The 72089-nt window shown below is 38.9% G+C and overlaps 1 protein-coding gene and 1 pseudogene across 1 annotated transcript; one reads left to right on the plus strand and one right to left on the minus strand.

Moving 5' to 3' along the window:
- Nucleotides 1-6638: 6638 nt before the first annotated feature.
- Nucleotides 6639-48789, minus strand: SLC25A36 (solute carrier family 25 member 36). Its single transcript, XM_059920214.1, has 7 exons — nucleotides 48522-48789; nucleotides 31071-31235; nucleotides 26689-26766; nucleotides 24492-24592; nucleotides 16381-16447; nucleotides 12573-12862; nucleotides 6639-10549 (listed from the first exon to the last, which is right to left on the minus strand). The coding sequence occupies exons 1-7, from the start codon at nucleotides 48560-48562 to the stop codon at nucleotides 10356-10358; spliced, it is 936 nt and encodes a 311-aa protein (XP_059776197.1). The 5' UTR covers nucleotides 48563-48789; the 3' UTR covers nucleotides 6639-10355.
- Nucleotides 48790-50889: 2100 nt separating this feature from the next.
- LOC132365121 (SIN3-HDAC complex-associated factor-like) lies at nucleotides 50890-52621 on the plus strand (annotated as a pseudogene).
- Nucleotides 52622-72089: the final 19468 nt, after the last annotated feature.

A 72089-nucleotide genomic window follows, 5' to 3' on the forward strand; every position in this document is an offset into this window, starting at 1 on the left:
GTCCTTTTCCACTTAATGTAACTACTGATATATTTGGATTTAAAACTATATTATTTCATGCTTTTTGTCTCTCCTTTCTGGCCTTCTTTTTAACTGAATTTCATGTTTTCCCCTTCTACTAGTATGAGGAAGAGGCCTTTCATTGGTTATCCTATGTCTTACAATGTATATTTAAAATTTTAAATGAATCAAAATCTTTGTCTTCCTTCTGGTTAATACAAGGTTCATAGAATGTTCAAACTCCCACTTACCTCCTTCCTCACTTTCATAAAATTGTAATGTGCTCGGGGCTTTCCTGGTGGCGCAGTGGTTAAAAATCAGCCTGCCAGTGCAGGGGACACGGGTTCGAGCCCTGGTCTGGGAAGATCCCACATGCTGTGAAGCTACTAAGCCCGTGCGCCACAACTACTGAGTTCGCATGCCACAACTACTGAAGCACGCAAGCCTAGAGCCTGTGCTCCGCAACAAGGGATGCCACCACAATGAGAAGCCCGCGCACCGCAACGAAAGAGTAGCCCCCGCTCGCCGCAACTAGAGAAAGCCTGCGCACAGCGATGAAGATCCAACGCAGCCAAAAATTAAAACATTAAAAAAAAATTGTAATGTGCTGTATTTTTCTGTTATTTAAAAAAATGCCACTTCCCTGGTGGCGCAGTGGTTGAGAGTCCGCCTGCCAATGCAGGGGACACGGGTTCGGGCCCTGGTCTGGGAAGATCCCACATGCCGCGGAGCGTGAGCCACAATTGCTGAGCCTGCGCGTCTGGAGCCTGTGCTCCGCAACAAGAGAGGCCGCGATGGTGAGAGGCCTGCGCGCCGCGATGAGGAGTGGCCCCCGCTCGCCGCAGCTGGGGAAGGCCCTCGCGCGGAGGCGGGGACCCAACACAGCCATAAATAAATAAATACATTTATAAAAAAAAAGAAAAAAATGCCACAATTATCTCTTTTATATGGTTAAACACCTTTTGCATTTGCCTGCCTAACTTACTGCTTTTTTGTTTACCATTTTATCTTGCATTTTAGGCCTTCCATTTGGTCTCAGATTCCTTCTGCCTAAATCTTTTAGGATTTCCTTTGGTGAGCTTCTGTTGATAGCAAACTCCCAGTTTTAATTTTTCTGAAATTTCTTTATTCTATCCTCATTTCTGAAAGATTTTTACTGGGTATAAAATCCTAGTTTGGCAGTACCCTGAAAGGAATTGTTCCATTGTCTTCTGTTATTAATGTGGAGTTAGTTGTCAGCCTAGCTGTCATTGCTTTGAAGGTTCTGTCAAAGGAAAAATTCTGGATGCTTTTGTCTCAAATTTTTCTCTTTGCCTTTGGTTATCTAATTTCACGACTTTGTGCCTAGATATGGGCCCATTTTTATCTATTCTCTTTGGGATTACCTGGGATTTTGAATCTGTGGAGTACTGTTCTTCATCAGTTTGAGAAAATTCTCAGCCTTTGTAGCTTCAGATGATCTCTATGATCCATTTTCTCTCTGCTTCTCTGGGACACCAATCAAACACCTATTGGACTTGGTGTGTATCCTGCCTGCATCTTACTCTCTCCTCTGTAATTTCTTCCTCTTTGCTGCATTCTGCATTTCTTCTGCTCCATCTTTCAGTTAAACAATTCTCCTTCAACATTGTCCAACTGTGCTTTAAATTTTATTTTTCATTTCTAGAAGTTATATTTGGTTTTCAAATCTGTTCTACCATTTTTAAGTGGCCCATTCTGTTTTCAAGTAGGCCTTATATTTTTAAAAATGTACTAATTTGCATTTTACAATCTTTATTTGATAACTCCAGAATCTGGGTTTTTTTTTTTTTTTGGTGGGGGGAGGATAGTCTGGTTTTGCTTCTATTTTGAGGGTTCTCACCATGGGTGCGGTCTCCTTCCTTGCTTATTATTCACTGTGTGCGGCTCATAGTCCTTGAAAAACTATCGATGTGGTTTTACCACAACCTGGGATGAGGGATGAGGATTGCTTTTTCCTGAAATGAATGGGATTTGCTTCTGTTGTGCACTTGAGATTTATATTTCTGGAACCACTTTAATTCAGGACCCGAGGGTCCCCCTCCCCACTCTAATAATGCAGATTTGGGCTTTAATTCTGCTCAAGGGTCAGTACTTGATCTACAGTCTCAGGGATAGGCTCTTTTCCTCTTTCAATTTTTCTTCTCAGTTCTGCTCAGCACCAAGGAAACTTTGTCTAGTCTCAAGGGGGCAGAAGAAAGAATCCAAATGTACTTCTGGGGTCCCAACTTAACGGGAAGGGTCTACTAGGCTCCCCAACTTAGGGGAGGCTTGCTTGGTCATCTGCTTCTGTCTCCCTTGTTCTGAAAGGCTATCAAGATTATAGTTAGATCAGCAAACACGTCTAAGTGCCTATTAACTCTATAGGTTCTTGCTGTATCTTGGATTTTGGCCTGCTTGTTCCTCATTATTATATTAACTCTAGGATGATAAGATTTTTGAAGTATTTTATCTAGTATTTTAATCACACTCATTAGAAACTTTGGCCCTTAAACGTAGCCCATTATGCAGGTAGCAGAAATCAAGATCTTCACCTTGCTTTGATGTTCTTCAGTTTCGCTATGTGTATAGGCATGATTTAATCCTACTTAGGATACACTGTGATTCATGGAGCTATGGATTCATGTTTATCAACTTTGGGAATTTTACCTTTTAAAATATTACCACTTCTCTATTCTCTTCATTACTTTAATATAATGTAGTATTAGACATTCTCATTCCATCCTCCATGTCTCCTAACTTCTCATACAGCCCTTTTCTCTCTCTTTGCTGTCTTCTAGGTCAATTATTTAGATAGATCTTACAGTTTAAATCACTTCACTTATGTCTAGTCCATTTTTGACTTATCTATTGAGTTGATGTCAGTTCCTATATTTTAACTTTTGGTCTGTTTATCCCTTATGTTTCTTATTGTATGCTCATCTTAGTAATTACAGCTACTCTGCATTTTCTCTCTTGACAGTTGGAACCTATTAAGTGTTTGATAGTGTTAAATGTGTTGTTTCCGTGTTTCTGTAACCACTCATAGAGGCTGGTCTTACGTGTTTGGTGATCATCAAGTAATGCTGTGAGAATTCTGTAGGCCTAACTTGGAAAGTTTTTCTGTAACAATTTGATTCTACTTCTACTGGTATCCCCATCCTGGAAGCACCTCAGCCCACTCTGACTCCCCTACTCTTCAGCCCCAGACCCCAAATATAACTAACTAACTGCTCCTGGTCATCTAAGCTGCAGCACCAGTCCCTACCCTGATTAATCCCGATTTACTCTAATTGTTTAGCTTTGGGCTTGGGGTAGAGGAGTAGAGAGGAAAAAGTCCTTGGGGAACCCTTCTGAATTTGTGCCAGCAATGCCTTAAGAAGCATGTTCTAAGATTAGCTGTCACGGAAGAGGTGAGCTGCTCAGAGGTCCGGCTTACTCATGATACCAAAATCAGATATTCACCTGTAAAACCTCCATTTTATATATTTCCTGAAACATATTAAGCATGACTACTTTATGAACTGTACTTTGATACTTCCAGTATCTCAAGTCTTCATGGGTTTCATTCCGTAGCTTTCACTCAAAATTTACTCTTTTCCTTAAGTATCTTTATTTCACTTTATTACTTTTAAAATACATAAAGTGAACAAATATTAAATGTACAGTTAATGATTTTCATATTGTGTACACACCTATTTAATCACTACCCAAATCAACATGTGAGAGATTGCCATTACTCCAGAGAGTTCCACTAGGCCCCCTTGTCAGCTCCTCCTCCACACCTTCCAGTAAACATTAACTTGGCTTCTATCATGTTGACTAGTTTTCCCTGTTCTTGACCCTCACATAAATGGAATAGAGCATATACTATTGTGCCAGGCTTCTTGCATCTAACATGTTTTTGATACTCATCCATGCTATGGCATGTATCAGTAATTCACATCTTGCTTTTTGTTTTGCTATGCAGTATTCCACTGTATGAACATAAAGTGACCTTCTCTTGATGACCACCTTTAGTAATAAAACTGCTATGAACATTTGAGGACAACTTTTCATTTCTCTTGGGAAACTTTTCCTCCCCACCTGGTAATAATTCTGGGTGATAGAGTGGATATAGTTTTAAATTTTCCTAGAAATGGCATCTTTCCAAAGTAGCTGTACCATTTTACACTCTAAACAACAATGTATGAGTCTCAGTTGTTTGAACATCCTAGGTATGATGCCTACTTGTCATTGTACAGGGTGCACTGTAGTGTTTCCTTGGTTCTAATTCATTAATCATGTTATCTTTTCATATGCCTACTTTTTTGTAAAGTGGCTGTTCAGGTCTTTACCTTAAAAATTTTCCTTATTAAATGTCCTGTCAGACATACTGTGAATATTTTGTCTGTGGCTGCATTTTTACTTTTAATGCTGTCTTTTTAATTTTGATGTTTCTTCTTTTTAATGGTTAGTGCCATTTTTTGGTAAATTTCAATCCTTGCCTACTCCAAGGTTGCAAAGATATTTTCTTCTAGGTTTACAATTTTAATTTTTACCTTTAGACCTATCATCCATCTTTTGTGTATGATGAAGTAATTGTTCATTTTTATTCATATTATTGTCTAGTTGCCCTAGCATACTTGTCAGGGGTGTGGAGACAAAAAGCAAAACAAAAAATCAGTATATAGTTTAGGAAGATATAGATCAAATAACCTGGGCCACTAAAACTCATAGTTCATAGAACTTTCGTCAATCTTATTGGATAATCTTGAAAGCTAAGGTTCAGAAGTAGCAGTTGAAAATGGGCTATTTGTTCTTGACAATGAGACTCAAGGAGGAATTATGAGGTGCTTTTAAGAGTAGGGAACTGGATAACAGAAAACGAGGGTCTAGCACTAAATTTTGTTGGGCTAGATGTAATGAGCTCCTTTGAATTTGACTAGGTTTAGAATCCTGGATCTACCACTAGTTTCAAAATGTCAAGACAGTTACTTTTGAATCAATTTCCAGGAAAGAATAAAAGAAAATGGGTTATTTTTCCTAATGGGCTATTAGAAAACTTTGATCTTTACTTCAAGGAACACCCCTCCCTGTATCAGCCCATATTTCCATCCCTGTTTCAAAGTCTCGGTAAAAATACTATGTTTTTCCAGGCAGCCTTTCCAGATTTTTCTAACAGAATTAATCACCATGACACTTCAGAGAAAATACGACATCCCTGAGGTTCACAGGTAGTATAACTGAGGGCTGCCCATCTAAGACAAACTGAACCTATTTGTTAAGTCTGATTTTCTATGATGCTTTGGGGAAAAAAAAAAAATCCACTGCTGTTCCAGTAGCCTCAGGAGGTAATCTAAGCTCTATATAGATCAGTTTCAAAGACAGACAGGCCATGTTGTTCCAGTTTACTTACTGAGCTCCATTTCTCATCACTCCCCAATGTTTCATTCTAAGCCAATCCCCATCTATCTTTTAGTTTTTTTTTTTTTTAAATCATCTCAGTGTCATCTCAAGTGCTGATGAATAACCTAGTGTAGTGAGTAAACATGAACACCCAAATTGAAAAAGACCAGCTGTAACTAACAACCCTTTAAATATCATGGGTCTATTCACCCAATATATAGGCTGTTGGGAAATCACATGAAATCACTGTATAAACATAGCACTCTACAAATTTACTGAGTTGCCTCCATATATAAAGGTAGTCAGTCAGCTGGTCTGTGCAATGCAAAAAATTAACAAAGGAAATCATTTAACTACACTTTGCTTGCTTGCCTGAGTATCAGTTGTACAGATGTCACACTTGAACCTTAAGAAATCATTAACTCACAGATTCCTTCTTCTATCACAGCTCCCGATATTTGGTAATGAACACACATCCACACAATTTAAACCTGGGACACTTGAGCTAAGTCATACCATTATTTTGCCAATATCTTCACTCTACCCACCATTTCAGTCTTCAGTGGAGAGAGTACTGTCAGGAGGCCAAACAATTTCAGCTTTACGTCGAGAAATGCAACATGACAAATTTGTCCTGGTTTCCTTACTAACAAAACTAGGTGATGTCTGACGGTTGCTACAATTTGGGAAAACCTAAAAAAACAAAACAGACAAAATATAAAGTGGGTAGGCACTACATAACACTTATATCTGTGTCACTTGTATTTCAGTCTATCATATGTGGGTTCATTTGGTTATTATAACAAGTTTCCAGCTCTTTACCTTTAATATTCTTAGCTTTCCTAAAGGCTGAAATTAAAACAAACAAAAGCTCCTACTGTTAAAAAAAAAAAATTTACAAGCTAGGGAGGAATCAATCAAATAACCTAATCAGGCTTCAATTTCTCAAATATTCTTTGCAAATTAGATATTTTGATACATGAAAAGTACTGGACTTTACAGATCAACAAACCTGTGGAAAATATGCAAGAACAGAAATTTCTTCCTGAACTATGAGGGAGTGGGATTATTCGACCTTTCAACCCCTAGAGGCATCTATCACTAGGTCTAGCAGGTAGGACCCTAACACTTAACTTGAAAAAAATGGCTATGCACTTTTGTTCTACACATTAATCCTAAGAAAGTATGATTACATTCTCACCATACCAGAGTATTAGGACACATTATAGAAAAACTGAAAAACAAACATCAGATTTTCATACGCATATTTTAATTTTTGGAATTTTAACAATTCAAATAAAATTCAGCTAGTTAACATAAATACAGAGTAAATGCACATAATTTACAGCCACATACAGGAATTCAATAGCAAACCTCACATAAATGGTCAAAGGATATCAACTCTTTGAAGTTGATTATTTAGCTACGACTGACAGGTCATAATTTAATGGTTCACATATGCAGGGGTACACATTCAAAATGTTTATTAACACAAAAACTGAGGAAAACTATAGAATCTTCAGTTTCTACAAGGAGTAGCATAAAAAGCAGGGTGTAGATGGAGAAATGTAAGGGCACAATGGAGATTTGTGTGGGCCGAAAGTTAGTACATTAAATACTTTTATATAGTTAAAATCCCCTTCCAATTTAAGTCATTTAGGAACACCTATATTCTTAGGAATGTTAAGTCATGATCAATACCAGAGGAGAAAAAGGCTGAAATATTATCTACCAGCCCCAGAGGGGCCCCTATAGCGCTATAACAGTCCAGGCAGAAGGGCATGTAAACAACCAAAGACAGCACGGACAACGCTGGAAGCGTAAAGGACAAATGGATTCCTAGCACTTCAGTCCTTCAAGATCAAATCAGTATTTTTAGTGATCGAAAACAAAATCTAAAAATGCTGACATATTTATACTCCAGTAAAAGGGTAAACACTCATTATTCTTAACAACCCAAACTCAGCTGGTCCTAACAGAATAATGCTATTCCACAATGGGCATTTGGTTTTAGGAGACAAAAGGCTGGATTAAATAATGTAATGATATTCTCTCTTGGTGTCAGAGTTAAAAAAATCAATTGCTTGCGGGTCCCATCTAGTAAGATTGGTTCCACGAAATTACATACATAAGGAAAACCAAGACAAAAGCTTTGGTGATACAGTTTTTTCCCTGGATTTAAAAAGCACTGTGTGGTACCCCACAATCACAGGTTGGTCATTCTCAGATTTTTGACTTTGAAATCTAGTAAACTGTTTCTGTGAGCCACAAGTACCAGAGTTCTGATCTGCTGCTCTATGAGTATGTTCTTTCAGTATGTACCGCTTTAACCTGAAAAGTTCAATTTTCTGAGATGATTCTCCAATAAAAGTACATACCAGTTTGAAGAGTGCCGACTACCTCTACACTAGAAATAAAAAGCTATCTGAGAGAAAACGGATGAAAATAAAACACAGTTTAAAAAAAAAGTCCAATGCTTTTTAAGTTTTTTTTTTTTAAACATTTGCATCAATTAAACAAAAAAATCTCCAAAGAAATGTTTCAAAGACAAACTTTATGTACAATTTTTATATAAAGTTTTCTTTTTAAATTATCTTTGTCATACATAAACTACGGCAGAGTGTACTTTGGGGGGAAGAAACAAAATAAACTTCATTGCTCCTTTCCAGCTGTCGCACAAAGAAACAAAGTCTGAGACTCTAAGATCTTTTCCTTCCAGCACATAAATATACTCACTTTTAAAAGCTGAAAAAAATGCACTAAAGGGTCAATACAAATACAAACAGGAATAGAATACGAGTTCATCCTTGAAGGACACTTGTTATGAATTTGCTACAACTAAATAAGATGTTCCTTAGCTGCTGGTTTTTATATCATTCTTAATCATTTGTGGGGTATTCAGATCACTAAGATTAGAGTCTCTGTCTGACATTCAATACAACTAATGTTTACAGATCTTCACAAGGCAAATGGCACTGTATTAGGCAGTATAAGTGGCACATGAAAATGAACACACTATATATTGACACTTTTACAGATTTAAGTTCGAAACCCCATTACTGTTTTTTTTGGGGGGGTGGGGGGCATGTTCCTCACAATAAATGTCAAAGCTGAAATTCACCATAAAAGGTAAGAATAATCCCAAAGGTAATGAAACTGAATTTGCCTTTGGTCTCCAAATAGATTGGAATACTTTAAATTCCAATCGAAGCACCTCAAAAACATCCAGTTACTGTTGATTACGAGGAAGTTAAGGTGTAGGAATTTAAGAGGGCACTGTGTCTCACTGTTGACAGTGGAGAAAGCTTGCAATGACATGCTATGATTTTTTATATGTTAGGGGCACTACAGTGTACATAAGAATACTTAAAACATTTATAGTAAAGATCTCCAAAATATACCTACATCCCAGAAAAATGTTATGAACACTGTTTCTGCCTAATACATAACCAATACTTAAAAAAAGTAATCTTAACATGGGAATTCTCTCCTACTCTCACCCTCCCCCCGAGAAGGCCACAAAGTGCATTCACAAAAAGTCATTCTTAAGATAAAGCCATTGCACAAAATGTACAGTTCATGTATACTGAAATGACTACCACACTGGAGTTTAATTGTATAAATTTCATACACCAGTATAGCAACATCCATAAGCGAAAGTCTTTTAATAGAATTACAGCAAATATCTTCATAAGGGCCATACATATAATACATTTAAAGTATTAAAAGGTGCAGTTGAACTCAACAGCAAAATGTAAAAGCTATATCCTGTTAACACGCTTAATCTGAATTAACTTGAATCTTTCTATGATTTACCATTCAAGAAATTAGGATGGAATAAATTCCTTGTCCAAAGCAGTTTGTTCATTTATAAAACTGTAAGTTAATTAGGATAACTACCTGCCCAATCAGATTGCAGAGGGCCCTTCTTCTATAATGTTTATGCTGCCCCAGGTATTTATAACGTCACCTTAAAAAAAGAAAACACCTTGTAAGGGCAAAGCTGAAAATTACCATTTTCTCTACTAAATAAATGCAATGTATGCAGAGCTTCTGGAATTAATTCAAAGGTTCAAATTCTTAATGTGAAACCAAATTGAGAAAGATTCAGAAGCAGTAAATGTTTTCCACTTTAAGAAAATGATACCTAGGTATGACAGGGGATAATTCAAGTTCATAATTATTAAGTCACTGCAAAGACATTGCATTCATTCATGTATCATTAGGTTAGAAAAGATAAGAGGACATGCTCAAGTCACTGAAATGGCCAAGAATCAACATTTTACTGGTTTATTGTGTCCCAAACTATTACCATTTAAGTTGATACATTAACAATTTAAGTGTTCACATTATGCTAAACATAAAGCACCTGTGAGCAGTGGAAACCAAAACATTTTAAAGCTAAAAATAAACACATGTTTAGACACTACTTCATTTGTCATCAAAAACAGTGACTACTAATGCCAAATGATTAACTTTAAAATATAGTGCCAGCTCCTCTCAAGGAAATGTGAAAATACTACTATCATTGTTATTTTTCAATTTTATAGGAATTATACAGAAGTTAGAAATTTATGACTGTCAATACTATCTTTGGATAGTTATACAGTTACAGATGGCTTTGTCTAGAAGACTGGAAAAGTGCTCATGGAATAAACACTATACTCTGATTGCCATAAATCAACAAAATGCCAGCTGTGTCCTGTGGACATGGTAGAGAAAATGGCAATTTTGAAGAAGGAGCGCTTCTAAAGGCTTTTTCTTGGAGGCAGCCAAGGTTTTTTTTCACATTACTAAAAAGACTAAGTAATGTGGTTATGATTACTTTAATTCCTACAACCAAACTTCCACTTAGGTATAGTTCCATGTTCCCACACTATTTTCCTTCTCTCCACCAAGCTGGCTTCGGTACTCCATGGTCCACTGTATCTTTTGGTCTTCCCTCTTTATAGTACAGCAGCCTGGTGGTGCTATCCGTTGAGCAGGTAGACCACTAATTCATAGGTGGCCATCATAATGGCTGTGTTTGGAATCTGTCTCACCAGATGAGTTGTCAGACCACGGTAAAGAGACCCATAGCCTTCTTCTTGAACAAGCAAAGATAGTGTCTGAAAAAAGGATCTATATTTTGTTCCCTCCTCACGCAGTCTTGTTCTTACAACTTCTGTATGGGAAAAAAATAGTCATTTTATTTAAACACCAGTGTGATATCTTTATACCCTCCTAATACTGGACACACCCCATTTATCAGACTGTAAGTGTAAGTTCAGGATAAATGAGGAGTAATTTATAATGTGCAACTTATTGAAACTAGTTACCATAGCCATGTCTTTCACCAAACTCCTAAGCTAGCTGGCTAAAATCACATAGACTAATTATAAAATTTCATAGGTTCCTGAATGGTAAAAGACAGAATAAACAGAAGTATCAGTTGTATACTGGATATAGATAAAAGGGAGAATAGATGTGATAAATAAAGGTAAAGCTGGAAAGAGAATAGAGATGGTATCAAAGATGAATACAGAAAGATACAGTGAGAAACAAACAGGGAAGATTTTTAAGAAGTGGACATAACAATGAAAAAATAGAATTATTAATTTATTCACAATGGTCCACATACACCAACATGAAATTTTATGTGGATAAGGCTGAAAATGTTTAAAATACTAGTGTCAGCTAAAAGGCCGCATCTGGGAAGCAACGAGGCAAAAATCATAAACCTTTAGATCTGAAAAGGATCTTAAAGGTTAGTCTAATTTTTCTTCATTTTAAAAGGTAAAGAAAGAAATGGGGACTACTAAGAAGTTTTAGTCAGCTGAAGGCAGAGGCTGGGACAAGAATTAAGAGTTTCAACTGAAGAATCTGTTCTTTCCACCCCATTATTTTTCAAACTTTTTCAACACAATGCTCCTGATGGGCCTGAGGGAAATGGCCGAAAGTAACTTTCACTGCAAATGTTAACATTTGAAATCTCCTATGTCCTGTCTTAAATACCCATGTCATTTATATATTTCAATCCAAAATACTGTTTATAAACTGTACCTCTTCTTATAATGACATCATCTCACTTGAAGAGACAGGGTGCTTGCAACTCCAAAACCCTCTCTCTCTCTCACCTGAGCAGGTCACCATCTTAGACCTCCCATAGAAGGCCAGAACCTACCCAATGCTGCTGGTACTGTCCTCTTTTGATTTCTCTTAAAGAAGCTAGGAATGGCCCTCAGGGAACTGGAGGTAAGCTGACAGTCCAATTTTGTTAAAGAGTTGGTTTTATTCATAAATTACGTTTTAGAGCAAATACTCATTTTCTAGCTGTATTTCATTTTTCCTGACAGAGCTTTAATCACATAGCCTTAGCTTTACAAAGGTGACTGTAAACATTAATCAGCATAACAAAAGGGAAGCACTTAGATGAAAAACCCTAACCAAACTAAACCTCAAACGTACCAAAATCAAAGTTTACACTTTAACAAAACAACAAAAACGTTACAAAAAAACCCTCAGCGTGTTACAGAGAAATTCTTAAGTGGTTTTCTTAGTTATTAATGAAAAAGGCTAATATTTTAAAACTTAAAAAACAGAAGTTTTAAAAATCATTAATATATACTTATTTGCCAACATGAAACAATGTAAAATAACTTGGTCTTTGGGATTATAGACTTCAATTCAAATTTGAGCTCCACCACTGAGTAAGCTATGTGACCTTGAGCAAGTTACTTAATCTTAACATTTCTGGTTTCCCATCTGAAAATGAAGACAATTCTGGTTATGTTCTGGTATACCTCTAGACTTATAAGTACTTTGCACGATTTTTGTGCGGATTAGCAATAATGTATACTGTATATATGTATGTAATAATAAAGTATCTAGTATGGCACCTACATCCATACTTTTTTAAAAAACAGAAACTTGCCCAAGTCACCTGGCTGGAATCTGACTCTGGGCTGAAATCTGACTGTCCAGAGCCCATGCTAAATCACCACCATGCTACTATAGCATACCTATACTGACCTATTAAAACAGCCTTATGTTACTCATACAGATTTAATCCCATTACGATGAACTGTATTTAGTTATACTGTAATTCAGTAAAATTATAAATACTCTAATAAGGTGGCCATTGGCTGGGGTGGGAAAATATTTCTGATTTAACAGAAGATTACTCACACACATTCAAGTCCTCTTACCATGTGGATATGCTATAGTTGTGGCACACGTTTTTGAGGTGGCAGCAGCTAGCATCATTCCCACAAAATCTGATGCTTCTTTTACAGACTCTTCTTCATTTTCCATCGTAGAAGCAATCTTATATTCCAGTAGTTTTTGCTTAATACTTTCATAAATAACAAAATGGATAACAGTCTCTGATATGCCAGCATATGAAGCAGACATGCCCCTATAAAATCCTCTAAGTCCATCTGTCTGATACACTTTACGGACACACTCAAAAGCACCCATTCGCTTTTCCCCACGGTTCCTGAAAAGCAAAAGGGAAAAACCTTATTAACAAAAATAAAGTAGTATAGGTTTTTAAATAAAGTAAATAAAATATATAGAAATATGCCACTCTACTAAAGAATAACCCTCTTTAATTCATGAGGAAGTAAAATCAGAATTTTAAAACATTCATTTTAGATTTCCTATTCTTCTGTCCCAAATTTGTCATATTAGATAGGTAACATATAAGTAGTTTTACTGAATGCAAAATAACTACTTTGAATCTTCAGTTTCATTGAAGTCTGACTGTATGAATAAGCAACAAAATCCACTGTGACTGTGTTCAAACACACTGTGACTGCAGCTCAAGATAAAAACAGAATAAACAAAAACCCCTCACATTATATTAAAAGTAATTCTAAGTAAGCTGAGTCTTTCGCATTTAATAATATATAAAAAGAATGACTGGGACTTCCCTGGTGGCACAGTGGTTAAGAATCCACCTGCCAATGCAGGGCACACGGGTTTGATCCCTGGTCCGGGAAGATCCCACATGCCGAGGAGCAACTAAGCCCGTGCACCACAACTACTGAGCCTGTGCTCTAGAGCCCGCGAGCCACAACTACTGAGCCCGTGTGCCGCAACCACTGAAGCCCTCGCGCCTAGAGCCCGTGCTCCACAACAAGAGAAGCCACCGCAATGAGAAGCCCGCATACCACAACAAAGAGTAGCCCCTGCTCACCGCAACTAGAGAAAGCCCGCACACTGCAACAAAGACCCAATACAGGCAAAAAAAAAAATATATATATATATATATATTATAAATATATATATATGACTGAAACACCAATGATAATAGAATATCACAAAGCAAGGAGTATAATTAAGCTAATTTCTGTGTACCTGGGGGATTCTTCCAAGCCCACCCAGTTCTTCCCCAAAAGTGACTGGGTGACTTTAAATCAAATTTCCTATGATCCTTTGAAGGTAATGGCCATATCTTTCACCTCAGTAAATAGTGAGGACTTCTACAGTTATCAAGTATTTATGAAGCATTGTGCCCAAGAAAACTTTCTTAGTGCTACTTAAGGGTGCAGCATCTACTCTTTTACAAGTCTATAATTTTGAGTTTGTAAAAATATTTATTACCTTCATTATGATTCCCCCAATAGAACTTTATCTGTAAGAAATGGGTTTAAATGCCACCCACGGGAAAAGAAATAGAAAACTTAACTATTTATAAATTATATACAACTGGATAACATAACAAAATAAAACCACAACTAAGACACCTACCTGATAACCTATAGATTCTTCCAATCTTATAAACTAATTGTCTTGAATCAATGACTATCCTCAACTAATGGTACTGAATAAATATTTCTTAGTTGAATGATCCATGCAACCAACTGTAATTAGTTTCTGCTATAAATCCTTTCTTACAAGGGAGTCAAGGGCTGTGAGTCCTCAAGGTTAATATGCAAACACATCAGCCCTGTTCTTTTTTTTTTTTTTTTTTTAATTTTATTTATTTATTTATTTATTTGTTTATTTATGGCTGTGTTTGGTCTTCGTTTCTGTGCGAGGGCTTTCTCTAGTTGTGGCAAGCGGGGGCCACTCTTCATCGCGGTGCGCGGGCCTCTCACTATCGCGGCCTCTCTTGCTGCGGGGCACAGGCTCCAGACGCGCAGGCTCAGTAGCTGTGGCTCACGGGCTTAGTTGCTCCGCGGCATGTGGGATCTTCCCAGACCAGGGCTCGAACCCGTGTCCCCTGCATTAGCAGGCAGATTCTCAACCCCTGCGCCACCAGGGAAGCCAGCCCTGTTCTTGATCTGTGCTGTAAGGGAGCGTCCTCAAATCAACCTTTCACTACTACCCCAGCCCCATCCCATTTCCCCACCCCTAAGCCTAGGAAATTGTGCTGGCTTGATTATTACTTTTTTCACTTACAACATTAAAGAGTTTTTTTTTTTTAATTAATTAATTAATTAATTTATGGCTGTGTTGGGTCTTCGTTTCTGTGCGAGGGCTTTCTCCTAGTTGTGGCAAGCGGGGGCCACTCTTCATCGCGGTGCGCGGGCCTCTCACTATCGCGGCCTCTCTTGTTGCGGAGCACAGGCTGCAGACGCGCAGGCTCAGTAGTTGTGGCTCACGGGCCTAGTTGCTCCGCGGCATGTGGGATCTTCCCAGACCAGGGCTCGAACCCGTGTCCCCTGCATTGGCAGGCAGATTCTCAACCACTGCACCACCAGGGAAGCCCCATTAAAGAGTTTTAATCCATGCTTTTCCGGGATCCCCTACAATCCACCCTATAGCATACTGAAGCATGCCCCTGGTAGCTTTATCACAGTACAGTAGGGACTGGCATCTCACACTTTTTAACCTCTGGGTTGGCTTACCTACCATTACCTTTCAGATCTCTGACTTCAGGAGATACACTCTGAGTCTTGCTGCAACACTCAATTTAAGATTTCATTAAAAATTATTCTAGATGAAACAAGAATTAGACATTGCTTTTCAAGTCTCCAAATAGCATACAATTCTACATGACAGGATGTAGAAAACAGAGCTTTAAGCAGGCATAGTTGTTAATGATTTCTTAGGTCAGTTTTATTTATAATCTATGATATCTACACTAGACTTCCCAAACCCTAAAACATAAAAAACAGTGAAAATTGTTATACAGAGTCTACTCCAGACTGAAAGGCTAAACAGTTTCAAAACTATCAACGTGATTATTATTATTATAATACATCAGATAAGGTCATCTCTCTACTTCAAAGTGTTACTTTTTCCCTGTCCTCCATTCTGAAGGCCAACAGGAGTTGAGATGGCAGGACTCTAAGCCACACTGCTTCTAGCCTTCTCTCAGCTCCCAGAACACGTCAAAGGCCCTAAACTTAGGATATGTGAGATTTGCACTATTGCCTCTGGTTAAAAATGGGCTCAAAAAACCATCCCTTGACTATTCCATTTAAAGTTGGTCCCAACTGTTTCCTGGGATATCTCTAGAACCTACCAGTACCTGCTCATTATAGATGTATTGAATGATCTTGCTGCTATAAAGTGGCTGGCAGTAACAGATGAAGTCCATGAATACACGAGAGCTAAATTCCACGCCAGAACGCTCTGGGTACAAGGTTCATGAGTTTGAGCAATGATCCTTAAAGACTCAGTCTAGACTCATTGATCATGTTGTTTATTTAGGTGTTAGGAGACCGATTATAATCACACATGGAGTGAATGAAAGTATCACAGCTCGGGCTAGATTAATATGTCCTTTTCCTTTCTTCTTCCTTTACTGAAAAACACAATGCATAGTATACTTTCTTTCCTAGAAACTGTCATACTGTCAACTATTACTGTCACTTTTGCCTCTGATGGTACATCCAAGTTTCAAAACCAAACAAAAAAAACCAACCAAACAAACAAAATCAGCAGCAAATGAGGGGAAAAAATGTTTAGATACCTGGCACTGAGATCTCACTGATACAAATTTATAGAAGAAATTTAGTTGAAGCCAACTTTAACAAATTTTGTTTTAATGAATTAACATACCTTGCATCAAGCTGTAACCGAGTCTTTATAAGCCAAATGGGGTTGGTCGCTGTGATTGCGGTAAAACCTAAACAAACATGTTTAAAATGAACTCTGGTAAAAATGAAGAACACACTATTAACTTCAAGATTTTTAAAACTATATAAATCTATATTAAAGAAAATATATAAATATTTAAACTATCAACTGATGTATGCTTTACACTTTTATTTTACAAATCCATTCAACCATGAACATCTGTACTTTTTACTTCCAAATCAGTCTCAAATTCTGACCATAACTAAAAGATTCTTTTAAGAGCAAAATCTGATTATATATAAACTTCTCTTCCAACATATTCAGAATATGCTATGGGTGGCACTCTCTACTCTCTACGCTAAATTCAGAAACCCATTTCTACAAAGAAACATAGAAATTTTGTGTATTCTAGGGCTTTTTAGCATGCAAACTCTACAATAGCTACTTGGGGTCCAACTAAATCACAAATCACTATGTTCAAAATGGAGTCTACATAAACGTCAGCATTTACCAATATCTGATCTTAAGTTGACTGTACAACAGAAAGAATTGTTGTTTGGCCTTGTGAATACTTTTTATAAGCACACAATTACTAATACTGTTAAAATAATGGTATCACAGAGATAAGGTTTCTGTTAGGGTTAATAGGACAGATCTATCTTTCATCCACTTAAAAACATACAAAAACTTAAAAGTTCAAAAAGTTACAAATCAGAACTTCCCTCTTACTTTTATAGACACTGAAGAGAGAAACTTAAGGTAGAAGGTAGTTCTATTTTACTTTAAAACTAAAGTACTATGTATTAACTATCAATGCAGAAGGGTGGTCCCCTAAGATGGCCCATTCCAGGTAGTAAAGTAAGATCTCTGGAACAGTATGTTTCTAGGCTAGTGCATATCTTTTACTTGCTATCTTCCTAGTGTTATGGGAAAATAGCAGCACATGAAATGCAATCTTGATGATGGAAATTTATGAAGATTGCTTCATCTATACAAAACAGGATTTTCATATAATACTTGTGAACACTTAAGATCACTACACAAACTTGATAGAACTTACATCAACCTACATTTATTCATTTGGCCTTTAAATTCAGTGAAAACTTACATGCAGAAATGTCTAAGGATCTTAATTTTTAATACTTGCTATCAAATACTAGCGGGTCAAGCACATTATTTTTAGAAAGGTTTTGAAATATAACCAGCACATTTAATATTATAAAGTACTTTCAGGAACAAAAATGCTGTGGTACACTTAGGAGTAATTTGTCTTTTTAGTTAACATATAGTGGAGAACTAATCATAAACCTTTTTTCGCTTTCAGAGTTAGTATGGGTATATCTACAAAGGCAAAATAATTTTACTAAATTGTTTACAAAGTAGAATTTAGTCTCACAGGTTCTTTTCCCTTCTATAATGTCAGATAATTAGCTAACTCAAATTTTACTCCCTTAATCCACTATATTAATACTGTGGAAACAGCCAGATGTTTCACAAAGAGATGCTCAAACTGACTCTATTATCAAGCAAAATAACTGAAATAAGTTTGATTTAATAACTCCTTCAATAATTTTGTAATGATTATATAGTCTCCATTTCTCAAGTGCTTTTAATACTACATACATACATAATATAAAACTAGAAAGGGACCGACAATTTTGTAAGCATCAGCCAGTACTAAAATAATAAAAATTTAATGTGTTGGACAGGGTGTCAGGAAGATGTTTCAAATAAAAAGTTCTTTTCATGCATATATTCTTGATAAAAGGAAAGAGAAGAAAAATATGAAACCAGATCAGTTTAAATATTTTGTTTGGAAAAGATTTTTCTTGCATGTTGGCTTAACTGAGAATAAAGTTATGGAGTTCAATTTTTTTTTCTCTTGAACCCCATTCTTCTCAGTGAAAATGTCAAACTAAAGATATTCAAATTATATTCTAAAGCAAATGTGCACCTGACATCAGAATTCTGGTCATAAGCCTAATTTGATGATTCTTTATTTTAAACTTAAATATGTGTATTAGCTAAATGTCTATACAGTAATATTAGGAGTTTATTAGTAAAAAGCTGCTTAGCAGCACAAACCAACAAAACACTGCATTAGTCACAATGGTTTTTATTAATTATTATGTGGAAATTTTAGGAAAAAAACATTTGCTTTTTATTAAATTTTGAAAGCATAAAACTGGGAATGCTTATATCCAACTTTTAAAAAAGCAGTCTGTCTAGGTAAAAATCTCATTCAATTTATTATACTTTACTTGAAAAGAAGATGAGCATCAAAGCTTTTTTTTTAAAAAAAATAAAAGTTCTATGTCTAAAAATATAAGCTTAGGACCCAAGCTTATTAACACTCTTCCAAGTCTCAAATTCCTCAATTAGAGGCTGAAAAAAACCCCATATGTGTAAACTTTAAAATATTATAATACATATTTATAAATATTACTAGGAATAAAATTTTAAATACCCATAATGCTCTGTACATGTTAATAAACTAAACAGGAAGCAAACAACAGGTATTTCTCACTTAACTAAAATTCATTTTCAGACACAGATTGACCTATGGAACATGACACATTAAAATTTAGGTAAGTGAGACAATGTCATCATCTTATATCTATACAGCTTGTGCTTACTACAGTTGGGGCTCAACTCTTCCAGTAACAAGCTAGTTAATAAAGACACTAGCCTAACTGCTAGCAAACCATTAAGTTAGACAAAAGAATCAAGGCATAATCCACAGGTTTTTAGCTATTGGTCATTTACCAGTTCTGGTCCTTGGGTTTTATGCTATTACATCCTCTTAACCAAAGACACTCTAATTATAAACTTATGGAGACAGTATTAGGCTAATTAAATCTACAAAAATATAACCTATTAATTCAAAACATGAAACAAGCAGGAAGAAATAAAAATTTATTACTAGCTTAGAATTATATATGGTAAGGCAGTTTGAAGTTGACAAACAGTCAAAGTTAAACATATCTTCCTACTCCTTTTAAGACAAAGATACTGGGGATGGTGCCCCTGAAATTTAGAAGTTTCCTATTACTTTTTATTTTGACATTTAAATTTTGTGACATTTTGATAATATGCTATTTCATATTAACATTCTGAGCACCCCATTAAACATTAAAACTGATTTAGAAGTATATGAAGAATCTATTTGTAGGTTAAGAAGAATTAATGGTGCTGCTCCACAGTCAGTTAAAGCAAAATGGCAGTATACTGGCCATACTATTAGTAGTATAGTTAATAGTTTATTAGGAAGTTTAAAAAAAACTTTTAAAATGCAATTTTTAGAGTTTTGTTTCATCTAATATTCCATTTGATAATGTAAACCAATTAAAAACCAGATTAACAGAAATCCTGGTTGTAGTAAACTTGCTGAAAATGTCTATTTCATTAAGTGAGTGATACCTGTAGTATTGCATTTTCAGTACTTTTTATTTCAATTAACTTCTGTAAGAACAAAGCTCACCTAACCTTCTAAGAAAAATATATTAAAACTACTAAAAAAATCCCAAAAAACCTAATTAAAACTAAAACAAACAAGATCCCATATATTCTTGTCCCATATTTGGAAAGTAATGGTAGGTATTAAGATCAATGTTTTTGCAAGAAGGTAGAAAGCCAAGTATCAACAGATAAGAGAATAGAAAGCACTGTATTAGACTTTTAAAATACGTTATGCTAAGCGAAGAGAACTACTGTTTTTTTCTAAAAGCTGTCGGACGGCATGATACCATTTATAGCTATGTAAATCTTAAATACTGTTAAGGAATTCTTTGGAGGTCAAGGCTACTATGGCCAAGCTAACGACCCCAAGCTTTTAGTACACGATGACTGAAAAGTTACCCAATTCTTCCTTCTAGAAGGAATATTATAAAGGAATCAGAATTAAAGTTTTATAAAATACTCAGATAATGCACACACAAATTCAGGAAATAAAAATTCATTTCCCGCCTTCTATTAATTCCACAGCTATTATAAATTCCCAGGGTGTGTTTCTTATAACTAGAGGCTGCAAGAGATGCTCAGATCAGTACTCACGAGGTTTAAGTTAGTCCATATTTCTACAGGAAGTGACCTGCGGATGGGGAGCATGAGATGACACGATCTCACTCTTTTCTCGGGAGAAATGTACAGTAAATGCCTAAAATAGACACAGGCTTTTCTGTATCATAACAACAAGCAGTGACCTCATCAGAAACATGTGTACAAAATGAATCCCATTGGAAGGATTTGAGAAATATTTACTGTGAGATCTAACTTTTTGAAAATTTTAAGTTAAAAAAGAAAAAGAAAGGAATATAAGAATGGGCCATAATTTTTTTTAAAAAGTACCGAGTACTGAAAATTCTGCCATCTGTAGCAGTTTCAGAGTCCAAATACTTACCTAAAAGAAGATCAATTTTGCCTTAAAGAAAAAATGCTAACCTTGTCAAAGGGGAATCTAAGAAAATATTTAGAGGGGATTATCATATCCCATTTTCCTACCATTATCTACCATGCTCAGAGCTGAAATCACAATTTTCTATTCCTTAACAATCAGCCTACTTAGTAAATCTAAAAAAACAAAAACAGGGGAGTTCCCTGGTGGTCCAGTGGTTAGGACTCGACATATTCACTGCTGTGGGCCCGGGTTAAATCCTTGGTGGGGGAACTAAGATCCTGCAAGCTGCGCAGCACGGCCAAAAGAATTAGAATTTAAATAAATAAATAAACAAATAAATAAATAAATAAAACAAAAATAGAAAATTCAAGTAACTTCATTTTGTAACTATAATTTTTAAAAAAAAATAAAGTATAGGTGGCTACAATAGTACCTTTCACCTTTTGCACTATGATCAGTAATATTGCACATCCATTTTTATGAAATATTTTGGATTATTTTGTATTCAGTTTCTTGTGCTCTACAAAATAAAAAACAGGAAGAATGTTTACATACAAACACACAAAATGTCTAGCCATCCATTTGGCTAAATAAACTGCCATGGACAAATTATTTAAAAGAATATTTTATAATGCAAGACAAAATTTCTACTTAATGAGTAAAAATTTAACCTTTAATAAGTCAAATAGAAAATGTATCCTGAAAAATAACAGTGAATGCTATAAGCAAATAAAACCCACTAGGTATGTAGTAAATGTTAAACAATTACATTGTTGGTATTGAAAAAATTAAGCAATCACTGTGTGAATATATAATCCAATAAAAATCAGAATTCATTTCTTTTAAATCTGTACTGTTGTATAGAAAAGTATATACAACCCAGATAAAAACTTTTGAAAATTGGGAGTTACTATAAAGAAGAAATGTAATACTATTTTTTTTTTTGTATACACGCCTGTGTCCAGGTGTATACAGAGGGATATGCAAATTCATTTTAACAAAAACACACAGAAACTCTCAAGAAAATAAATACCCTCAATAGCTAAGATACATTTAGTCTGGCAAAGGTCATATGGGGAGGGGGTGGGGGGAAGGCAGGTAAAACAGAGTCACCATTACTTAATTTGATTAAATAGCCTCACAGCTGGAAAAAAATTTTTCAATGTATGAAAATTCATAGCTCAAATTGAGAGGTTTACAAATTCTTATACTATTCCCTTGAAATACTAAAACAAAAGAAAATAAGATGGCCTTTAAACAAACTGTCCTTTTAATTAAAAAGGTTTAGTATATAAAACACTCAAGTTCATATTAATAAAATACAAAATGTAACTGAATTGAGAGGTTACTTGGAATAAAAACTATATACAAGGTATGTTACTGAAGCTTAATGCATGTGCTATTTGATGTAGCAAAATCTTGCAGACACTATCATTAATGGTGTATTTTAGTGCATTTTTGATATTAAAGTGACAAGGTTAGCATTTTTTTTTTGAATAGCCAGTTAAAAAACAAGTTTTCACATGACTGCCTCTAAGCACTTTGCACCCCCAATTCATATTTTGAAGACCTCTACAAATTATCCTGAAGAAAAACCAATGCAGTCTGGTCTAGATTTTTACAAGAATGAAGGGAGCAAAAGGCTACCGTAACAAGTCTGCATGGGACCATTCAGTTTCACCAACCATGTAGCTATGTATAAAAACTGCAAAGCTAAATGTTATTGCTCATGAATAGTGCAAGGAAGCTCTGAAGGCATAGTTCTCAGAAAAATCTAACTGCAAACAAATGGAAGAAGTATTTTCAAATTACACAATAAGTGAATAGTGCAAGACTCTCTGAACAAGTATAAGACTATCAATGTACCAAAATTCAAGAAATTCAAGTTGGGAAATAGTATCAATGTATAAATAAAAACTGAAAACTATGAGTTAACATTTGTACACATTTGAGAAAAAAAAGTACAAAATGACAATTCCACTGAAATTCTCTGCAATGTGGTACAAATATAGTAATAAATTCTGATTAGATATTCCAATGAAAAAAGATGTTCCAGTGGGAATTAAGATATACTGAAACTCTAAATTTGTAATACTGAATATATAACTATCCTCAACTTAAAATAATTGCTTACCTACTTTCTTGGCATCAATTCTTTTAAAAAAGAAAGATTAACATTTCTTTACAATTTTCTGGGGTTAAGAAACAAAAACATGAACACTGGTAATCCAGAAATATATTCTTAAAAACCCTAATACAGTTGTTATGTAGTTTGAAATTAGCCACTAACTTTACACTCAAATTTGTAGAAGGAAAAATCATATCTAGTTGTATTCAACATCTGTAAAAGTATATTAAAAAAATTCTAGTTGTAACTAGATGATCTCTGTGTTATTAAAGAACTAATTCTCAAAACATAAACCTATGTAGAGCAACCCACTCATTACAAGAATAAGGTAATGGAGATTCACATAAATTACCTAACTTGCCCAAGATCTCTCTTCATTGGTAAAGAGTATTTCACCACCTTGATCTTTAAAGCTTTACCTTCCAGCTTTAAAACTTCAATGAGTCAGTCAACAATTACTAAATATAAAAAGCCATGAAAATAATTTCTAAGGTACATGCTAGATTTATTATATGGCTATTGACCTTTCAGAAATTAGTATTTCAAACTTACTCTTAGTTCATTAAATATGTGGTTGAAATTGATCCAATTTATCTCTAAACAGAAAATGGTTAACAGTTTAAGGCACTCATTATTAAGCATCTAATTGAAACTCAATATACTGATCAACAGTTGACAAAAGTAGTTATAATTTGATTTATAAAGTCACAGCATATTTTGGAAATGTGAGACATGGTTAAATATACAACAAATCTCAGAAAACTATAGAGAATTTTTCTAATGAGAACCAAAGGTCATGGCTTTGTCTAACATGCAGGGCAGCAAATGATTCCAGAACCACACTAGTCAAACCAATCTCCCAGTTTATCTTTAAGGCAGTGCAGAGGCCCAGGACTAGTTGTTTTAATTCAGAATCATATAGTCTCATCAATGATGATAGAAGAGTTCCTGGAAACATTTCTAGAGCAAGCATGTACACATATCTGGTACCTACATTTTGAGTGTTATCTTAGTGCGATTTATGTGGAATGATAAACATATTTTTCAATACATACGTTACAAAAACTCTGAATTATCAATAATGTATCACTCACAAAAATTTCAGCATTTGAGCACAGGACAAAATGAATACTTTACCAAGAACTGCCGGCACATTTCAGACAGAAGCCAAAACATGCAGCAAAAAGGGAAAAGGCACTAACAGAAATTGAGGAGAAAAGAGTAAATTACAGCTCTGTAATTTGTAAGTGTAATTATGGTTGGATTGTTAAAACTGTTAAAAGTGATCACTAAATATTCAGTGGACTACACAAGACAATGTAAATATTATATTACCTGCATGCTATCACAAACTCCTAAATACAAAAATGCCAATTGACAATAGATTTTACATATACCACCTAATCAAATTTATTGTATACTAATAAATGTAAAAATCATGTTTACAGATGCTAATCAATGAAAAGCACATTAACTACCTTAACTTTACAAGGTTAAATTCATCAAAATTCAATATTAAGTCTCTAGGTGTCAGAAAATTTTTTGCTTTTTAATATCATATATTCATACCTGCCATTGCAGCTGAAATCATGTGTACCTGGGTAGAATCAGGATCAAATAAACCATTCAACTTTTCCTTGCAGTTTGAATAAGCAGCAAAGTATATTGCTCTAAAATAAAGATTTAAATTTTGTCAATAAGCATGTTGCTTAATTCGTAAGATTTAAAAGACACATAAATTGATCTTTATTATTCCAGAGTCCAGAAATCTAAAAACATAATGTCTTAGTTTTTATTTACATTCTCATGTAACATCACATACATTATCTTTTCATGAAGACCATGAAGTACTTTTTGTATCAACTCATTAAAGATAAAGTATCCTCAGATAGTCCTACCCCAATAATTTGACAGCAACTAACTGAAAAAGTATAAGACTTTGGCAGGCCTATATAATGCTAATAAGGCTAAGTTAAATACACTTAAGTAAACGTGATATGAGTACTTTATGTTTTTTTGAAGAGAGGAAGGTAGAACTGACTCAAGTGATCAAAGTATATGTTAAACAATTTTGAGATACTGTGCTATATACCAATCTATACTACACAAAGAGTAGTTCACAGCACCCTTTAAAAGAACAATTGCAAAAGAAATCAGTCCCATCAGGTCAGATCTTGTTTTCTAACATTTGTAAACATTGCATTAAATTTGTAAATATTTTCCCTGTTAACTTATTGACTGTGACTTCATGCATCTCAACTACCTCCTCACTGTTTAGCTTTCCAGGCATTGAGTTACTTGCTTGCTGTATCAAATATCCTACTATTGCCCAACAATCCTGATTATCTGTCCAATAAGGGAAAGAGTAAACAAGTAAAAATGTGGAGAGTATCACTGCTGTGCTTTTTTAATGTGCTTAAGAAAAAAAGGAAGCTAATATGACTGAAAATGAAACATTCTACTTCATGAAAAAGAAAAAAAAAGGATACATTGAATGATACCAAATTAGCAAGGGGAATAAATAATGCATTACTAGAAATGAATAAGAAAAAAAAGCATCCTAATGAGAAAATGGGCAAGGAATATACATAGGTAATTCACAGAAGAGAGATACAAATGACAAATAATTACAAGAAGGAGGACATGAAAGCACCAAAATAAAACAAATGTATATTTAAAAGCAAAAAAACAGCGAAAAATCATGGTTAGTCTATTTGGCAAGTATTAAAAGACATGGATAGTAGCCAACATTGGTAATATGTGGATAAAGAGCAATTAATTCACTATCTGAGAATAAAAAGATGGCATGCCTTTTCAGAAGGCAATTGAGCAATGTTCACTAAGTTTAAATGTTCATACATCCTTTTATCCAGAAATTCTACTTTTCGCTAACTATCCTAAAGAAAAATATTTGCTTAAATACTCAAGAATAAAGGTACAGCTATGTTCACAAAACCATTGTTTTTAACAGCAAAAATCTGGAAATAAATCTAAAGGTTTATCAATAAGGGATCAGTCATACTATACAATTTTTAAAAGCTTCACTTATTTTCATGGAAAAAGCTTCAAAACAAATTTGGTGAAATATTTTTAATATGATTCAATTTATGTAAATAATAATAAGTCTACACATTATGCTTTTTATGTACATAAGCCAGAAAAATTAATGGAAGACTATAAACCAACTGCTTATCAATGGTGGTTATGTATGGGGAGGGAAGAGGAGTAACTGTGTGGAAAGGTGCACACGGTGAGAGGTGATGGGTTTAAGGTAATATGTCAAGCTTTACACTACACTTTTTTTAGTCTTTACAATAAGAATGAAATTTTGGATCATTTTAAAAAAAGAAAGAGCCCATAAAAAGTTGAAACCCAATAAATAAGATATGGATCTACTATCTACTACACTGTTTGAATACAGAGAGCTGGGTACACATTTTCACTCTGAATGTGAACTCTGCAGTGTTCTATCATGGAAGAAGTCAATCTAAGATAAAAAGAAATCATAAAAAAATGACAAAATTGATGTCTTAAGGCCTTCTTGGTTTCTTGAACTTGGTGCAAAAACTGCTTCACAGTGATCTCACTACGAGGTCCTCTGCACCTGCACACGGTGAAATCTGCCTATCCTTTTAGATGGCTACTGATACCCATTTGTTACACCACAGTGCTTTATCTTGATTTCTCTTCAGGATCCCCCCTCATGAAGCTTGAAACAAGAAAGACTGCCACAATTTGATTAACTTAAATGTATTTTTTTTTTTACCTGGAAGGGGCCACCCCCACTAAATTGGGGCCTAATCCTCTAAACAGGGAACGAGGCCCTTCTTTTTCCAAGATCACCCTGAAAGAGAAAAATATTATTTAGAAAGAAATGTCCTTCAAAGTGTGGTACTTTATGCAGCAAATGTAGAGTCTAAATTCCCCATGTTTGCACTATAATATGTTATAAATACTCTTTTGTCAGTGTTGCTCACTTATGAAAATCTGTTTTTCTTGACAAAGTATAAATTAATAAAGATTGATAACAGATTTAGCAGCAATAATAAAAAGCACTCCTTTCAGATTCTTTCCTGAAAGTTTTCAAGACATAATTATCAATATAGATTTCTACATTTATTTTCATATGATCATGCTACTCTTATCTTCAATCTCCTCTATTTTACTACCTTTACCAGCAAATTCAATTCCCAATTAGAAATGTAGTTCCCTCCTAGTATTTGAGGTCCCTTCCTTGATATTGGACAACTCCCTCATACTGCAGCATTATCTTATCCAACCATTCCAGGGAAATGCCATGGCAAAATGTATCACCCTAACATCCTTTAGGGTACTAAAATGATTAGTCTGCTACTATTTCTTCCTCTACTTAGTTAACATTTACTATATTGAATAGGTACTACATAAAGACTAAGCAGAATAAGGAAAGAGAAAAGAGGGTAAGGCCCCTGCCACTGAGAAGTTTGCTATCCAGTCGTGGAAAAAAGAATTATATTGAAATAAATAATTTAACAGACCATATCAATAAGCAAATACTATACAAGCTAGATATATATGCCCAGTAGGAAAAGGAACAGAGACATGTCCAAGTCATGGAAGGCTTTCTGAAGGTGAGTTATTAAATGAAGTTTTGGAGTAAGAAACAAAGATTGAGGAAGAGTAGGTATTTTAATTCAGACTTAACAGACTGGGCCAGTGGTTCTGAAGCACCTATATACTTAAGAATGATCTCTTGAAAGGCAGCTGAGCAGGATGGTTAATTAAGGGCCTGAACTGTGGGGCCTGACTTCCCAATATAAAGAGCTCAATTTTGGTAAGTAATGACTTTTCTCTTATCCTTATTTTCATCAGCAGTAAATAGAGAAAAACAGTACTTTTGGGGGAAGGGGGCAGGTAGGGTGGTGCTTACTATAAGGAATAAATAAGTTAATTTAAAAAAACAGCTTAAGACTTCCCTGGTGGCGCAGTGGTTAAGACTGCCTGCCAATGCAGGCGACGTGGGTTTGAGCCCTGGTCTGGGAAGATCCCACATGCTGCGGAGCAACTAAGCCTGTGGGCCACAACTACTGAGCCTGCGCTCTAGAGCCCACAAGCCACAACTACTGAGCCCAAGTGCTGCAACTACTGAAGCCCATGTGCCTAGAGCCCATGCTCCGCAACAAGCCATCGCAATGAGAAGCCTGCACACCGCAACGAAGAGTAGCCCCCGCTCGTCCCAACTAGAGAAAGCCCACGCGCAGCAACGAAGACCCAACGCAGCCAAAAATAAATAAATTAAAAAAAAAAAAAAGAGCTTAGAAGAGTACCTGGCTCACAGTAAGCACTTGGTAACTCTTATCATTATTACTGGAGCATTTGTTCAAAATGCAAATTTCTTAGATCCCACCCTCAAAGTATTCTTGATTCAATAGGTACAGGACAGTGCCCAGCAATCTACATTTTTACCACGCCACCAGATGACTCACACAGGTGATACAGAAGCACTTAAAAAAAAAAAAAGAAATTTTATTTATTTATTTGGCTGTGCCAGGTGTTAGTTGTGGCACACAGGATCTTCACTGTGGCATGCATGTGGGATCTAGTTCCCTGACCAGGGATCGAACCCAGGCCCCCTGCATTGGGAGCGCAGAGGACCACCAGGGAAGTCCCCAGAAGCACTTTTGATAAAACTAGATTAGACAGAAGCAGAATTAAGAATGACAAATTGTAGAGCACAGTTTGAAAATTTCCGTGTTTGCTAGCCCTTTCTGTTAATAATCCCTTTGAGAAGTAAAGGAAGGTAAGTGTCCTTTAAAAAAAACACACACATTTGCAAACACTCACAATTTTGCATACAATTTCACCTAATTTACAGACCTCTTGAAGCTCATCCAAGAGCCCCTAAGAAATTGACAGAGCCTGGGGGGAATTCCCAAAGTTCCTGGTTAAGAAGCCATGAAACACTTCATAGCCACTAGGATGGCTATAATCAGAAAGAAAGATGGAGTAAAACAAAGGTTGGTGAGGAATTTTATTTTATACTTTATTTTTTGGCAAGGAACTGGAAATCTCATTCATTGGTGGTGGGAATGTAAAATGATGTATCCGCTTTGGAAAACAGTTTGGCAGTTCCCTAAGTGTTAAATATAAAGTTACCATACAACCCAGCAATTCCACTCCTAGTATATCCCCCAGAAAAATAAAACATGTGTTCCTATAACGGCATTACTCATAACACCCCAAAAGGGGAGACAATGCAAATGTTCATCAACCAATGGGTGGATAAATGAAATGTGGTATGCACCTATACAATGGAATATTTGGCAATAAAAAGATATTTGTTACAACATAGATGAACCTTGAAAACATACTAAATTGAAAGAAACCAGTAAAAGACCACATACTATATAATTTCATTTATGTAAAATGTCCTGAATATGCAAATCTATAATGAAAGAAAATAGATTAGTAGTTGTTGCCTAGGGCTAGGGGGAGAGGAAGAGGAGAAAACAGGAGTGACTGCTAACAGGAAAGGGCTTCTTTTTGTGGTGGTGATGAATAGGTTCTAAATTTAGAGTGTGGCGATGGTTTGAACAACTCTGTGAATATACTAAAAACAACTGAATTGTACACTTTAAATGGGTGAATTTTATGGTATGTAAATTATCTCTCAATAGAGATGTTGGGAAATTAAAAACCAAAGGAAGAAACCATGAAACAGACTGATTAGGACAGAGCCCCCGAGTAGGGAAAAAATGGGAATAAGAGTCAAGAGACTGGGCTTCCCTGGTGGTGCAGTGGTTGAGAATCTGCCTGCCAATGCAGGGGACACAGGTTCGAACCCTGGTCTGGGAAGATCCCACATGCCTCGGAGCAACTAGGCCCGTGAGCCACAACTACTGAGCCTGCGCGTCTGGAGCCTGTGCTCCGCAACAAGAGAGGTCGCGATAGTGAGAGGCCCGCGCACCGCGATGAAGAGAGGCCCCCGCTTGCCACAACTAGAGAAAGCCCTCGCACAGAAACGAAGACCTGACACAGCAAAAAAAAAAAAAAAAAAAAAAAAAATAGTCAAGAGACTTTAAGGCAAGAGAATGCAGAGTCGGAAGCCATCTGGATACCGATGACAGGTGAAACATTAAACTGACTCTTAAATGAGAAATCAAAACAGAGCCCAGAGGGATTCCTACAGCTCCTCTGAGGAAAGTCAGAGAAGGCAAAACCACTGAAAAATAGAATAAAAAAATATAGTATTGTCACAAAGGTCAAAGGAAGAATTTTAAGAAGAGAAGCGTTACATTCGGTAATAACTGTCAAAATCATGATATTAAAATACTCTATTATTAAGCAGATAGAAGTATATATCTACAACAATGGCATTTTAACCCCAAATTGTTAACAATTTTATTCTACCTACTCATGTACTTAAGTAAATTTGAAAAAAGAGTGATGAAATCTTTTGGTAGTGAAAAACACACAGTATGAGTTTACTTGCTACTACAAAATAAACACTGCTGAACTAAGCTCAAATAGATTATGTCCCAACTGAGCTGATAAGACAGACACACACGGCATTCAGTTACATATCTAAGTTTAAACATATAAAACTCAATTTCAATAGTTTTGAAATTTCAAATCTAATTTGTAACATAATGAAGTATGGTAAAATGTAAAAACACATCTTTTTCAAACCATTAAGAAATGCCGAACACTGAAGTACATTTTAAAATCAGTAGAACTCTGCTTTAAATCTTAGTTATATTTAGGTTATATAAAAATCAGACTGACATTAATTGGATGTACTTACTTGTGTGAGCACTTGGAAAATTAAAAATACACATAAAGAGTTAGCATTTAACATGATCACATTTCAAAAATAAATGAATTTATTTAAACAAAACAAAATACCTATAATGTCTTGAGAAAATAAATCCACTGGATAAATGTAGAAAAATACTCCAAATACACATGATTTGGAAATAAGATTACATTTTATATTATCCAACTTACTGTTCCTCTCCATTAGGGATTATTGTTTCTACTGAATTTATGGGAGTAATTCTGTCATTAAGTTTGTAAAAACCTTTTTAAATATGGCAGAATATAAATAAACAAACATGGGCATCATTAAGGTAAAGCCGACCAAAAAATTCATGAATACTGTGCTCTCACTTTAGACAATGGAGAGGTCCAGGAGACACTACTCGATTGACACTGGCTCCAGCCATGGTGTTCAGCTGAACTTCAGAGATATAAAGTGTCACAGAAGATGACTGCAGCCGTGTTTTTACAACTTCCAGTGGACATGTCAGAATAGCTCCCACCGTACCACCACATCTACAAAAAAATGCAAAGAACAAAACTTATCTACTTAATTCACAAATTAGTACACATGCGCAGAGCTGTGAAACAAATGAACAACTGGGGCTTTGTGAAGGTACTAAAATTTACGATTTTTGGTTTTAGAAGACTAAATAATTTTTTAAATGTTTCACTTATTTGACTGTATACAAACACCTTTAGTAGTTAAAAGTAACTGAGCTTAGGGCTTCCCTGGTGGCGCAGTGGTTGATAGTCTGCCTGCTAATGCAGGGGACACGGGTTCGAGCCCTGGTCTGGGAAGATCCCACATGCCGCGGAGCAACTGGGCCTGTGAGCCACAATTACTGAGCCTGCGCGTCTGGAGCCTGTGCTCCGCAACAAGAGAGGCCGCGATAGTGAGAGGCCGGCGCACCGCGATGAAGAGTGGCCCCCGCTTGCCGCAACTAGAGAAAGCCCTAGCACAGAAACAAAGACCCAACATAGCAATCAATCAATCAATCAATCAATAAATCTTTAAAAAAAAAAAAAAAGTAACTGAGCTTAATATATACCTAGCAAGAATAATTAGCTGAAGATTCCAAACAGTGGGTGTTACTACTGAAATTTACTGTTACATCACATCATAGCTTTAAACACTGTTCTAGGGTTTTATCTGGTACTCCTTGCCCAGATATTACTTGTGTTGAAACCTAGACCATTATTTGAATTATATCCTATTTCTCAAACTCCTATCTTATCTTTCAAAATTCAAGAAATGGTCTTGAGAGCAATATGAAATAAACCACTGATGGATAATCATACATGTCCCCTTATTTTAAATATCCAAATACTCAGAGACATTTCACCTACAAATAAATACGGAATTTGAGTCTCAAAATCTGTATGTTAGGCCCACCATGTGGGAATCTGTGCAAAGTAGGTAGGCTTAGCTAGAAGAATCCAATTTAAATATAAGGACTGATCACCAAAACAACAACAAAATAAAAGCTCTTAAATGATATTATTTAAACTTTTTAAAGGTATATAAGAGACAGGCTGAGTAATTATTCTTTTTAAATGCAAGACTGGAAAATAATTTTCTCTTAAAGCATTAATAGCTACTCAATGGAGCTCTGAGAACTGTTTTCTAACCAGAGGAAAATCACTCAAGAGACCTCTTACTGCATTGAAAGAGAAAAGCAGACTGAGTCAGAAGTAACCTGGACCTCCAAAACAGGCATTACAGCAAGAAGAAAAACAGCCCACCACAGAAAGATACTAAACAATTCTACGTCTAGAATTTTAAAAATGTGTATATACAAAAGATATAATAAAAGGAAAGCAGGCATGAAAACAGTACCATTCCAAAAAAAGTTAAGACAAGAAATCATTAACAAGAGTATTTCATATTAATTTAACAGTACATGCCATCAAGAAAATAAAATTGAAACAAACTTTATGCAATAAAAGTGAAAAATTAACACAACAAATGAAAAACAGAGAACATCCACATGTAAAATAAAACTTGATTCTTACCTCATATCATATTTTAAAAAGTAACTCAAAATGGACTATACAAAACTTCTAGAAGGAAACATTTGGAGAAAAATCTTTTTGACTTTGGGTTAGGCACACATTTCTTAGATTGAACAACAAGAAGCAAACGCATGAATCATAAAAGAAAAAAACTGATAAACTGGACTTCACCAAAGTTTAAAAATTCCACACTCTGGAAGAAACTGTTAAGAAAATGAAAAAACAAACCACAGCCTGAGAGAACTATTTGCAAAACACTTATCTTGTAAATGCTTATATTCAGAAACAAAACTCAAAAATAAAAAGAACTAAAAAAAGATGAACAGATACTTCACCAAAGATATATGGATACAAATAAACACAGAAAGATTTTTCAAAATCATTTTTCATCAGGAAAATGCAAATTAAAACCTCAATGAGGTACACTGCACATTTACTAATGGATAAAATTAAAAGGATTGACAATAAGAAGTGTTGATACAGAGCAACTAGAAACCTCAAACACTGCTGGTGGGAATGCAAAATGGTAGATTTTTTTTTTTTTTGGGGGGGCCACACTGTGTGGCTTGCAGGATCTTAGTTCCCCAACCAGGGACTGAACCCCGGCCCAGCAGTGAAAAGTGCAGAGTCCTAACCACTGGAACACCAGGGAATTCCCGCAAAATGGTAGATTTTGGAGAAAAAAAAAAGGTACAGTTTGAAAAAAATACTGGTGGTTTCTTACAAAGTTAAACATATTACTGCCGTACAACCCTGCAATCCCACTCCTAAGGTGTTGACCTGGGAAAAACCAACACATACAGGCATACTTTAGAGATATTGTAGATTCAGTTCCAGACCATCCCAATACAGTGACTACCACAATAAACTGAGTCACATGAATTTTTTGGTTTTTTAGTGCATATGGAAGTTATGTTTACACTATACTGTGGTATATTAAGTGTGCAATAATAGCATTATGTCTAAAAAAAGTACGTCTTAATTTTTTAAAATGCTGATCAAACTTTTTGCTTTGAAAAAGCAGATGAGTTTCTTTTTTAAATTTTTATTGACATATAGTTGATTTACAATGTTAATTTTTACTGTACAGCAAAGTGATTCAGTCATACATATATATTTACATTCTTTTTCATATTCTTTTCCATTATGGTTTATCACAGGATATTGAATACAGTTCCCTGTACTGTAAGAGTAGGACCTGGTTGTTTATCCGTTCTATATATAATAGCAAATTTATAAGCTTTTGCACAGCAAAGGAAACCATAAACAAAACGAAAAGACAACCTACAGATGTGGGAGAAAATATTTGCACATGATGCAACTGACAAGGTATTAATATCCAAAATGTACAAATAGCTCATACAACTCAATATCAAAAACAACAACCTAATCAAAAAATGGGCAGAAGACCTAAATAGACATTTCTCCAAAGAAGACATACAGAGGGCCAACAGGCACATGAAAAGAAGCTCAACATCACTACTTATTAAAGAAATGCAAATCAAAATTACCATGAGGTATCAATCACCTTACACCAGTCAGAATGTCTATCATCAAAAAGTCTACAAATAATACATGCTGAAGAGGATGTGGAGAAAAGGGAACCCTCCTACATTGTTGGTGGGAATGTAAATTGGTGCAGCCACTATGGAGAACAGTATGGAGATTCCTCAAAAAACTAAAAATAGAGTTACCATATGATCTAGCAATCCCACTCTTGGGCATGTATCTGGAGAAAACTCTAATTCAAAAAGATACATGCACCCAATGTTCATAGCAGCACTATTTACAATAGCTAAGACATGGAAGCAACCTAAACGTCCATGAACAGATGAAAGGATAAAGAAGATGTGGTATTATATACACAATGGAATGTTACTCAGCCATGAAAAGAAATGAAATAATGCCATTTGCAGCAACACTGGATGGACCTAGAGATTATCACACTAAGTGAAGGAAGAGAGACAGAAAGACAAATATATGATATCACTTCTATGTGGAATCTAAAAAAAAAATGCTACAAATGAACTTACAAACAAACTTATGGTTACCAAAGGGGAAAGGGAGAGTGAGGGATAAATTAGAGTTTGGGATTAGCAGATACAAACCAGTATATATAAAATAAACAACAAGGTCCTACTGTACAGCACAGGGAACTATATTCAATATCTTGTAATAAACTATAATGGGAAAGAATCTGAAAAGTATATATATAAAAATAACTGAATCACTTTGCCGAACACCAGAAACTAACACAACAATGTAAATCAACTATACTTCAATTTAAAAAACAAGAGAGAAAAGCATACAATTTATTTAATGTAAGTTTTAAGTGGAAAACTTTATAAGAAAACGAAGACCCTAAGAAGCGGCTAAAACTGAGCATTTTTATGCTAGGTTTGATGAAGAATGGAAAATCATGGGAAAATGTGATAGGACAGAAAAAGGGTATGAGCAAAGAAATAAAAATGCTGCTGGGAAAACGGCTCTGATAGACTTGCTCAACACAGGGTTGCCACAAACCTTTAATTTGTTAAAAAAAAAAAAAAGGCATTATCTTCAAAATACAATAAAGCAAAGTGCAATAAAACGTGCTATACCTGTATATGTCCACACAAAGACCTGTCCATGAACGTTTACAGCAGCTTTACTCCTAATAGCCAAAAACTGGAAACAACCAAAATGTCCATGAACTGATGAAGGATAAACAGACTGTGGTCTATTCATACAACGGATTACTGCTCTGTAATAAAAAAGCAGCAACCTGGATGAATCTCAAAAACATTATGCTAACTGAAAAAAAACGGCACAAAAGGCTTTCATTTTATAACATTTTCATTTTTATGACATTCTGTAAAAGGCAAAACTAGAACAGAAGTAAGATCAGTGGTCACCAAGAGGCAGCTGAGGTGGGAATAACTGACTGCAAAGGGCATGGAGAAATTCCTGGGATAACAGAAATGTCCTATGTTTTGATTATAGTATAGGCATACATCATTTTATTGTGCCTCACAAGTAATGCGTTTTTTAATAAATTGAAGGTCTGTGGCAACGCTGTGTTGTTAGATGATGGTTAGCATTTTTTAGCAACCAAGTATCAATACATTTGGGGTTTTTTTGTTTTTTTTTATTGACAGCACCTCGCGGCTTGCGGGATCTTAGTTCCCCAACCAGGGATCAAACCCATGCCCCCCTGCAGTGGAAGCGCAGAGTTCTAACCACTGGACAGCCAGGGAATTCCCAGCAATCAAGTACATTTGATCCTTGAATAACTTGGGGGTTAGGGGTGCCGATCCTCTGCACAGTCAAAAATCCACGTATAACTATATAGTCAGCGCTCCTGTATCCATGGTTCCACATTTGTGGATTCAACCAACCATGGGTTGTGTAGTCCTACAGTGTGCATTTACTGAAAAAAATCTGCCTATAAGTGAACCTGTGCAGTTCAAACCCGTGTTGATCAAGGGTCATCTGTATTTTTATATAAATTTATTTATTTACTTATTTATTTTATTTTTGGCTGCATCGCATCTTTGTTGCTGCGTGCGGGCTTTCTCTAGTTGCGGCGAGCGGGGGCTACTCTTCGTTGTGGTGTGCGGGCTTCTCATTGTGGTGGCTTCTCTTATTGCAGTGGCTTCTCTTATTGTGGAGCACGGGCTCTAGGCACGCGGGCTTCAGAAGTTGTGGTGCTCGGGCTCAGTAGTTGTGGCTCGTGGGCTCTAAAGCGCAGGCTCAGTAGTTGTGGTGCATGGGCTTAGTTGCTTCGCGGCACATGGGATCTTCCCAGACCAGGGATCGAAACTGTCTCCCCTGCATTGGCAGGTGGATTCTTAACCACTGCGCCACCAGGGAAGTCCCCGGGTCTTCTGTATTTTTAAATTAAGGTATATGGTTTTTTTTAGACATAATGCTATTGAACACTTAATAGACTACAGTATAGTATAAGCAAACCTTTATATGTACTGGGAAACCAAAAAATCAGTATTTCTCAAAAATTCCACTTATGACTTTAAATAGGAAATTAAAAAATTTAATCCCCCAAAAGATCAAAACCATGATTATATTTTCAGAAATCAAGCATCAATTAGACAAACACTAGGGCCATAAAAGATTTGAAACAAAATTAAGTAAGCCAAGGGAGACTTCTACACTCAATGGATAAGAAACTGATATTTTTAAACAGCTATGAAATAGGCTTAAAAACCTAATTATATATAAGGCCCAAGGAGAATCTTAAAAACAGAAGCCATAGTTTATTTATGTTAATTGTTCAGGCTAAGTAGTAAGAGATATGAATCATCACAGTATACATTTTAGTATATACTGCAGAACTCAAGAGAGCCTACATGGTAGACCACACTGTATTCACACTATAGTAGTGATTTATTTATAGTAACTCATATTTGTTTTTAATTCAAATTTGCCTAGCTTTTTGAAAGCTGTTTAATATATTTACTTTGTAAGCTTATTGAACATAAAACCCAATAAGACCCCAAATTTGTAATAAACATGCAAAATTTATATTCTGTAAAACCTAAAGAATATGTCCTTGGTTTTCAAAATGAACATGAATTACTTCCATAATTAAAATAAATAAAAACAAGCAAAAAGCAAAGTTAGCACATTCACAAGAATGACTACCTATATCATACTCAGTCATTCCTGGTTCCGAGAGAATAAACACATTACACAAAGAAAACAACCAACCAACCTACCAGGGAAGAACAGTATCTATGCCTCACAGGCTTGTTGTAAGGATAATATACGATACATGATATAACCCATGACGTGACACATAGAAAGTACTCAATAAGCATTAGCTACTGAAGTTGTCAGCATCTATTACTGATTATAGCAACTAAATTTTTTAACAGAACTATTACAAATACTTTATGGCAGACCACAGACATATATACTATGATTCCTAAAAAAACCACTTCAATAAATAAAATACATGATGATCTAAACTGTACAGAGCTGCGGGGGGAAGGCGATGTAAATGGGTGTACACACAAGCACTTACACTGTCCTGAAGCAGTTTTACATTATAAAATGCAATAGGTATGTAGTACAGGAGTGACACTCCAGTGTTTCTCATGCTGCTTTTATCTTAGTCATTTTAAAGTAATTATTTTGTACACTGAAATCATCATAACTGATGTAGAGAACAAAACTACTGCTGTCAATAAACATTTAAAAATCTCTATGTATGAAAGCAGGATTAACTACATTAGATTTATCTCTTCACCATGTCAAAAATCTCACTGTCTAAAGGAAAATGCCACAAGGACAAAGAGAGGAGAAATTAACACGATTTCAAGCAATGAAGCAAATGGGAAGGATTAACTGCCTTGGCAAAGAGAAAGAAAGGCTTGAAGAAGGAAACACCAAAGAGAAGCAAACAGTTTTGCCCTGCTGAACCCCTTACAACAGGCCTAATGACTAAGGGCACCAAGTACTCAAGATGGAGGTAAGGCTAAGAATTTAAAACAGAAGGACTGGCTGACAGATAATGTAGCAAAGCTAGGATACCCAGGTGGTATTCTCTTCCTCCCCACCATGGGTAAAACCGTATTCCAAGGCAGAAGCCTAATTTTCTGAAGAATATGAACTCAAACTGTGAGGTCAGGTTTAACGGGTACAATGGATGCAAAAAACCCACATCAAGTTACAACACTGCAATCTTTCATAATACTGGAGACAAAGATCTCGTGAATTTCTAGAAAGAACAAAAGGTCGCATACACAGGAAAAGTCATAATAGCATCACATTACTCAACAACTGCAGAAGATTACTTATTCTAGAATTCTATGCCAAACTTAACTATTAAGCAGATAAAATAAGAAGTTCCCGCTGGTAAGGAGACATGGGGGAAGGGAGCAGGGAAACGTTGGTTCTTATTGTCTTTCAGCAGCTTTTTTTAAAACTATACGTATACATTTATTTTTAAATAAATGTTTAATCATAATTTTAGCAGTAAGTATCTTTTAAAAACAGCATGGGTTTTTAACTGCAGAATGTGGTTGATGTTTCTGGGACCCAATGGACTCCATGAAAAAATGATGTATTTGTGCCAGTGTCTTTGACTCAGAACTCCAAAATAAATCCAGAATCTTGACCACCTCTCACCATTTCCACCCTGGTCTAAGCCACGATATTTTGTCGAGGTTACTGGAGTAACCTCCTAATTAGTGTCTCTCTTTTTCTACCCTTACCACACTCCCTCCAATGTATCTTCAACACATAAGAGTGACTGTACTAAAATCTTGTCAGATCAAGTCACTCCTCTGCTCAAAACTTTCCAAAGACTTCCTGTGTCATTCAGAATAAAAGCCAAAGTCCTCACAATGGCCTACAAGATCTAACACAATCTGATCTTCCCTGATTCCTCCTGATCTCATCTACTATCCACCTTCTCACTCACTCTGTTCCAACCATACTGGCCTCTGCTCTAATTCTAATTATTAGAGTTTAACACACCAAGCATGCTCCTGTGGTATTGGAGGCTAACAATCATCAGTTCGAAGGGAGATCAAAGGATAAAGAGGCTTTCTGATATCCGACTATCCTCAAGTCTCACTGGTTCTACATTCTAAACTTCCTCTTATACTTCCCCTCACCATCCTCACTGCAAGTGCCTTAAAGCAGGGCCTCATTTTATTTCTAGCCTTCTAGCTGGTCCTGAGTCCCTTCTGATCCAGTGATGTGGCCAATGTGTCAAGATCAATTGCAAGGTGTCACCAATGTAATTTGCTACTAACAAAAGTACTACGTTGGATGCTTTACTGTTAAAAGAAAAAGTTACAACTCAAAGTCTCTCACTCATTTGCTTTAAATGCTTTGATTAGCAAAGAATTCCAAGGAGAGAACAGCCAAGTTTGATAGCAGAAGAGCATATAAATGTGTTATTCTGTAACATCAAAAATCTAGAAAGGGAACTTCTCTGGTGGCGCAGTGGTTAAGAATCCGCCTGCCAATGCAGGGGACATGGGTTCGAGCCCTGGTCCCGGAAGATCCCACATGCTGCGGAGCAACTAAGCCGTGCGCCACAACTACTGAGCCGGCGCTCTAGAGCCCGTGAGCCACGACTACTGAACCCACGTGCCACAACTACTGAAGCCCATGCGCCTAGAGCCTGTGCTCCACAACAAGAGAAGCCACCACAATGAGAAGCCCGTGCACTGCAACTAAGAGTAGCCCCCGCTCGCCACAACTAGAGAAAGCCCGCGCGCAGCAATGAAGACCCAGTGCAGCCAAAAATAAATAAATAAATAATTTAAAAAAAAATCTAGAAAGGGGGTTTCTAAGGTTATGAATCAAATAAAACTGTTAAATGCCCCTACACCCTTGGTATATCCACGTTAGAAAACCTCAACTATGTATTCTTCATAAAACTATTTGGATCAATGCTAATTTTAAAGTTTCACAGGCAAATGTCATACCTTTTAAAGATATGAGGCCAAGGTTGCTTTTTGAGAGGTTATCATATAACTATGCATTGATTTTAGAGAATATTTAAGAATTGTTTAACATGGTTATCATGAAACACCTTTACAAGACATTTAAAACTATTCTATTTTCATGATGTTTGAGAAATTATACAATAAGTAAATCAAGTCACCCCAGGAATTTACTGGAATGTAGACACATTTTTAGCCTATGGTAATTTGGGAGTGTAAATGTCTCAGAACTTTCAAGTGTTGCTTCTACTTGTTTACTGTATATAATGAAGATAAAATTTTTTGACATGCCAGGGGTTCTAACTACTCAAGGGCTATGGATTCCTTGAGTAAAGCAACGGCTAAAAGCTGCTTAGAATGGAAATTTTTTTTTTTTTGAAGCTAGGCACAATGTAACCAAGAAACTGGTTAAAAAAACAAAACAAAAACATCTGGGAAAATAGATCTTTAAGAAAGAGAAAGGACTCTGAGGGCACTAAAATACTCTCCCTCACCCAAGTTACAGCAACACAAAAATCAGAAATGTGGGAGGTTGGGGGAAGTTAGGGAAGGGGAAAAAGAAATTGTTCACTAAGTAAATATGAGTAACAAGCAGATCAGTTCAGCCATGATGCCAAGAGTCATAAATCCCTAGGTCAGTGCAGATGCAAAACCTGATCAGCAGGATAGCCCCAAGGGCCTGAACCACTAGATTCAGTTCCCCTGGCTTTAGAGAACTTTACTAGCCACACCTATGGAGGAATTTAAGGTGCCCCAGGTTTCTGCTAAGGAAAGGATGGGTCAAGGAAAAGAAACGGGATTCCAAGACTGTGGCTGTTACACATATATCTTTGATTCTGACCTTTTGAGCATGTATGGATCAGGACACTTGTTTTGAATAGGCAAGATTAATTTATAAATGGACAAATCTATTCTGACTGGGTCCACAATATTTGTGTGTATGTGTGTGTACGTATATACACACATGTATATGTATATGTAGGTACTTTAGAAATATATTTCTGTTAACATTAAACAAAACTATTTTGTCAGACAACTGCAGTGTCTAGCTTTGTGAAGCAAAGTGAATAGGTTAAAATATTTTGTCATTTTTCTGCTGCAGGTAACACTCCCCTGTAATTTCCTAATTAGGGCATTAGTCAAATTAAGAAATACCACTAAGAAAGAGATTCATTAAAATGTTAGCTATAGGGACTTCCCTGGTGGTCCAGTGGTTAAGAATCCGCCTTCCAATGCAGGGGACAAGGGTTCAATCCCTGGTCAGGGAACTAAGATCCCACATGTCACGGGGCAACTAAGCCGCGTGCTGCAACTACTGAGCCCACATGCTCTGGAGACAGGGCGCCACAATTAGAGAGAAGCCCGTGTGCAGCAACGAAGAGCCCTCCTGCTGCAACTAAGACCTGACACAGCCAAAATTAGATAAATAAATATTTTAAAAAATTAAAAAAAAAAAAGAAATGTTAGCTATAGAGTTTTGCAATCTCAAAACATGTAGCCTGTCTCTGAAATTCCATAAAAATCATTTAGGAAGTCTTACTAAAGATTGTTTCTCTGATAGTATATTTGTAGAGGTTATTTCTTCTGAAGCTTTAATGTTCGAGCAAGAAACAAGTTCTTGAAGAATGAAGGACATAGTCTACATACTCGACAGACTAACTTATGAAAAGTCGGATATAAGAGTGGTTGAAAATAATGGTATTTGGCTGGGGGGGTACATGTAGTGTTTCTCATGCAGGAAAAAAATTAACAAGCTAGGCTTATTCGAAATGCTAAAGCAAAATCAAAACACTGATAAACTGAAAAAAAAGAAAATGTTAACCAACAACTTTCATAAACATGGAAACACAGAGGAAAGCCATTATCATACAGCGCAAGATGTAGATGTATAGTCTTTAATGTAAGGAAAAACAATGATATCAGGACTAAAATTCACTATAGAAGCGAAATATGCTGAGGGTATGTGGTAGTTTTAGTGCAAGTAACCCCCCCCCCGACCCAAATTACTGCGTTGTTTCTTTGATCCCCCTTTGCAACAAATCTCAAAATCCTATTTACTGTCTCTAATTTCTCTCCCACTCCCATCAGATTTCCCTCCCCCTGCTCTGCCTTGGAAACTGCTGATCAAGGTAACCAAAGGTCTCCACAATTGTTAAATTCAATAATTAATAGCTCTCAGACCTCATCTTAATGGACAATAACATATGTCCTTCCTAAATACTGTATATTTGTTTCTTCATTTGACTTTCAGAACACATTTTCTTGGTCACTTTTTAAGTCTACTTTGCTGGTTCCTGCTCTTCTTCTGATCTCTTTTGCTGAAATTTCCTCTCTTCTGCTCTATATTCACTCCCTTAGTGACCTCGTCTAGGCTCATGTCATCATCTATGTTCCACTAACTATTAAATGTGTTCTCTCTAGTCCAGAGCTCCTTCCTGGAGTTACCTAATATATTCATCCACCTAAACAACTGGCTTTTTGACTTCTCTACTTCTCAAATTTTCGTCTTAAATGGAACTACATACTGATCTTCCCCCACCCCAACCTTATTCCATCCACAACCTTCCCAACTCAGTTAACAGCAATTCCCTCCCTCTAGGTGCCTAAAGTAAAAACCATGGAGTTATTCTTGACTTTTCTTCACACACCACATATAGTACATTACAGCCTTCTCTGAAGAACCGTTACCTCTCATTTTGATTACTCCAGTAGCCAAATCATTTCCCTACTTCTGGCCCTGCCCTACGTACAGTCTATTCTAAGCATGGCGCGACCAGAATTTGGCTTTAAAACTCCTGCAATGACTCTTCCCATTTCAGAAAAAAAGCCAAAGATCTTCAATGGCCTAACAATGGCCTACTATTCTGGCTATACTTGCCTCATTTCAGTGCTCCTACCCTACTCAGGGTCTTTTCACTGCCTGTTCCCTCTGAATAGTTAACTCTCTCCTCTCCAGGTCTTTGTTCAAAAGTCACCTTCTCAAAAAGACTCCACTATCCTCCTACTTGAAACTACAGTGCACCCCCATTATTCCCCTTTATCCTACTCCACCTTTTCCCCAACCATGGCACTGAAACCTTTTAATTAATGATATAATTTACTTAGTGTAACAATTCAACACCTCCTTTCAGATAACTGTGGATATTTTTCAATATTACATTAAAACTGGGCATGTGGTAGGCTCTTGAAATTAGCTGCAATATGGAATCTGAGCTATACCAATAAACTTTTCATATTGTTACATTAAAATCCATTGCTTTATTTTACATTCTGAATCTTTATCTATGCACTACTCTATAACATCATGCATTGGTTATTTGAAAAATATTGGTTCACTGGATTATACAGGTCTTCCAAGTATAGATACGTTTTGTGATACAATATTTTAAAAATTACATTTTCTATCTATTCAAGATTTCAAGGGACTTCCCTGGTGGCGCAGTGGTTAAGAATCCGCCTGCCAATGCAGGGGACATGGGTTCGAGCCCTGGTCCCGGAAGATCCCACATGCAGCAGAGCAACTAAGCCACGCGCCACAACTACTGAGCCTGCGCTCTAGAGCCCGCGAGCCACAACTACTGAGCCCGCGAGCCACAACTACGGAAGCCCATGTGCCTAGAGCCCACGCTCAGCAACGGGAGAAGCCACAGCAATGAGAAGCCCGCGCACCACAACAAAGAGTAGCCCTCGCTCACTGAAACTAGAGAAAGCCCGTGCCCAGCAACGAAGACCCAATGCAGCCATAAATAAATAAATGATTAAAAAAAAAAAAAGATTTCAAAAATTCTAATTTTTGCTTGAAAACTCAAATTTTATCATATGGCAACAAATGTTATCATTTGTTGTGGTTTTCCTTGAACCAACAGGCCCACTTCCTTCATTTTTTGAGAAAATGTCTGCCAAACATTCAAGCCTGAATTGTCATAGTCTATCAATTGTTCTTTCAAGAGTGGTTCTCATGAAAAAAGACGCTAGTTCAGCTTGAGGCAGAAACAGTTGTAGAAATGCTTTACTCATGTTTCCCATTTGCCAAACAGAATATGAAATGAAGATGTATACTCAAGAGTCAAGATTTTTTTTTTTTGGGCCGTGCCACGTGGCATGTGGGATCTTAGCTCCTTGACCAGGGATTGAACCCACGCTCCCTGCAGTGGAAGCGTGGAGTCTTAACCACGGGACCACCAGGGAAATCCCAAGAGTCAAGATTTAAAACATTAATTTTTACTGCTTCAAGAACATTCTTAAGAGACCCTGTGTTTTTAAATTGCAAGTGCTAGTGACTACTAGCACAGTCTGGTGATGCTGCCTTGACGCATGCTAAGGTAACAGCGCTTCACCAGTCATCGCTTTGGCACCATCAGTCCAAATGTCAACAAAGTGAAAAGGCAAATAACGTGTTAGTATTTTTATGAGAAGAGCTTTAACGTCTCAGACCACCAAAAAGGTCTTGGAAACTCCCAGGGGTCCCTGACCCACAATGCTATATACTACACTAATCCCCTTACAGGAAAATAAGTTTGAGAATACATCAGGATAAGCAAATTACCTTAGTCTTGCAATCTGTTAGTAAGAATTAAAATGTATTTTTAAAAAGAAAAAAAAAGAAAAGGTTATAAAAATTATGGAAATAAGGCTAATAAAAAAATGTAGACAAAGTGTAAATAAACCACATTATACTTTTAAGTAGTCTACTTCTGTACTGATTTTACAAGGAAACAGGTGAAGTAATTTAACAAATATTATGACAAAATTTCTACAGAATCGACGTTATCTGACACCCAAATGGAGTTTCTTACTGAATAAATGAAAAATAAATGGTTTGATAAATGGATTGATTAATTCCAGGATATAAAAATAAACCATTTCTTAGATAATCTGAAATTACTAACTATATGTATTAAGCTCTCACTGTCACAGGAACTACAAAGGAAGGAAATTCATCCACTTAAATGTTGAAGGTTTATTCCTCCCATTTGAGGCAATCTCTCTCTCAAATGGAAAAAAACCCAAACTGCCTCTTGGTGGACATATGCAGCTGACACACAACTAAACAATGTAGATCTATCAAAGAATTTAAAAACATACCGCTTATGTCTTCACACACAAACATATAGTGTTATTAAAAGCATAGCTAAAATTAAATCATATTTACACCCTTTTCGGGCAGTTGTGAGTAGCCTCCGTAACTCAATCAACCTAACCGATGACCTTACAAACTCTGAATATTAACCCTGACAAAAACATAATGGGACCAAAGGGTGTGTTAAAGAAAGCACGAGTTATGCATGTGAGTCGGTCACCCAGACCCAAGGTCCAGTGCTAGTCTGTTTCAAGTTTTCCTGATTTAATAATACATCTATAAGGCTACTAAAAATCTGAGATCCTGATAAACACATATTTGAATAAATACAATTATAACCATCAGGAAAACAATCCAAAGGCTCCTTCTTAAGACAATTTTTGTCTAAAGATTAAATGCCACTGTGAAAGGTTACTGGTTCTTGCACAACGGCTAATACAAAGATCTCTCTCCTTTTCTCTATCTTGTTATTATTAAAGTAAAAAATAAGTTTCCTAACTCCTAATTTACATAATTCTATCATGAGAAAAAAATGAAATCTAGTTTTCTAAGAACGTCCAAAAAATAATTGCCTAAATATGCAACTTTGAGATATACTAGACATCTTCAATTAAGAACAATGTTACCCACAACTCAGTTTGCATTTCCATAATGCTTAGCATACAGACTTCCAGAATATTCTATAGAAATTTCATACAGAAATAGAAATTTCATACAGAAATCTATTCTAAATGATTTTATTTAATATAGAGCTGGGAGGTTCTTCAGAGATTATTTTAACTCTCATTTTACATGTATGAAAAGCTGTTTAATGTTGGGTAAGTAAATTTTTTATACCTTGGTATTTTCCCATATTTTGTTTTTAATTATTTAATTATTTATTTATGGCTGTGTTGGGTCTTCGTTTCTGTGCGAGGGCTTTCTCTAGTTGCCGCGAGCGGGGGCCACTCTTCATCGCGGTGCGCGGGCCTCTCACTATCGCGGCCTCTCTTGTTGCGGAGCACAGGCTCCAGACGCGCAGGCTCAGTCGTTGTGGCTCACGGGCCTAGTTGCTCCGCGGCATGTGGGATCTTCCCGGACCAGGGCTCGAACCCATGTCCCCTGCACTGGCAGGCAGACTCTCAACCACTGCGCCACCACGGAAGCCCGGTATTTTCCCATATTTTGAAGGGGCTAAACCAGATGATCTTTACCATCCTTCCTAGTTCTACTGTTTCTCTAAAAAAGGTAAGCCAAGTTTTACTGAAATGACTTATGAGACCCCATATAAACATAAAATCGAGATGGGATGCAAAAGAAGAAAATTTATAAGGCTGAGTACCTATCTTGTGTCAGGCCCTATAAACAAGTACTTCATTTAATACTCTAAAAAACCTGCATATGCTAGGTTGTTTTTTGGGGGGTAGAGGGGCTCCTAAATCTATTTGGGTTTAGATGCTGCAAAAATGCCCCATTTCTGTTTTTAAAGAAAACGCTAACCATAAGGGCCTTTACATGCATTAGTAACAACAACGTGGCTGATGATCTTAATCCAAACTGGGAAGTTAGTGCAATCAAGCTAACATTTCAAATAAATGTGCCCTATTTTTAACAAAACTTGACACCTGAATCTTGAATGCAGAGCAATAAAAATGTTAGGACCTAGAACAGGGCCTTAGAAATCATTTAGTACAACTTCCTCATTTTACAGATGAAGATGAATTAAAATCAAAGAGCGTGTCCACTTTTCGCTCAAAATAGTGGCCAAAAAAGTAGATGTGTGGTCTCCTAACATTCAAAAATTACCTTATGATCTAGTTACAGGAGGGAACCCAATTATTTGCACAAGACATCTTTACAAGAACATCTACATGGCTAATGGTTTTTAAAAAATGATTTAATTTGCCAAGATTATTCTTACGTATCAGAATTATAGAAAGCAAACCCTGCCTAAACCCTGTCTCACGAATTAAATGAACAGTATTAAATGAAAAGTATTTTAATGCCAGAACAGTGCCTGGCCCATAATCGGTGTACAATAAATGTTTCTTCAATGAACGTGCCAACTCAAGGAAAGTACTGTCATCACCGGCAATAGAGTCCACACGTTTAACTCCAATCAAGCCACTGTGAATAGAACCGCCGTGTATTACTTTAATACTATTAAAGTAGTCGATTTAAAAAAAAACTGCATGCTTTAAAGAGATGCGACTTTATATGGTCATAATGGTAGAGAAGAGCCTCAGCATAATTCACCGTAGCCATTTTTGATAAGACTATGATCCTACAGATAAGAAGTAACTCCTAAATTTAAAATTGCTACGACTCTCCAAATAATTTGGAAAGAACAACCTAAAAAGAAGACTAAACTGGCTGAACAAAAGATCTGTAGCACTCAAGCTGGCAATCAGGGAACTGAGACTTTAAGTTTAGTCTTAATGTTGTACACATAGTAACTACTGCCAAAGCTTCTGACCTCTCCCCTATCCCTCACTTTCTCCTTTTAAGCAGACGAAAAGCAGCGGGTGTGCAAGACGCCTGGTTTTCAGCAATAGAATCCGACCCCAGAAGCAGTGCCGCTTTGTAGCGCATCTCGCAACCTGGAGAAAGGAAATTTTCCAAGATCTAGAAACCTACAGCTATTACGGGCGACAGAACCCCAAAGCCTTCCCGTTGGCGCCGGAAGCCCCCAGACGACCCTCCGGGGCCAAGGAGGGCCCGGAAATCAGCTGCCGGAGATCCGAGGCGGGGCGTGAGCGACGTGAGGCAGCCCCGCAGCCCGCGCGCCAGGGACGGAAGGAGGAGGAGGCCCGGCGCCCATTTTGTCCTCGGCCTCCGCACTTCCCGCTCCACCCCCCCACGCCGCCCCGGCCGAGCAACCTACGTGAGGCCTGCAGTTACTGGCCTTCCGCGGCCCCGCATCCCCGACGTCCGCTAGGCCGCGGCGCGTGGACTGGGCCTGCGTGGACGCCAGCCCCGCCGGCCACTCCCTAGGCCTCGCTCCGGTTCCGCGGGCCCAAAGCCTGACATCCTGCCGACTTCGCCCTCCCACCCCTCCCCGCCTCAGCCTCAGTCCCGTGGGCTCCCTCAGCTCCCCCGACTCCAGTCACCTCACCCCTCCCCGCCCGGGCCTCACTCTCTCGGTCCCCGGCGCTGAAGCCCCTTCTCCCTTCTCGCCCGCGTCTCAGGCCACGGCCCTCGGCCTCAGCCCAGCGCCCTCAGCCCAGCGCCCTCAGCCCCAGTCTGCAAGCCCCTCCTGGGACGTACCCTCCGGCAAACAGATGCACCAGCGTGTCCCTCTGGCTCATTCTCTCTCCCGCATGTCCTCCGGGCGTTGAGGCGGGACGCGGATCCGGCCGCCGCGACGGCCGCAGCTTCCGCCCCGGACTGGAGCCGCACGGCGCCCCAGTGACGGCGACGGGAACTGACGGAGACGCGGCTGCAGAAGGCGACCGGCGGGGCCCTCCCCGCCGCGCTGCAGCCACGCCGCCTCCCACCCTGGCTAGGTTTTCACCACCCGCGCTGGAGGGCGACGCGGCGGCAGCGGGGGCGTGAATATTCTGACCCTCCCCCCCCCCGCGATATAAACAGAAGCTACCATTGGTCCGCACTGCGTGACGTCAAGCAGCCGGCATGCCTCTTTCACGTGATCGCTAAGGGGTTTCTCAATGGAAGGGGCCGGGAGGCGGGGCTAGAGAGCGTGCCCGGAGGGTAGTGGGTCACCAGGTCCTCGCACCTAGTCCGCCCGCCCGGAGGGCTGCGCCGGGTGCCGCCTGGACCCGCGCAGACAAGCGGATTCGAACTTCACGCTCCCGGCCCCGACCACGTGAGAAACGACCTGGATGCGCGGTACGCAAGCGGAGTTGGGACGCGAGGCTGCCCAGTCTCTGATTTACTTTTTTTAGACTATTTTTTTTTAGAGCTGTTTGACGTTCACAACAAAATTGAAAGGGAGGTACAGAAATTTCCCATTGGCCCCTGCTTGATTCACGTTTTAATAATTGGATCTATAACCCAACATTTATGCTTCCTGGTGTCTACCTCAGAGTAGCACTCAGTGCATGGAAAGGCTTGTACAGAGACACTCGTACAGGATCACAAACGGTGTTTACAGACAATGCTTAGTGTAGTATTCTATTAGTGTAGAATAAATATTCTTTATTTTAGAAAGAATAAAGAAAACTGGCATTTACTCATTTTTCTAACCAGCTAGTTTTTTCTTGAATGTATATACAAGAAGGTCAAAGACTGAGGGAAAGAAAATGTTTTATCCCTCTACAACATGATTAAATATTTAAAATTTTTGTTCATTAGTAATTATTTCTAAGGTGCAGAAGTGCAGGAAATAATATAACACATAATCTGTATTCATCACCCACAATGAACAAGTGTTGATATTTCCCGCCTTTTTGTTTGGTAACTTCCATTTCACCTGCAAGGTCCTCACCACACTTTCCCACCCATGTGGGATTATCCAGGGCTCACCTTCCTTTCCTTCCAGGGCCATTTCCTTCACGAAGTCCTCCCTGATTGCCTTAGCTCTCTATGCTCATTACCTGCTCCTAAATTCCCACAGAATGTACAGACTGCATGTCACTGGCAAGTGTGCATCTACTCCACAGTAAATGCTCATCTGTAAAATGGGCATAAGAATACCTACCTCACAAGGCAGTTGTGGGGACTAAACACCTTAAAATTATGTAAAGCACCACAGCAGTGCTATGTAAGTGCTACCTATGATAATTTGTAATATTATTTTACTGCATTGTATTCTTAATAGCAAAACTGGCAGAAGCTAATATTGCTTGAGCACTTACTAATATGCCAGGCTCTGATCTACAGCATTCTCTTATTAAACTCTCACAACTGCCCTATGAGGCCATTGATATTATTCCCCCAATTTTTCATGAGGAGACTGAGATTTAGAATAATTGACTTGCCCAAGATTATCCAGTTCATCCAGAAAGAGATTGGATTTGAATCCAGCAGAATCTCTCTGATCCCAGAGCTTCAGTGAGTGAAGTAATAGCTGCACATTAGAGAGGGAAATTTTGAAAAAAACAAACAAATGAAACTCCAAAAAGTAGAAATAAAAATTGACACCCTGGCCATACTTCCCCCAAACCCTTGTATTAACTTTTGGTGGGGGGGGTTAGTTCTATCTTTGTTTACCGCAGTTTTATTGAGGGATCTTTCACATGCCATAAAATTCACCTATGTATAGTATACAGTTTAGTGGTTTTTAGTATATTCTGATGGTCGTAGAGCCATCACCACTACCTAATTCCAGAACACTTTCCTCACCCAAAAAGAAACCCCACACTTGTTATCAGTCATTCCCATTCTCCTCTCTCCCTATCCTCTGCCAACCACTAATCTACCTTCTATGGATTTGCCTAATCTGGACTTTTCATATAAATAGAATTATATAATATGTGGTCTTTTGTGTCTGGTTTCTTTCACTAAGCATAATGTTTTCAAGGTTCATTCATGTTGCAGCACACATCAGTACTTCATTCCCTTTTATGACTGAATAATAGTCCGTCATATGACTATATCACATTTTGTTTATCCATTCTCAATTGATGGCCATTTGGATTGTTTCCACTTTTTGGCTGTCATAGATAATCCTGCCATGAATATTTGTGTGCAAGTTTTAGCATGCAGGTACGTTTTCACTTCTCTTGGGAATATACTTGGGAGTGTCATTGCTGGGTCATATGATAATTCAATGTTTAACCTTTGGAGTAACTGCCAGACTGTTTTCCAAAGTGCCTGCACCATTTTAGATGTATTTCTTTTAAGACAATGGCTGTAGCTCCATGTTTTTGGCATAGTGAATGCTGTGGTAATTACATTCAATGAAGCTTCTGAAACTGGTAAGGAGGGAGCCCAAGTTCTTATGTGGAGTAAATTATTCCCATAAGAGCAATAGCAATTCATAATGTGACCGTTTACTTTGGAACCTCATTCAGATGGCATCGTGGAAGGAGACTCTGCCCCCTGCACATTCCGTCTGGTAGCCCCTGGGGCCCCCCACTGGGGTGTGGTTGCTGAGGCCTTCATTCTTGTGCGGATTCCAGGGTTAGTTGGCTGTCATGTTTGTTGAGGTTCCACTGTACTGTGTCATCTGCCAGCTTTTTTATAATTTTCCTTCCTCATTCCTGTTGGCTAATGTCTTTAAGTGATTCCTTCAAGACCAGCACAAAGATGAGGTTTCTTGAGCCCTTGCCCCTTAAACAAGCAAGCTTCTAGGTGCTTTTCCAGAATGATATTAAGGCAGGGTGGGTGGGGCTAACTGACCTTGCTTTAGTGTCAGGCACACCTGTACCTCTTCCAGACCCCCATTCCTACCGAGGGGTCTTCTGGGAGCTGTAGTTTTTAACTGAAAATAGAAAGAGAAGCTGATGGGGAAACTGTGGGTGGCCACAACTGGTTGCTTGGCTCAAAACAAACAAATAAGCTCATTGTGAAGTAGAGGGGACTGCTACTCTATTTCCTGATTGGTACTAACCTCAAATTTTAATTGCTGCTGAACTGCAGGAGACAATCATTCCAGACATGGCAGTTGAGGAGGAGGGAGCGATTGGAGGGGGGGTTGGTTTGGCATGCACTCCACACCTCAGGAACATTATTGCATGTGGATCGGCTGCTTTTGGAAGACTATTGCTCAGAAGAAGTGTTTGGTTTTCACAAGCCAAAGATATACCAAAATATAGAGGGCTACTGTATTTGCAGAGCTAAATCCTCCAGTTTTCGATTCACTGACAGTAAACTCTATGAAAAGGACTTCCAGAGCTGCTTTCGGTTACATGAGACTTGATCAGGAGACATCTGTAATGCCTGTGTCCTGCTGTGAAAAGATGGAAGAAATTACCAGCAGGATCAAAAAAACAACAAAAACAAAAAAAAAACAAAACCGGAATCACGTGGTAGATGCAAGGGCAGGACCCAGTCTAAAGACTACACTGAAACCAAAGAAAGTGAAAACTCCATCTGGAAACAGGATAAAAAGCAACCAGATCAGTAAACTGCCGAAGGAATTTAAACGTCGTAATTCTGATGCTCACAGTACCACCTTAAGTGCCTTTCCAGCTCAATCTCCTCGTTATAGTAACAGTCAGGTGATGGCTCAGATACAGAGATGGCTTCTGGCTCTAACAGAATGCCAGTGTTTTCCATTTTGGATCTCACATACTGGATAAGACAGAAAATATGCTGTGGCATTATCTATAAAGGCTGTCTTGGGGAAGTCCTCATCTGACACACATCTATTCAAGTCTTGCTGCAGCAATAAGAAAGCAGCTGCTGAGAAGCTGGAGGAGCAGGGCCTAGAGCCTCTGCCCATCTCCACTCAGGAGTGGTGACTGAGGTTTATGTAGAAAGGAAACAAAAAACAATTTAAATTTTGGAAAACAAAGCAACAAAATGACCCTCCTATTTTTAACTTGGATACCTGCTGTTCTGCCAAAAGACGATTTCTAGAATAGTTGTGGTTTTTTTAATACAGTTTTTTTTTTAATTTATTTATTTTATTTATCTATTTTTGGCTGCGTTGGGTCTTCGTTGCTGTGCGTGGGCTTTCTCTAGTTGTGGCGAGTGGGGTCTACTCTTCATTGCGGTGTGCAGGCTTCTCATTGCAGTGGCTTCTCTTCTTGCGGAGCACAGGCTTGCACGGACTTAGTTGCTCCAGGGCATGGGGAATCTTCCTGGACCAGGGCTCGAACCTGTGTCCCCTGCATTGGCAGGTGGATTCTTATTAACCACTGCGCCACCAGGGAAGCCCTTAGGATAGTTTTGAGTAGGTTATTTTTCCTTCAGTTCTACAAACTCTGAAGCCAGTGTCTAGCTTACTAAAAGGAAAAAAAAAAGAAGTCTACATAATATCAGGTTGGCCAAAACGTTCGTTCGGGTTTTTTCTGTACGATGTCATGGAAAAACCCAAACGAACCTTTTGGCCAACCCAATATTTAAGATGCTGAGTATTTCATAGGAAAGCTGAATGTGACTGTAAAGTGCTTTTAAGTCTTGTTAAAAAATCCCCTTGGGCTTTCCTAGTATCCATTTATTAAAAAAAAATCCCCTTCTAATGAATTAAATTAGGGGAATTTCAGGTGACAGAGATGGGATTTGTTGTATGATAAATGTATGTAGTTTTAGTCTTTCTATATTCAGAAGCAGTGGTTAGAGCATTTTTTTAAGATGGCTGGCTATACTTGTTTTCCTTCGTTATAATAAATTTGTCATAACTCAGTAAACATGGACTTGCCCCTAGAGGTAGTTGTTAATAACTTTGAAATATTAAGGTCTTGCCAAGGTTCTGATGATTCAAACCTGTACTACCGAATATTAAGGAGGACAGACTAAGCTCTCTGGTGCAAGTATCTTGAAAGAGTAATTTCTAAATATACAGAGGTAACTTGACTGTATATGTTGCATCCTGTGTCAACTCCCTCCATATTGATGTTTGATAAAGATTTTAATTTATATGAAACTTCTTTTTTTGTTTTTAAAGATTTATTGATTGATTGATTGATTGTTATGTTGGGTCTTCATTTCTGTGCTAGGGCTTTCTCTGGTTGCGGCAAGCGGGGGCCACTCTTCATCGCGGTGCGCAGGCCTCTCACTATCGTGGCCTCTCTTGTTGCAGAGCACAGGCTCCAGACGCACAGGCTCAGTAGTTGTGGCTCACGGGCCTAGTTGCTCCGTGGCATGTGGGATCTTCCCAGACCAGGGCTCGAACCCGTGTCCCCTGCATTAGCAGGCAGATTCGCAACCGCTGCGCCACCAGGGAAGCCCTGTATGAAACTTCTAAAGCAGAAGCTCCTCTTGGGGAAATGTCAAGTCTTTAGGATAAGCAGTCCTATACGAATAGTACCAAAGCATTACCACTTGGTAGACAACACACTCTATTAAAAATGTTAAATTATCTGAAAAATAAAATGTGCAAGTCTTCAGGATGGCACATGAAAAAACAAAGTTAATGCTTCTTGGGGCACATTTCTTAGAGGGCTTGCAAGTGTGTAAATAATTTGTTTGTGTTACATGACTGGTGACTTCCTTGAAAATATGCACAATTCACTTTTAGCTCTGGATTACTTCAGTTGACTTTTGTGAAGGTTTTATCTGTGTGGAATGGTTGTTTGACTTGTTTTAACCTATTAGGGCTTTGGGTTTTTGTGGGTTTTTTTCATTTTATATTAAAGTAAAATTCTACTAAAAAAATTTTTTTTTAAATTGCTATGGGCTGAAGAAAAGTTCTTAATAGCTACTCGTTGGGAAGTGGAGCACAGATGGACCACCGATGCCATTTTTCCCCCACTTAGCCTTTGTTGGTCTTGTAGGTACAGAAAATTCATATGGGTTCTAGATTGGCAACATTAGTTTTAAATATTTGGGTAGGATTTAAAAAAAAATCTTTGTGTCTTTTTAGCTTTTAGTGGGAGGTTTGGAGAGATTGTTTTATATTCTCAGCCAGATGCCATTAAATTTTTTCCCTTATTTTGCTTTTAATAAAAAGTAATAAATTCAAACAATACAGAAGTGCATGAGTTAGAAATTAAAATCCTCACTTCAACCTCCCTTCCTAAATCCTACTCCTCAGAGGACATCATTGGTAAGAGTTGGGTAAGCGTCCTCCTGGGTACTTGATGCCTTGATGGTAATCATCTCAAAGAGCTTCAGACATGTACAGTACTCACCATGTGCCAGGCCTTGTTGGAAGCACTTTTCATGTACTTTAACTGTAGAATCCAATGGAGGATATTTTATAGACGAGGAGACTGAGATACAGAGGGGTTAGAGGATTTGTCAAGGTGACTCAACTAGCACGTAGCTGAGTTGGGATGGAAACCTAGGGAGTTGGGCTCCAGAATCTGTACTCTCATCCTCTGTTCTACACCATCTCAATTGTTCATTGGTTGAATGAGAATATTAGCTATAGTTTCAAAGCAAAAAGGGGTGGGGGTGGGGGAGAGGGGGCTTTTGAGAGAACTTAAGGAGCTGTGGTGCCCAGAGGACGAAATGTATACTTATATCTGAGCCCCAGATGGAGTCATGAGGGCAGTGGCTCCCAAATGCAGGTTTCATGTCCCATTGGGCCACCTCCCCCGTCAGCAGCATCAGTTACTCTGTGTCACATTTCAACTCAATCGTGGTTAAAGGCTCTCCTTAGACACACAGGTGATAAGCAGAGCTCGCACTGGAAATATATAAGGAGCTGGTAGAAAATGGATTTCCCCCAGAAGGATTCAGTTAGCTTGTTGGAAACACTGTCCCCCAGGGAGCAATTTAGGAACGTGTCCCAGGTGGCTTGGAGAAAACCCCCAAAAAACAAAATACGACTTTTCCTACCCTCCAGGACAGGAATGTTAGAAGGGTAGTGAGACCTTGCAAAGAAATGCATAGATTTTGTTGAGATAGGGTGTAACACACTTTTGTGTGGACAATGCCTGGGACCTCAACCGTGTGTGGTAATGCAGAAGTTGTGCCCTGCCTCCCGTTTAAGAAACCATCTAAGGGGGCTTCCCTGGTGGCGCAGTGGTTGAGAGTCCGCCTGCCAATGCAGGGGACACGGGTTCGATCCCTGGTCTGGGAAGATCCCACATGACGCGGAGCAACTAAGCCCGTGAGCCACAACTACTGAGCCTGCGCGTCTGGAGCCTGTGCTCCGCAACGGGAGAGGCCGCGACAGTGAGAGGCCCGCGCACCGCGATGAAGAGTGGCCCCCGCTCGCCACAGCTGGAGAAAGCCCTCGCACAGAAACGAAGACCCAACACAGCCAAAATAAATAAATAAATTAATTAATTAAAAAAAAAAAAAAGAAACCATCTAAGGGCCTTACCAAGGGTCCCTGCTTTTTTTTTTTCCTCTGTTTTTTTAACTGAAGTATAGTTGATTTACAATGTTGTGCTAATTTCTGCTGTACAGCAAAGTGATTTAGTTATACACATATATACATTATTATTTTTTAAATAAATTTATTTATTTTAGGCTGCATTGGGTTTTCGTTGCTGCGCGCAGGCTTTCTCTAGTTGGGACGAGCGGGGGCTGCTCTTCGTTGTGGTGCGTGGGCTTCTCATTGCAGTGGCTTCTCATTGTGGTGGCTTCTCTTGTTGCAGAGCGCGGGCTCTAGGCACGCAGGCCTCAGTAGTTTTGGCTTGCGGGCTCTAGAGCGCAGGCTCAGTAGTTGTGGCACACGGGCTTTGCTCCATGGCATGTGAGATCCTCCCGGACCAGGGCTTGAACCCGTGTCCCCTGCATTGGCAGGCGGACTCTCAACCACTGTGCCACCAGGGAAGCCCCACGGTCCCTGCTTTGAAACCCAACTTGCCTGTTGACATTTGAATCTTGCTTTTAACATTAATGCTTTGTTTTTATCTCAAAGTAATAAAGGCAAACAAACAACCCAATTCAAAAAAATGGGCAAAGAACTTGAATAGACATTTCTTCAGAGGGAATGAAAAGATGCCCAACATCACTAATCATTAGGGAAATGCAAATCAGAATCACAGTGAGATCCTACTTCACACCGATTAGGCTGGCTACTATAAAAACAAAACAAAACAGACAAACAAGATCAGAAAATACCAAGTGTTGGCCAGGAAGTGGAGAAATTGGAAACTTTGTGCATTGCTGGTAGGAATGTAAAATGGTGCAGCTCCTGTGAAAAACTCTATGGCAGTTTCTTAAAAACTTAAACATAGAATTATCATAAGATTTAGTGATTCCACCTCTAAATATGTACCCAGAAAAACTGAAAGCGGAGACTCAAACAGATACACTCACATTAATATTCATAGCAGCACTATTCGAAATAGCCAAAAGGTGGAAACAACCCAAGTGTCCATCATCAGATGAATGGATAAACAAAATATGGTATATACAATGGAATATTTATTCAGCCTTAAAAAAGGAGGGAAATTCTGACACATGCTGCAACATGGATGAATCTTGAAGACATTATGCTAAAGTGAAATAAGCTGATAAACAACAAATTGTATTGATAGGATTTCATGTATGTGAGATATCTAGAATAGTCAAATTCATAGAGAAGGAAAGTAAACTGGTGGTTCCCAGGGGTTGGGGGAAGGGAGGAGTGGGGAGTTAGTGTTTAGTGGGTATGAAGTTTCAGTCTGTGATGGTGGAAAAGTTCTGGAGTGGGATAGTATGATGGTTGAACAATAATGTGAATGTACTTAATGCCACAGAATTATACACTCTGAAATGGTTAAAATGGTAAATTTTATGTTATGGAAATTTTACCAGAATAAAAAAAATACTTCAAGCAATGCATATGGTTGTAAAAAAGGAAATATATATAGTATTAGAAAAGTTATAATAACTTCAGACTTCCTACCGATTCCTCAGTCTCCTCATTTTTGCTCCTAGAGGTAGCCACTTTCAACTTTTTACTTTTTCTTTAGTTCCAGATTTCTCAATTATAGCAATTCATGCTGTTTTTCTTGATTTATTAATTTCAGATGTTATCCATTACACTTCAGGTTATCAGAGATGCAGATTTATCTTTCTTACTCCACTCCTAAACTCCCCATTTTTCCTGCTTCATCTTCCTAATAGTTGTATCATGATTTTTTAGTTAAATTGACAATTATTTATCATCTTATGGCTATGTAAATTTTGTCCACTGCAAAGCCAAATGGTGTACATGCTGTTCTTGCACAACTTCTTACTTTTCTTGGTTAACAATTGTCCTTTTTTTTCCGTTTGCTTAATTTTCTCTACCTGTACTAATTTTTTCCACATACTACATCATATCTGTCCATCAATGGCTAGAAGTATTATTTTCTCAATGTTTTAAGATCAGTCTGTCAATCCCATTTTCTTCCCCCTCCCTCTGGAGACCTCCCTCCTGGATTCTTCCATCTTCCTGCTCCAACCTGAACTAGTTATAGTTACTCTCTTGGCTGCACAATTGTCGTCCTGGGATTTACATCCCCTTACCTGTTTTCTGGATCTCATGTTTTTTGGTTTTTGGTTTTTGTTCTTCTTCTTTACTTGCTGCTTCATTCTGCTGAAGTACATTCTTCAGCATCTGCCAAAGAAGAGTTGCATAGGAGGTATTATTATTAGATTTTGCATGCTTTTATTTTATCTTCATATTTGATAATTTGGCTAAGTATGGGATTCCAGATTGAAAATCATTTTCCCTTTGACTTTTTTTTTAATCGACTTTTTAAAAATTAATTAATTAATTAATTTTTGGCTGTGTTGGGTCCTCGTTGCTGCGTGTGGGCTTTCTCTAGTTGCGGCGAGTGGGGGCTGCTCTTCGTTGCGGTGCGCGGGCTTCTCATTTGCGGTGGCTTCCCTTGTTGCGAAGCACGGGCTCTAGGCACGCGAGATTCAGTAGTTGTGGCACGCAGGCTCAGTAGTTGTGGCTCGTGGGCTCTAGAGCGCAGGCTCAGTAGTTGTGGCACACGGGCTTAGGTGCTCTGCGGCATGTGGGATCTTCCCGGACCAGGGCTCGAACCAGTGTCCCCTGCATTGGCAGGCAGATTCTTAACCACTGCGCCACCAGGGAAGTTCCCCCACCCTGACTTTTGAAGTCACTTCCCCACTGGTTTCTAGCATCCAGAGCTAATATTGAGAAGTCTGACTCCATTTGTAGCTCTGGTCTTTATATAGAACATGTTTTTTTGCTATTTTAACCTTTTAGGATCTTTCTTTTATCCCTGGTTTTGGGAAATTTCACCACAAAGTACCATGATGGTGGTGGAGTCTCTTCATTCATTGTGCTGGGTACCCTATGGGCCTTTTAAGTCTGGAAATGAAAAACTAGAATTCACCCTTGGAGTGTTCTTTAACGGTTTCACATGTGCTAGTTTGGGTCTTTGAGCCCCCAAAGCCAAAAAGTATAGTTGATTTTTTCTCCCCTGAACAGTACCTGGCAAGAAGTTGGCACTGGTCAATACCCAGAGTCAATGACCGAAAGTTGAAAGGATAGACTTCTGGTTTGGCAGCAATGCTGTGCAAAGCAGCACTTGGCAAATGTTTGGTGGCGAAGAGAGTGATAACAGTTTTATTTCATAGGTGGCCGATTCCCTTGAGTCTGGATCCCCCCTCACGCCCCACCCCAGAACTGCTTCAGCAGCTTTCCACCTTCTCCATCCTTGACCTCAGGCCATGCCCTCTTACCCTGCTTAGTAGTTGGGTGAACAGAAGAGAAACAGAAAACAGGACTGGGAAGTCTCACTGACCTTGGAGTTAGGGTCAAAGATCAGTGTCGGGGAAAGCCCCACAGCCTGTAGTCAGAATTACCTTGGAAAAGCCTTTAAATCTCCCAGAAGTATGAGGTACTAAGAACTTCTTTTACTTTATGTTTCTCTCTGCTCCTCAGTTAATCCCTTAATGTCTTCTTTGAGGATGTCCGTGAAACCATCGCCATCCAGTTTCTTGGCCACAGCGAAATTGTTTTTCCTCTTTTCATTGATTGGGAAATACTTAAAGTTGTTTTCCCAGCTTTTCCATAATTTTGGCTCTGTAAGACTTTCACTTTCAAACAAAATGGAGTAACAGGGATCAGAAATATGAAAATCCAGGTAAAATATATAAAACTGTAAACAAAAAGAACAAAGAGCATTGCTCATCATCCCCTTATACAGAGAATTAAGTCACAACCCACAGTGCCAGTGTGCCCTGAGGGGAATTCAGGATGGAAAAAGCTGGAAGCATTCTGCGCTTTTGGATGTATGGGCCCCTAGATAGTTATTACAGTTTATGCAGTTATTTATTACAGTTATGCAACTAACTTTTATTCAACAAATTTTTATCAGTTAGGGATCTGACACGTTGGTGGATGCTTTCACATGTATTATATCATTCTGTTCTCACAGCACACCTATAGGGTTGGATTTCTTTATTTTTTTCTACTTATAAGAAATGGGGGGACTTCCCTGGTGGTGCAGTGGTTAAGAATCCGCCTGCCAATGCAGGGGACACGGGTTTGATCCCTGGTCCGGGAAGATCCCACATGCCGCAGAGCAACTAAGCCTGTGCACCACAACTACTGAGCCTGAGCTCTAGAGCCTGTGAGCCACAACTATTGAGCCTGCATGCCACAACTACTGAAGCCCGCGTGCCTAGAGCCCGTGCTCTGCAACAAGAGAAGCCACTGCAATGAGAAGCCCGCGCGCAGCAATGAAGGCCCGATGCAGCCAAAAATAAATAAATAAAAAAAAATAAATTTATTTAAAAAAAAGAAAAAAGAAAAGGGGGAGGGAGGGGGGAGAGAGAGAGAGAGGAGATGAAGAGGAAGAGGAAGAGGCAGAAAAACGAGAGAGACAGAGACAGAGAGAGGCAAAGAGAGAGAGACAGAGAGATAGAGAGACAGAGAAGGAGGAAGAGAGAGGGACAGAGGCGAAAGGAGGGAGAAGAAAGTTCAGCTCCCCTAGCTTGGCACTTAATGGTGAAGTCCCTGTCAACCCACCCCCCCTACTCTCCTACCCCTTCCTATAGGCGCAGGTCCCTCTAAGCCAACTGAACTGCTGGCGTTGCCCACATTCACACAGTTGCTTCACTCCTCTGGGCTTTCAGAAATGTCCCAACACCTCCCTCCCCTGCTGTGTGCTTGCACAGCTCTGTGCTGGCCTCTCCAGACCATGCTCTGTCTACCTCGCAGGCTCGTGCACTCCCTGAGAGCCAGGATTCCTGGCCAACCACGGGCCCCACGCTTCCCCAGGTTGGGAACCATTTCATATTTGTCTCTGTAGCCTCTTGGGCACTTGGCATCGTGGACATTAAATAAATATTTTCCACGTGCCTACCCTGTGCCAGGTACTGTCCTAGCAGAGCAACGAGACAGACAAGGTGGCAGCTCTCACAGAGTTTATATTCTACTTTACAACAGACAATACGCTGGTCAACAAATCAAATAATTTCATGCTGTAGAACTATTTTACCATGAAGAAAATTAAGTGATGGGAAGATGTAGTTTTTTTTTAAACATCTTTATTGACGTATAATTGCTTTACAATGGTGTGTTAGTTTCTGCTTTATAACAAAGTGAATCAGTTATACATACACATATGTTCCCATATCTCTTCCCTCTTGCAAGATGTAGTTTAGACTGAGTGGTGATGGACATACTCTCTGGGGACATGGCATTTATATTGACTGCTGAGAAGGATAAAAAAGAACCAGCTGTGTGAAGATGGGGGTTGTATTAGTTCCCTAGGGCTGCCATAAGGAAATACCACAGACTGGGTGGCTTGAACAACAGAAATTTATTTTCTCACAGTTCTGGAGGCTCAAAGTCCACGATCAAGGTGTTGGCAGGTTTGGTTTCTTCTGAGGCGTCTCCTTGGCTTGCAGATGGCCACCTTCTCACCGTGTCCTCGTATGAATGTCTCTCAGTCCGTGTGTGTCCCTGTTCTAATCTCCTCTTATGAGGATACCGGTCCTATTGGATTAGGGGCCACCCACATGAACTCATTTTACCCTAATTTCCTCTTCAAAGGCCCTGTCTCCAAATCCAGTCACATTCTGAGGTACTGGAGGTTCAGACTTCAACATAAGCATTTGGGGAGGACACAATTCAGCCTGTAACAGGGGTGAAGTGCATTTCTAGGCATAGCACGTGAAAAGACTCTGAGTGAGTTTAAGGAGAAAGGAAGGCAGTGGGGCACAGCAGAGTGAGCAAGGGAAGACAGCTTGGAGATGGAGTTGGATAGGTGGACAGGAGCCAGCTCATGTAGGCACTTGTAGGTCTGTCGACCGGAAAAAAAAAAAAAAAAAAAAGCACAACCTAAAAGTTGAGAATTATGTTTTATTCAGCAGCCTTACTGAGGACTTAAGCCTCGGGATTCAGCCTCTCAGATAGTTCTGAGGAACTGCTCCGAAAAGGTAAGGGAGGGGCCAGGATATGCAGGAGTTCAAACAAACAAACAAAAAACAGGTAGTCGAACATCAAAAGATTACTGCTCATTAAAGAAAACCAGACATCTTAATGAATTTAGCACTTTTCTGTGTATGGGAAGATGCAAGAGTCTGGGCTCATTGAAATTGTTCCTTTGATAGGCACCTTAACTCTCTAGGGCCAGTATCCTGTTTTCTTCCATCCTGAATCCCCTCAGGGTACACAATTGGGGGTAGTGGCTGCTGGCTTGATGGCTGCAACATCCTTTGTTTACTGATATGGCAGGCGACGTTTTTTGTCTGCATATTCTAAGTGAGAGGAAAACCCACTGGAGGCTTTTAAGCACCATAGTGCAAGGACCCAGTTTTCTTTTCCTTCCTTTCTTTTGGCTCAGAATCAAATACTGCGTTTTATTCGAATAGTCAGTTTCCTATCTTTTATGTAACTTTCCCCTGCCCCACTGCCCCACCCTGCAAACTTACAAATAGAGCCACTTGGTTAGGGAAATAATAAAGATACAGACTTTGGAATTAGAAAGATCTGGGTTTGAATTATACTTCTGCCACTTTGTGATATCAAGCAAGTTAATTAACAGTCTGTGACATTCAGCTCTTTCAAATGTAGAATTGAAATATCAGTACTCACCTTACATCATGATAATTTCAATTATGCCTCCTAAAGTAATTGCCATAAAGTAAGCACACAATCAATATACATGGAATAATTTTCTTACTGAAAGCTATATAGATTATTTTAAAACATCAATTGTATTTTATTTCTTTTTTCTCTTAACCATTTTTTAATTGAAGTATAGTTAATGTACAATGTTGTGTTCGTTTCAGGTGTACAGCAAAGTGATTCAGTTACATATATATATTTATTTATTTATGTATTCTTTATCAGATTCTTTTCCATTATAGGTTATTACAAGATATTGAATATAGTTCCCTGTGCTATACAGTAGGTCCTTTTTGTTTATCTATTTTATACATAGTAGTATCTGTTAAGGGACCCAGTTTTCAATTTCAAAAGATCACGCTGGTAATGTGTGGAGGCTGGGTGGAAGGAGGGCAAGAAAGGAAACAGGAAATCCCTTAGGGGGCTGTTGCGGTTGGTGGCTTGGACTGAGCGTTCTCAGAGGAATGATGAGTAGGCTGGCGTGCGGGGGAGAGTAGGTGAATGGGGAGGATGAAGAAGGTCCATGATACCTTTCATTAAAATGTAGTTTTCAACCAAGATTCATCATCATGGTGAGTAGAAGGTGCTAATTTAAGAACACTTTCCACGAATAGAGCAAAGTCATTCCAATGAGTCTTGGATAATTTGATTGGTGCCATTCATTGAGCCTTGACTATGTGATAGATACTTGCTTTACGTGTAGTTTCATCTCATCTTCGTGACAACCCCTTGAGGGAATTACCACCATCCTTGTAGAGATGAGGAAACACAAGCTCTAGTGAAACCACGGGTGAGCATCAGAGCTGGAAATGCACCCTCGAACCCCCAGTACCCTGTTTTTCCCCCTGCTCTGGGCCCTCCCAAGATGCTTTGCTCACTGCTCACTGTGGGGCTCGGAGGAGGGCTGCGGGCTCCTTTACCTTCTCTGAGCCGCTGAGCCCGTCTCAGATCTGCCAGCAGAGGGAGCCTCACAGACCTGCAGCGCAGGCCTTTAATGAGGTAGAGCTGCTAAAAAGGAACATTTAGCGGCATGTTTCATTCATTTGTTTTCTGTGAAATATTAATCATGAGCTCCTGCTAACACAAAGTTTGGGAAGCAGTGAGTAACTCTGACTTAAGGCAATCTTCAAAGTGCTGAACCTGGGACTTCCCTGGCAGTCCAGTATTTAAGACTGTGCTTCCACTGCAGGGGGCGCAGGTTCAGTCCCTGGTCGGGGGAACTATCCCGCACCAAAAAAAAAAAAAAAAAAAAAAGAATTCCTGAACCCTCCCCTCATCCCCACCCTCCGAAAGGGCGGCAGCTGGCAATGCTGGGAGAGCAGCAGTCCAGGAGGAGGTGGGGTATGGGACATTACAGGGTCAAGCTGAAGACCTCCTCTTCCAGCGTGGACCACTGAGAGGGGGACGTGGACCTGAGCTTAGGCCACCCTCCACCCCCCAAGTGGTTTTCTGCTTGCTGGGAGGAATGTCAGCAATGAACACCTAACAGAGGTGGTCTTTATTTTTACTCAGCCCACAGCACACACTGCCACCTTCTCTTCCGGGGGGGGGGGGGGCCAGGGCTAGGAACAGGTCTAATAAACAGTCAACAAGAAGAAGGGAGTGGCCAGTATGTGGGGTGGGTATCCAGTGATTTTCAGAGATGGTACAGCCTCTGCCCTGGGGCATCCTCATCATAATAGTAGTAGCAAAAGGGTCTTTTCCCCCAAGTAGGAGGAAACATGTGTTTGACCTGCTGATAAAGGAGGTAACTTGATTGCTGCCCTTAGGGAGTGACCAGTCTGAGAAAGCAGACAGGTCAGGGAGCTCCCAGGCTCATGGTCTCTGTTCTCAGGGAGCCCCTAATTTGTCCTTGGGCAAATTCCAGCCCAATGTAGTTTACACAACCACCGTTTCCAATAAAGAACAGGAAATGGTGAACACATGCATGAAAATGACTTAGGTACTTTGTTACATTTGAAGAAGTTTTAGGTAATACATAGGCTACTTGTTTTAAGTAGCCATTAGACACAGACTTTAAAAACCATTCTGTTTTTTAGATACAAATACATATGAGAATTTGGTATAAAAGTGGCATTGCATTAGTGGGGAAAAATGAATTATTCGATAAAACATGTTGGGATTACTAGATTATCCCATTTGCAACAAACAAACAAAACTTGGGCTTCCAATCTCACTCCTTAGATAAAAATAAATTCCAGATAGATTTAAATACAAAAAGGTAAGCCAAGTCAAGAGAGTGAGAAGACAAACCACAGTTCGGGAGAAAATATTTGCAAAACATATATCTTATGAAGGACTGTTATCCAAAATATACAAAGAACTCTTAAAACTCAAAAATAAGAAAATGAACAATCCAATTAAAACATGGGCAAGAGATCTGAACAGACACTTCACCGAAGAAGATATACAGATAGCAAATAAGCATGTTCAACAACATATGTCATCAGGGAAATGCAAATTAAACAATGAGATACCACTACACACCTATTAGAATGGTCAAAATCCAAAACACTGGCAATACCAAATGTTGATGAGGATGTGGATCAACAGGAACTCTCATTCATTCCTGATGAAAATGCAAAACGGTACAGCTGAAATAGGAGGGAAGGGGGCAGGGCACAACCTTTGGAAGAATGACTAGCCCGGGAACATGACATAAACTGATTAGAACCAAATGGGTCCAAGATGGTGGACAAGTCGACTTCCACTAGAACTTGAGCCTCAGTATACGCTCACTGTAACACATCAGCAAGCTAAATGACACACCCACAGGTGCCATGACAGTTCCAAGGATGACCATAAGGATCAAAAAGTGGGCGGTGGCCCAATTCCTGGAAATCCCCGCCCCTTCCTGAAATAGCTGGAATACTCCTTCCACTCATTAGCCTATGAAATTACCCACCCGTATAAAAACTGACAACCCCATACCCTGGTGCCTTCCTCACCTTCTGAGATGGCCCACACTCCGTCTGTGGAGTGTGTTTCTCTCTAAATAAATCCACTTCCTACCTATCACTTTGTCTCTCACTGAATTCTTTCTGTGATCAGACATCAAGAACCTGAGCTTTGGGACTTTCCTGGTGGCGCAGTGGTTAAGAATCTGCCTGCCAAGTCAGGGGACACAGGTTCGATCCCTGGTCTGGGAAGATCCCACATGCCGAGGAACAACTAAGCCTGTGCGCCACAACTACTGAGCCTGTGCTCTAGAGCCTGCGAGCCACAACTACTGAGCCCATGTGCCACAACTACTGAAGCCTGTGCGCCTAGAGCCCATGCTCTGCAACAAGAGAAGCCACTGCAATGAGGCGCACGCGCACTGCAACAAAGTAGTCCCTGCTCGCCGCAACTAGAGAAAGCCCATGCTCAGCAACGAAGACCAAAAGCAGCCAAAAATAAATAAATAAAATAAATAAATTTATTAAAAAAAAAAAAAAAAAAAGAACCTGAGCTTCATTAAGTCCTGAAACCAGGTGTGTGATCTCATTTGGAAGACTGTGGGTTTTGTCCATGTTCAACTCCTGTCCACATGGGTTCAAGTCCCAATCAGGGTTTTGGACAGGTTTGAGTCCTGACATGTGGGTTCAAGTCCCAGTCTGAGGTGGACGGTTTCACAGCCACTTTGGCTTCTACTTTGGAAGACAGTTTGGCAGTTTCTTACAAAACTAAACATATTCTTTCCCTACAATCCAGCAATTGTGTTCCTTGGTATTTACCCATAAGAGCTGAGAAGTTATGTGCCCACAGAAAAATCGGCACACAGATGCTTATAGCAGCTTTATGCATAATTGCCAACATTTGGAAGCAACCAAGAAGTTCTTTGTAGGTGAATGGATAAATAGACTGTGGTACATCCATACAGTGGAATATTATTCAGCACTAAAAAGAAATGAGCCATCAAGCCATGAAAAGACATGGAGGAAGAACCTTAAATGCATATTCCTAAGGGAGAAAAGCCAATCTAAAAAGAGTACGTACTGTATGATTCCAACTACATGACATTCTGGAATAGGCAAAACTATGGAGACAGTAAAAAGATCAGGGGTTGCCAGGGACTGAAGGAGAGAGAGATGAATAGGCAAAGCACAGAGGATTTTTAGGACAGTGGAACTATTCTCTGATACTATAATGGTAGATACAGGTCATTTGTCAAAATTAACACATTTGCCAAAACCCATAGAATGTACAACCTATGGTAAAACCTAAGGTAAACTATGGACTGTGAGTGACAAAGATGTGTCAGTGTATGTTCATCAGTGATAACAAATGTATCACTCTGGTTGGGGATGTTGACAGTGGGCAGGTTGTACGTGTGTGGAGTCAGGGAGTGTATGGAAATTCTCTACTTTCCACTCAATTTTGCTGTGAACCTAAAACCACTCTACAAAATAAAGGGTATTAAAAAAAATTAAACCATCAGAAACAAAACAAAAAAGCAGAGCCAAGCAGTATTATTCATAATAACCCCAAACTGGAAAAGATGCAGCAGATGAAAGGATAAACGAATTATGGTTTATCCATATAATGAAAGACTACTCAACAATACAAAAGAAAGAAAATATGCACAATAACATGGGTAAATCTCACAGATGTTAGTGAAAGAAGACAGATACAATTCCAATGTGACATTCTAGAATAGGCAAGACTAATCTAGAGGGAGAGAAAGCAGACACATGATTGCCTGGGGTGGGGCTGGAGGTGGGGATTGACTGTAAAGGGGATGGAGACACAATGGAGGGAATTCAGTGGCTGGAACTCAGTCAGTGAGGTGATGGAAATGGTCTTAACTGTACTGCTGATTACTTGGCTGTATATATTTGTCAGAACTCATTGAACTGCATACTTGAAATGGGTGCATTTATTGTGCGTAAATTATTCCTCAATAAAAGTGATTTGAAAATGAAACCATAAAAATGTTAGAAGAAAATATGAGAGACTTCCAGAAAGTGAAAGACAAATACCATATGATTTCAGTTATATGTGGAATCTAAAATATGGCACAGATGAACCTATCTGTGGCACAAATGAACAGACTCACAGACATAGAGAACAGATGAAAAGGGGGAAGGGGGAAGGAGAGGGATGGACTGGGAATTTGGGTTGGTAGATGCAAACTATTACATTTAGATGGATAAACAACAATGTCCTGCTGTATAGCACAGGGAACTGTATCCAATCTCCTTGGATAAACCATAATGGAAAAGAATATAAAAAAAGAATGTATATATGTGTATAACTGAGTCACTTTGCTGTACAGCAGAAATTAGCACAGCATTGTAAATCAATTCTACCTCAATTAAAAAAATTTTAAAAAAGAAAAGAAAATATGAGAGGCTTCAAAAAGTACATAATTTTGTCTTGTCTAAATAGGGCATAAAACCTAGATGGTATAAAAGAAAAGACAGACAAATTTGATTATAGAGATGAAAATTTTCTGTAGAGCAAAAAAATACCATGTACAAAAGAAAACAAGTGACAAATTGGGGGAAATATTTACAACTTGGTTTCTCTTGTTCTTAAAGAACTTGAACTGAAACAGTGTGTATATATAAACCTGTGTTGTCTCAAAACTGAGCCTGGGTGAGGGATATAAGGGCATGTATGTTTTGAGGACTGTGGGTGGTGATTGGAGTTGTGCTGGGTTAATCGTGGAGGACTTGGCTTGCTAGAGGAAATGATTTTTATATATATATGTATTTTTATTTTTATTGGAATAGAGTTGATTTACAATGTTGTGTTAGTTTCAGGTGTACAGCAAAGGGAATCAGTTATACATATACATATATACACTCTTTTTTTTTAATTCTTTTCCCATATAGGCCTTTACAGAGTATTGAGTAGAGTTCCCCGTGGGAAATGATTTATATTAACAGGGCTTATCCCATCCCCACCTGAAACTGAGAGATACAACCATAAACTCACCATCCAACTTTGGTCTCAGACTACTTGTGGGCCGCTGATGTTGCCATTGCTGCTGCTGGTGATAATGACCTCTTGTGCTTGAGTTTAGTGTATCTGTGCACATCAAGGTTGGATAAGGGGGCACTGGGATCTAGGAAGATTTTTATTCCCAGGATAGCCTCATTCCCTACCCCTGTGTCTTTTTTGTTTTTTTAAAAAATTTAATTATTTATTTATTTATTTTTGGGTGTGTTGGGTCTTCGTTTCTGTGCTAGGGCTTTCTCTAGTTGCGGCGAGCAGGCGCCACTCTTCACCGCGGTGCGCGGGCCTCTCACTATCGCGGCCTCTCTTGTTACGGAGCACAGGCTCCAGACGCGCAGGCTCAGTAGTTGTGGCTCACGGGCCCGGTTGCTCCGCGGCATGTGGGATCTTCCCAGACCAGAGCTCGAACCCGTGTCCCCTGCATTGGCAGGCAGATTCTCAACCACTGCGCCACCAGGGAAGCCCACCTACCCCTGTGTCTTGATCACGATGTAGGAAATATCCCTTTCTTATGAGCTTGAACTGTTTTCCCAAATGAAATCTTAAAAAGGAAACAAATGGAAAACTTCTCCTGGGCACTGCTCCCCTCCTCCACTGCCTCGCATCTAAGCATTGTCTAGGAACCTGGTTTCTGATTAACCAAAGTCTAGTTCCAGATTAGACTGGCTGACCCTGCTGATCTCACACTTGGCCCCAGGCTCCTTTTCCCTGTGGCAGCTCTGTCTGAATCCTAAATAAAGACAACCTGGCTTCTAGGCCAAGGTCAACTGGTTGGCATGAAGTCCAGGCCTGGTTAGATGCTGCGTCCTGCCCAGAGCTGGCTTCCTGGTCTCAGGCCTTGGGCCCCAAGTCACCGCCCTCAGCCCACTCTGAATGGTATTTCCACTCTAAGCCATGCTGCCGGGTTGCCTTGATCCCAGCACTGGCCCCTGGCTCCTTGAAGAGGAAGTCCCTTTCTTGTGTGTCCCTTAGATCCCCTCCTTGCTCTTCAAGCCACTCCCCATTTGCTTTGAAGTTGCTTGTTTTTCTTCTTCAGGAGCTTTCTATGGATCTGAGCTCCCAGATATCCTTCTAAACCTTCCTGGTTACCTGCTATGTGCCAAGTACTTAGCTGGATGCCGGGATCAGCCCTGCCTTCAAGTTGCTAAACCTCACAGTTTAGTGGAGGTGGTCAGACAAGTAAACAGGCCGTAACAAATCATGGCTGTGATAAAGGGAAGCACGGGGTGGGGAGGAACAGTGGGAACCTAGAAGGCAGAGAGAGTCACCCAGCTAGGGAGATCAGAGGAGATTCCTACAGGAGGTGATGCTTGAGCTCAGATCTGAAAGGCAGACATGTCAGGAAGATGCCCCAGGCAGAAAGAATAGCCTTTCTGCTATTCTGCTATTTCATGCTTCTGTAGAAGCATGAAACAGGAGAGTGAGCTTTGGAACATGGAGGTGATGCTGAAAACTCAGCCTCTGTGCACCGGAGCTGAATCAAATCTTGGAGACAGAGTTTTGGGTGAAGCAGAAAAGAATAGCTTTATTGTTTTGCCAGGCAAAGCGGGACACAGCAGGCTCCTGCCCTTGAAAACTGTGTGTCCACACCCAGCAGGATTTGGTGAGGAGTTTTATACCAATAGTTCAAGGGTGGGGTTGCTGATAAGATTAGGGTGTGTGCAGGGTCTGCACTCCTTTAATCTGGTGTCAGGTAATCTTTTTTCTTTTCTTTTTTCTTTTTTCCCTGCATGCCACGAGGCTTGCGGGATCCCAGTTCCCCAACCAGGGACTGAACCCAGGCCCTTGGCAGTGAGTCCTAACCACTGAACCACCAGGGAATTCCCCTCGGGGAATCTTTTGATGAGCTTCTCTGGTTACTTTAATCTGGCCAAAGGTGGTCTTCTTTGGAATGAAGAATGCTGACATCTTCCACTTGGGAGTTTTAATTCTATAAAGAGCTTAAAGATACTGTTATGTGTATCCCATGAGGCAGAACCAGGACCCTGCCCCAAGGCTGCACTATTGTTTCTTGGCTGCTCTTCCCTTGTCTCTGCATTCCCTCCCTTCCCTGATTAGCAACTGTTTGAATCTGCCCTTTGGGACTCAGGGAAGGTCCTGGAGGCTGGAGGCTGTTCCCTACAAACAAGGAACAGGGAACCCAGAAAGGCTTCCGTGCCCAGGAGCCCCACAGGGTCCTGCTCAGTTTCAGAGGAAGGAGCTCATTTTCCTCTGTTGGGCTATATTTGTCAGGAGCTTCTGTTCCTTTTGTAAGGCCCATCTTACCCTGGATTAGCTATCTAAGATCTAATATAAAATTTAGCAACTTAAAACAGCAAATGTTTATTATCGCATACAGTTTCTGCGGTCAGAAATTGGTAGCAGCTTAGCTGGGTGGTTCTGACTCAGGATCTCTCACGCAGTCCCAGTGATGCTGTCTCCCAGGCCAGAGTCATCTGAAGGTTTGACTCAGGTTGGAGAATCTGCTTCCAAGCTCACTCACAAGGCTGTTGTAAGCTTTGGTTTCTCACCATGTGGTCTCTCCATAGGGATGCTTATAACAAGGTATAACACGGTAGTGGACTTCAGTGAGAGAGTGGTAGAGAAAGAAGTCACAGTCTCTTGTAATCTAATCTCAGAAATCACATCCTATCACTTTTTTTTTTTAAATGAATATATCTCCCCATTTGTATTTGCCTTTGAAATGGAAGTCTCTTATTCTTTTTTTTTTTTTTTTGGAAGTCTCTTATTCTTTAGGACATTTTTTTTTTAAATTTATTTTTGGCTGCGTTGGATCTTCATTGCTGCACATGGGCTTTCTCTAGTTGCGGCGAGCGGGGGTTACTCTTTGTTTTGGTGCACGGGCTTCTCATTGCGGTGGCTTCTCTTGTTGCAGAGCCCAGGCTCTAGGTGCACGGGCTTCAGTAGTTGTGGCACGTGGGCTTCAGTAGTTGTGGCTTGCAGGCTTCAGTAGTTGTGGCTCGTAGACTTCAGTAGTTGTGGCTCGTGGGCTCTAGAGCGCAGGCTCAGTAGTTGTGGCGCACGGGCTCAGTTGCTCCGTGGCATGTGGGATCTTCCCAGACCAGGGCTCGAACCCGTGTCCCCTGCATTGGCAGGCGGATTCTTAACCACTGTGCCACCAGGGAAGCCCCATACCATCACTTTTATCACACTCTTCTGATCACACAGGACAACCTTGGTGCAATATGGGAGGGGACTACACAGGATGTGAATCCAGGAGATGGGATCAATGGGGCCATCTTGGAGGCTGGGTACCACATATCCTATGGCTAAACTGGATTGCATCACCTGTGATCTTAGGCATAGTAACATGTAAACTTAGTTTCCCAGCCATCCATGTG

Source organism: Balaenoptera ricei, chromosome 4 (assembly GCF_028023285.1).
Source record: "Balaenoptera ricei isolate mBalRic1 chromosome 4, mBalRic1.hap2, whole genome shotgun sequence".
Taxonomy (NCBI): domain Eukaryota; kingdom Metazoa; phylum Chordata; class Mammalia; order Artiodactyla; family Balaenopteridae; genus Balaenoptera; species Balaenoptera ricei.

Excerpts from the sequence above, each read along its gene's own strand:
- SLC25A36 (XM_059920214.1), bottom strand. The coding sequence starts at position 48,562 with ATGAGCCAGAGGGACACGCTGGTGCATCTGTTTGCCGGAGG. Across the intron at positions 31,236-48,521 it reads GTGCATCTGTTTGCCGGAGG|ATGTGGTGGTACGGTGGGAG; the intron begins GTACGTCCCAGG and ends ATTTTTTTGTAG. Across the intron at positions 24,593-26,688 it reads GTGGGGGTGGCCCCTTCCAG|AGCAATATACTTTGCTGCTT; the intron begins GTAAAAAAAAAA and ends TCTTTATTTTAG.